Raw genomic sequence first — 63,722 nt, 5'->3', positions numbered from 1 at the left:
TAGTGTCGCTAATAAGGTGCATGCATGTTCCTAAACATGAAAAACACGCAGGTGCAGCAACACCAGTTCAGGAAGGATTAATCCATACTGTAGATCTGATCACTACAGGAGGGTTGACACTCTTCTCTAAATGTGTCTCCTCTAACATGCCATATGGCTGACTGAGCCAATGCCATGATTCGATTGCACACAACAACAGCATATCCTGCTTCATTTAAAAACAAAGCATAAAATCTGCAGGATGTATACAAAGCAGATTAAAATATTCATGTAATTCGCAGCAGAACGCCATTGCTAAGAAACTGACTGTATGTGGTGCCACTGAAAGACTCAACAAATGAGCAGATAGCAGGGAGGACAAATGTCTGAGAGGTTTTGTCACACCATGTCAATGCAGGACAGTGATATAAAACACTACAAACCAAATAAACAACCATACATCCACAAGAGTGTTTTTTCTTGACACCATTGTAAATGAGGACTCCTCCTCAATGGTCTTTTGAGGTAAAATAAAGGTTAATAAGAGAACATGAGTGACTCAGACAACATGAACAGAAACATTAAAATGACAGAATATTAATTTGCTTGCCCAGCAGGGAGGGTATCTTTTTTACTTGTTCATAACACATAGCCTATTTACTACCTGATATAGCACATGTAGACTTAAACTTACATTGCAACCACTTATAATTTCTTATCATTTAAATGTATTCAGCCACCTGTCTCTGTAAAGCACATATTTAGACTTATATGGTCATTACGTAGTCAAAAATGTGTCATCACACTGAATATTCGAGTAGATTCCAAAGTTCAAATAGAGCTCCCACCCTCTAATTAAATGTGTAGTGGAGGCGTCAGTTCTCATTAGCAGGTGCCCTCTCCATGTGTCCTGTGGCAGTGATATCAGCTAACTGAGAAAAGTGCTAAGACAGCAGCTCTCACCACCTGTGGCACATTTGATGCAGCTTGAATCAGTGCTGAGCTAAATTTTGTCCAAATGCACTGGAAGCAGAAACATTAAAGGATTTTATTTGTATTCCTTATTGCGATTCTTAAAAGTAATCTTGATATATTATCATTTTCCTGAAGAGTGCGTTTAAAAAGATAAGCTTTTGGGAACTCTGTCAATTGAATGTGGTTAAAATAGGTTGCAACACTCAAGGATATAATACAAGTATGAAAACTTTTACCAAAAAAATCTTAGACTCGATCTAATTGTGCCAAATAATAATATTTTGCCTGGGATCAGATTGCTGAGAACCACCAGGGGAAATAAATTGTGGTACACAAATAGACAAACAAAATGCAGGATAATCCTCACACTGTGTACTCTACTCTGCCACTGTGCACACTGATAATATTTACCCTTAACTGGTGCACACAATCAAATAATTAGCTAATTATAAAACACACACAGACACATTTCGAAGAGGGGTGGCAGGAGGAGAAAGAGACAGAGATTGTGTTAGAGAGTGAGCAAATTCTCTGAGAGGACATGGTGGCAGATCTATTACGGCACTGATGTAGCACTGGAGGTTGTGCTGATGACAGCAGTCTTGGGAGGCTGAGCACTAAGCCTGGTCACAGTGGCTGAACCAGAATAAGTCACATCATCTCCTCATGGCGAGGCAGACAAAACCAATCTGGCAAAAGCTAAACAAAATTAGACTGAGAACAAAAAACTGTCTCTTTGAATAAATAGGCCTTTTGAGGTGATAAAAAGTGCACAAAAAAATGTATTCAGCTGGGGATGCTACAGGAGACATGCATGCTACAGGAGACAGGAGGGAAAACAGGTTTTCCCTCCTGTCGCACTGTCTTATGGTGTTGACATAACTACTTACTGCAGATGCTAAAAGTAAAGGGGGGACACGTGGGAGTGAGCGGATGAAGAAGGCCTGGCGAGTTTTCTTTAACTGGAATGTGAATTATGCAATTACAAGTGTAACAAATGTGGATAAACATCTTTGATCATGAAGCCCTTCTCTTGAGGAAACACTTAAATATGAGCACAGTGTTTGGCTTTATGAGATGAGTATGCACTCTAGCCGGTAGTGCTCCAAACCAAATCATTGTAGTTCATTAACATGAACGCTCTCCCAGTTATTCTCAATGAATAACAAAATGATACATTTGCATGATGATGATATGATGGTAAAATGTTTAAAACTAGTAATAATTTCCTATATTTTTGGTATGATTTGGTCAGGAGATACAAAATACACTACATCTTTTTTTTAATGGATTTCAGTGCATACCAGAGAGGACAAGACTGACATTAATCCTGCATATATGCATGTTGAGGCAGTCTAGGCTTGAATATGTGATGACGGTAAGCTTTGTTTTACCTGATGCTGAGTTGTAACTAAGCAGGGGGCAAAGCCTAAGAAAAAAAACTGAACAGTCCTGTTGTCATGGCAATGCCATATCCCTGGGAATTGGAGAATACATGTCCTGACCCTTTCGTCTTCCATCAGTGAGAAAGGTCATCGTCAGAGAGATGGGCTGCTCTGAAGGTCAGCTTTATGCTTTTACTCTCACAGCTCATGCATACATTCTGCTGTGTGTCACTTTCACACTCATACACAACTATGGCACAAAATACACACATCTCATAGTACCAGAAATAGCTGAGTGAAAGCCAGGGTATTTTTCCCCCCACTAGGTACGTACTACTCATCTATGAGCAATCATTTCCCAGCAAGTGGGTAGATAGATGCCGATTGCTGAAGTGATGAGAGCATGGGGCAGGATGAGAAGATATCTGAGCAGTGATCTAATTCAGTGAGGGGTTGAGATTTGTGGTCTCAAATCACAAACTCATAACCTATCAGGTGCTGCATTTAACCACCCAAAGCACATCTCACAGGGCGGAAAATAAGCAGAGAACATGACATAATGGGAGGGAAAAATAAAATGTAGACTGCAGTAGAACTGGAAAAGAGAGAGCCTTCCTCATCATCTCTCTTTTTTTCTCTGAATACAAGCAGGAATCAGTCTGTGCGGGTGAAGGAATAAGACAGACACAGGAGGTGGGAGAGATGAGACATGCAGATGGATGCAGAAAGGAAGAGAGCTATCGCAGGAGAGCTACAGCTTCTAATTAGGTTGATGGAGGGGAATACGTCATCTGAACCTCTATAGTAAAAGCTAGAACCCCATTTCTGAAGTAGCATATTAAAGAGCCCAAGAGAGAAGAGTGAAGTAATTACTGAAAATCCTTTGCCATATACAGTATGATGCTATTGAATACTAAACTGTTCCCATTTATGAAACTACAAGCATACATATTTCCATGTTGTACATTTTTGTTCTGTTGGTAGATATAAGTAAATCTAATGATAGCGGCTAAGAGCAGCACAGGATTTTATTCAGAGAAGTCATTTTTTAATTGAAAAGAACTTGACAGGGAAAACACCTCATATTTTTCCGTCTGTAAAACACAACTTATCAAGCCAGTGGGATGGTTTGTGTAATCAGAAAATACTGTACAAATGTAATAACACAAAGGCTGTATTTGCGCATATGAACGCATAGTGACACACACACCAGCACGCTCACCTGCACACACACACACACACACATATCAACACATGCCCTCTCTCAGTGTCTTTGTTGTCAGTCCAGCAGCACATGTGGCTATTACAGAAGCCATTTGTCTTTGGCACTTTGCTTATTCCTCTCCTCCCCCACTGGAGAGCAGACAGGTTCTGTTGTCCCAGGGGAACACCCCCCCCACACACACACACACACACACACACACACACACACACACACACACACACACACACACACACACACACATCGTCCCTGTCCCATCTCCATTTCATGCATACCTACACATACATGCTTCTGCAAAGATGTGAATTCTAGCACAATGAGACAGAAGCAAGAGAGAAGGAGGCGAGCACAAATGGACAGAGCGGTGATGTGTGAGTAACCATAATTTATGACTGTTGAGTGTTACCACATGACATAATTAGATTTAGTGCAGGATTTACATTTAAATGCAGTGTAGTAGTTATCCTTAAAGATGAAAATCCATCCGTCTAATACAGAGCATGTTGTGTCTTTGCATGCATGTAATTAATCTCTAATGAATTCATCCTTGCATGTCCTTGTACACTTTCCCAAGGCTGGATTGTTCTTTAAATGTGTGTGTGTGTGTGTGTGTGTGTGTGTGTGTGTGTGTGTGTGTGTGAGAGAGTGTGAACTTGTGAACATCTACCCTCTACAGACATGCAGATACTTGAAGCTTTTGCTGCACAAACAAAAACATGCCTTCTTGTTCTAATTCTCGTCCATTTTGTAAAAATTTAAAAAATTAAAAATAATAAAGAATTCCTCTTTCCTTATACAACACATTCACTTACAACCAAACCAGCAGGATAAAGCTTAGTGTGGAAGTCTATTCAAAAATAGGCTTAGCTTTAGTCATCCATTCCTTCTCCTCCCATCTCTGTCAATGACACAACACAGACAGAAAGAGCAGTGAAATAAGCTAAACGCTCCATTGTCACAGAAGACATAATAGAAACCCTGTAGACAGAATTTTCCCAAGTGATGATTCACTAAACTGTGCCTGTGTGTTTGTACTGGCGAACCAAGCAATAACTCGCTATGCACGGCAAAGAGATTATCATCACACAGAACAGCGAAGCAGAGCTGGGAAATATCTAGAAATAGTATCATCCAGTTGTGTGATTGTTGTTCTGCACCTTCTGTAGAAATGTGCATCAGAAAACAACACCAGGCCTGCACCTCATATCAACAATCTTATATATAGCTCATAATTGTACTCAATTAAACTTTATCCTTTAAGGGATTCTCATCTGTTTCATCTCTCCTTAAAAAAACCTTTTGATGTTTATTTCTCTTCTTCCTCTCACGTGTCTCCACCCATTCCCTCTTTCACCCTAATAATACAGAGTTAATGAGGGCAGGGTGAGGTGATCAATCCCATTTTCATCGTTGGAGACGACACATCAGCAGACTACATCTGCCCAAATAATCTCTTCTATCCCCCCCCTCTCCCACTCCACTCCCACACACAGTCGGACGCCTCTTTGTACCCCAGGGGGAGTTATTCTATATTGGAAGGGGGGACTATAACAGGATTTCGGGTCAGAGTGGGTGGTCATAGTTAACTGAATAAAGAGAATAAGAAAATCAGATCATCTGCAATAAAAGCTGATTTATTTCCTTATTGTGAGTAGGCAGGCAGTGTTTGCTACCTGCTATGAAATCGTCAGGAAATCACAATATGACAATAACAGGATTTATTAACTGAGGCGAAATGAAAAATGGCCGAGGACTGGCACACATTCACATTCGAGGTCTGTCTCTTTGTTATTCACACTGCTGGTAAGACAACAACCTGTGCTAAAAAAGGAAACAAATGATCCCAAACAATATTCAAAACCACTAAAAATGTCACTTTACTGTACGAATGCAAAGTGAGCAAGCCTAAACCATGCAGTTGCGTACATGTGTTCAATTTTAAATTCATTCATTCAGTCATTTCAATAGCATACAAAGTTACACATGTAGAAATACGAGTGCCACTTTTATGGACACACACACACAACACACAGGCTCTCAGTAAGTGATCATCACTGCAGCGGGAGCAGAGACAAAGAGACAGCTTCTTATTGGGAGAAACTGTGGCTTCCCAACTAGAGGTCTGTCACACACAGACACCTTACCCTTTCCTTAATTGTTGTTGGTTTTTTTTGTTTTTTTTCAGTGTTGCTTACTGGGAATGATTCTCCACTAAATCCGACACACTTCTGCTTCCCTGTCTGGTTTTGCAGTGCTGTGCAGTTTGTAGTTGATAAATGGAAGGCAAATATGCAGGAAATGAAAAGACAAATGGCAAGAGAAGGAGATAAATTGAAAAAATTCGGGAGGGAGATTTGGATAGTTAAAATAAATAAATAAACTGTCTGATACGGTGTGTAGGAGCGAGTAGGAGAAGGAGGAAGATGTGAGGTTTGTGTTTATTGGTTCATTGAGCCCTGTGGTTAAAATACAGACTAGCATAGATCCAGACAGAGGTGGCATGGAGGAGGAGAGGAGAAAAAAAGCGTGTCCACGCTGGTTGCTGATAGCACCGCATTGTTATTAGCAAAGCCCCTCCACCCACTACCCTCACTCCTGTCGCAGAGAAAAATGTTAACTCTTGCATGGCTGTATGAGGGGACAAAGAGGAGAAGAGAGGGGTTCACTTTTAATACCAAGCTGTTGCAGACAAATAACGCATTAATAGTGGAATTCTCAGTGGGACTGTGAGGAAGTTGTCACATGTTCACACAAACACACACACACACACACACACACACACACACACACACACACACACACACACACACACACACACACACACACACACACACACACACACACACAGACATAAAGCTGGCAAGGTGGGACAGCCCAGACAAAGAAAAGCTGAGTGCAACTTATCCCGGCTGAGTCACTTCTGTTATTTTAAGACAATATGATAATAGAAACAAATGATGCTGCAGAGAGCGAGGAGGGGGAGGAGAGAATGGGGATGCAGGAGATTCTAGTCAGTATTGTAATGTGTGAGTGTGTGTATGCATGAATAATGTGCAATTGGCAAACGCCAGGGGGGTGGGGGAAGGGGGAGGGAGAATTGGCAAAGGATCAGTGAGAGGTGAGCAAAGAATAGAGCGAGTGGAGAGTTTCGGGGTGGTGATGATGTGCAAAAAAAAATAAAAAATGTTAATGAGTTGAACTGGCTGTGTCTACATAAGGGAGGTGAGAGTGCACAGGATGGGGCAAAGAACTCCTCTGGGAAATTAAAGAGCAATGCTCCTCAGTTTCAGTTTAAGGATTCACATATGCTGTTGTTTTGACATGAGGTTTTTTTTGGGAGCATGAACAAGGCTCAAGATGTACAGTGTTGAGAAGTCTCATAAAAAATGAATGGTGTGGGCTCACTGAATATTTCTGTTGCTTTTACAGTTGAGTTAAGAATAGCATTAATCCGTCCATATAATAACACTGTTGTTTCATTGTTTCAGTTCATTCATTCAATAGCTTAATAAGGAAATGTATCTTGCTGACTAATACAGCTGAATTGAAAAAAACAAAACAAAAAAACAAGAGATCCGCATGCACAAACCCAACAAATACTCACATGCAAATGTCTGTACGTACATACACACAAGTGAAAAAGGTCTTTCATGTTGACTCCCAATGAGACAGGGATGTGTGAGTGTGTGTATGTGTGTGTGTGTGTGTGTGTGTGTGTCATCAGCGGAGGCGTGCCTCTCCGTTCAGCCTCTGATGTCCTGCCAATGACTGCAGGGAAGGAGCTACTGTAAAACAAGCTCATTGCCACCTTCCAGACAAAGGAGGCAGGAATTTGAGAGTGTGTGTTTGCACGTGTGTTGACATACCATTCACACTGAATTTACACACACGCATATGCACATGCACCATGCACTCACATGAGCAAATGCATCCTCATACTGAGCAAAAAGAAGCCTCCAAATTGTTTAATTATGAGCTATCACAACACGGGTTAGCATAATAACTGCAGCCTCCTCCTCTTCCTGCCCTCTCTTTACACACACACAAATTTACTCTCCTTAATTGTATGTTCTACTTTTACATACAGTGTTCACACACACATTATATTAAATATAAAAAACACTGCAGTATCTGTTAGCATTGTTCAATGGAAAAAAAGAAATACATGTTTAATAAATAAATAAAACCTTGCAACATGTAATTGAGAGTCATATTGACATACTTTTCCTTCCCTCGATCCTCCACTTATCTCGATTTTCTCCCTCCCTCCCTTTTCCCCTCCTCCTCCGTTCCGTCCTATAAAATGACCTTGAAGGTGGCACCGGTGCGTTACACTCATGGGCTTTGTGACAAACTGTCTTATACCTGCAGAAACACACACACAAACATACATCAGCACCTGAGCCAAAGAACTTCAAACACACACACGCTGCTGCGAGTGGTTTTCCTGGCAGAGATCTGCTGAATTGATTGCTGCTCAGACATTGCAGAGGTCAGATGTAATGAATCAATCACACATGCATCAGCATCTAGAACAGCAACTACAGCAGACAGAGTACAGCAGAAGCCAAGGCCACAGGCTCTGCTGCTCTGTTGCCCTGCTTTGATGCAGTGTCAACCTCCACATTAACATGACTGGGAGGGATTGGCAAAGATTTAGCAAAATGGACTGAGAAGATCCATAAATGTGGGAAGTCTCTGATATGGTGATCAATAACGGCAGCAGACAATCTCAATAAACACAAAACCCACACTTCCCACACATATTCTATATGCACAACATCTCAGAGTAGAAACATGCCAATCACATATTTGGGTGGAGCAGAAAAATAAAAAATGCTAAACAATGTGCAACTTTGGACAGAATACTGTAACACATACAGCAATTTGTGTCAATTATTCTGCATGTGCACACTAACAAAGACATGAAAACTGCCCTCCTCAACTGCCTCAAGGACAACCTGATCATCAGACACCAATCAATCAGGACAAGAGACAGCTGAGTGTGAAATACACACCCTCGGTCTGCTCACCTTTATTTGATCCATCCCTTCCTGTCTTCCCTCTCCTCTCAGCCCTCTAAAGGTGAAGCTGAGGACATGGAAATTGTTGAAAGAGTAACTCAAGTAAATACAACCACTGTGCCTTTGACTAAGGTTCCTCAGGATTTGTGCAGTAGTTGGAAGATACTAAAGAAGATAAAGAAGAAGTGAGGTGTTTATGTGTGCAGCTGCAAGAGCGGGGAAGCCTCATTAATGCCTTTATAGAGGAAAAGACTCAAATAGATTGAATGCATTTCACAAAAGAGACTTTGTGTCATTCGTGTGCGAGGTACACTGCTTCAAAACCTACGTCAGTGGTAAATGGCTTTAGTCTGAGTCAGCATAACAGTACTGTAAGCCAAGAAATGGGATACACATCTAACACAACTATAAAACAATCAGAATCTCAGCCTACTTTTTCTCATATAGTGGAAAAACTGTAAAGGATGGGGGTTTGCAATTGTTATAAAATGTTACATATTTTCTTTGTATTGATGCCTGAGATGATCATACAAAGTCTGTTATTCCCAGGAATCTGAGTAACAATTAAGAAATAAAAAATCTCCCCCCCAAAATAAATTCCTTCACCTGTTCTTGTTGTCACCTGTCAGTGCAGTGGATCACAGCTGGAGTCAGGTCTAAAGCTATAATCTATGTGTGATCATTAGCATTACCCTGCTCCATCCATCATCAACCTGCTCTCCCACGTCTGACCTCACTCTCCAACCAGCCCGCTGCTCTCCTCTAGCCTACTGCTCCACTTACAGTCTGTGAGTCAACTTCAACATTACAGTCATATGCATTTTATGAAGAAATAAACTGATTTTTTTTTAAAAATTCAAATAAGTTACCTCAACGGATCGGGCCTGCAAAAAACTAAACATCAGATCCGTGGTTTTTTTTTTAGGATGCCGAGGGAACCGAGTCCGCAGCAAGAATCCTACATGCAAAAAATACGTGCGACACTTCAAGAAAACTGATGATGGCTGGCAACTGGAGCATCACTGCAAATTACCCGCATGTTTTCAGGTGTATGACTTACCTCCAGGTTTCTCTGGTGTTGATTCATAGAAGAATGTCGGTCAAATGCAGGAGTTGCAAAACGACACACATTATACACACGCGTGTCTCCCCACTGTCTCTCCTTCTCGCTCGCTAGTGAAAACAGTGCAGAGAGAGAGAGAGAGAGAGAGAGAGAGAGAGAGAGAGAGAGAGAGAGAGAGATGCTGCGGACAGGAGGAGGAGGAGGAGGAGGTGGAGGAGAAGCGGTGCTGATGCTGTAGCCGACACCTGGCAGAGAACCATGCTCAAGCACCAGGGCCTTTCTCACTCTCTCTCTAAACACGATTGCGCCCTCTGCTGGATCATAAGAGAACTATGATGAACAGTCTATTCATGCTACAAAAAGATTACACCATAAACTTCCATACAGCATAAGGAGACTGACTTTTTGGAAATCTAGTTTTTATTTACAGAAATGATGCATGAAGCATTTTGACAAAAAGGACAACAGACACAAGCCAAAACAAATGACAGGCATCCTTAACTTCTACAGTATATACATGCACACACTGGTTTTCTTATATTATAAATGTGTCACAATTCATTTTTTAGTGTTTCATCTGTGACCTGGAAACTGTATGATGGTCTGTTACATTTATAGGTGTATAACTGAAAATATACCTAAAACCAGAATGCAAGGTTCACTTTCTAGCTTTATCCAGAGCTTTCACCACATCTTGACGTCTTCCTCAACAGATGGAGTTTAACATCACCTGATTTACAATAAGTATGGAACTGAATGCCCTCTTTCATCTATCTACTGATGCCTGGTCAGTAACTTTGATCCCTTCCCGGTCCGTGTTGGTATTGATACATTGACAACAGAACCAACTCTGTCTGCTGAAAAAGACTGGTGTAAAACTCAGTTCTATTAAGTGGACCATGAGTTTTTGGATGTTCAAGTATATTCACAATGTCCACGATCTCCAGAATAAACATTTGGTTAACACACCATGTTGACAGTTATGAAGTTTGTTTTTAAAAAGCTGCAGCCTTGTGTGTAAATGCAGCATCTCAACAAGATTCCCCCTCTTAAAAGGCAACATCACGGGAGGATGGAGGGAAGGAACCACAGTGCTGAATAACAAAATGAGAAGCCATTGATAAATAGTGACCCACTGATGTGACTACAACAGACAGTTTTTTCCCCCAACAAAATTTACACCTAATTTCACGCACCAACAAATAATCTTTGAAAAGGCAACCAAAAAGCATCAATAAAAAACATAAAGTAGCAAGAGGATGTTATCTAATCACAGCAAAATGATATCAACATAAACTAGCCAGTCGTCAACACTGACTGGTTCTGGATTTGAAACATCAAAAGCCTTATAAATGTGACACACATGATATGTAAAGGGGAAGGCTAAGGTCAGTAAGATCTTAAAGCAGCATAACAGGAGAAAGAAGCTCTTTCTCAGAAGTTATATTATCACAGAATAGAGTATTTATACATGAGTATATTATATTTATTGCAGACGTAAACACTGAGATTTGGCATGACATGTAGCAAAAGATAGCAGTATATTTTCACATGAATCCCTTCATGTTAATCAAACTGAAAATTGAATGTACAGTAAATACTTTGGTTGTCTGTGAAACTGCAAGTTTATCTCTGCAAGTACCAACAAAGTTAGATATTGCTAAACTGTCTTTTGAACTGTAAATTTCACAAATTACATAAACTGCTGGAAAAGTCAGTCATGTACGATTAATCAAATTAATATAGATGTCAGATTATTACACTTTCCCTGTGAACAGCTACAAAAAAGCTGACAATGACCCCAATGAACTTGGCTCTGCTGTCGTCATGCCAATGTCCCGTATTTCTAGTTTTGTAACTGCACTTTTTTGTGTTTATCAGGCATTCATGGTAAAAGTCGAGACAAAAGAAGGTGAAGGCATTGACATTGCCAACCCTGAGGATACAAAGTTTCAGTTGCACTCATCATCATGTAAACACAATATAAAGAGCACAATGCTGGACACTTTGCAGGGCAACGTAATATCTGCCATAACCAAAGTACCCACAGGCAGATGCTACTGGTTATGCACTAAAGTCATTAGGCATTAAAAATAACAAAAAAGCCTTTTCTCCAATTTACAAATAATTTACTGCAAGAAATATAAACAATATCTTATATACACAATCTTAATTATACATGTCCCTACTTATAGACAGCTACTTTGTTGTAACGGACTCCCAAAACCACAGTTAATGCACTAAAAGGGTTACAGCTAATGGGAACACTGGTCATCTAAATGTCAACCAAATAATACTTATTTTTAATGTTATGAAAGAGAAACCCATTTTAAAGTATTATATATTTTAACAAACACAAACTAAAAATAGAAAAAAAAGTGTGTACCTGATCAAATTCTTTGTAGGTACTCTCCTCATTGTAAAAATGAGTCTGAATCAGATTTTAAAAACACACTAGAAACGACCACATTTTAAGAAGCGGGTAATAAAAAGGCACATAAGAAAGGCGTAAAATAAACAGGGAACAAATAAAAACTCAAACTAAACATTCAAAAGAAAAAAAAGTTGGCCTGTATTATTTGAAAAGAAACTAAATGTTATAAGGTACAGATGCAAAAAGACACAGCAGCCAGCACTGTGAAACTCTACTATCATCTAATGTTACATGACATTAACTGACTTCCACCGTCAGTGTCTTCACCTGATGTTTTATATATATCAGTAACATCTGTCTTTTATATTGAGAAGAAGATGCAGACATCTGGTAACAAACTGCTCAAGATCTCCTCTTCTGAATCGTATATGTCTGGAATTTTTTACCTAGAATGAAACAACAGTTTCTGTCTAACACTTAGACATGCAATTGGACACGTGGATACTGCAGGCTACAGCTCCCTGCTGGTCCACTTATAGGTGCAACCAGTGGCCTGATCACCTGCCTCTGCTAAAGAACAAGAGTAATTATATAGTGGACAAGCAGTGTATTGCTCTTACTGTTTGAGCAGCATTTCAGTCACATAAGAGTTGGCAGAGTGTCCACACATTTGCAATAAGAGAATGTAGCTATTGGTACCAATCTGTACTTAATACTGACTGTGATTTAATGTTCAGGAAAATGTGGCTATATAGTATTTATATTTTAACATAATGAAAGAAAAGAAAATAGATTACTGTCTCTGGCATCGGGACAAAAGCTGATTGCACATGTGCACATAGTTCTACTGCCAGCACTGTAACCCAAACACTGTCCAGATGACCGAACACGATGAGAAGCAAATATTATAGTTTTCCAGTATCCCTGAACCTGTAGGAAACGTTGACATGTTTAAAGTCTCCAACATGTCCCCTCCCCCCTGAGATAGCCAAATGATAATGGCAGTTTAAACCTGAGGCCAAGCAAAAGGGACAACAAACAAAATACTGAAATGATACAACATACGTCTTCAGAAGTCCTGTTTTTGCATGTAAATGACCACCAGTTATGTGTGTTCTACCCAGCAGCTGAAGGGGAAAGTCACAGGTTTGTGAATTTGAAGTCAAAGTTATTTATCATTACTTTGAACTTCCAAAAAGGGGAGTACTGTCAGTGAGGGGACTAGGACTTGTCCTGTCAAAAATACTCACAGACAGACTGGCGTCAGGGGAGCATGAAATGTACAGTATGTTCTGGTACTTCCTACAAATCTCCGTCTTCATCTTCCCTGACCTCAATGCTGTTGTGAAGGAAAGCCTCCTTTTCTGCCGACATGGCCTCTGAATCGTGGTCGCGCTTGAAGCCATTCATCTCTGTGTCTGGAACCGAGTGGGCCGCATTAGCCTCGGCGCTGTTATGAATACCGTAGCAGAAGTAGATCAGGAAACCTAAAAAACAGAAGAAGATAAACTGTTATTATCTCTTAAAATCAGATTACAGTTTTAGATTGGCTTTTGAAACACACAGAAACAAAACGATGACATAATAAAGGGGACTGAACGGTCACTGTGTTGAACTGCCAGAGTTCAAGCTACTAAAGAAAACAAACTGATCATCAACTGAGCATCAACAGTGAGGTGTCTGAGGCAAAATACTATTTCCCTTTGGTGGATCAATATAATTTCTTGCAACAATTAAGGCAGTCTAAACCCTGGAAAAACAAGAAATGATGGCTAGAGATAGAGTCTATCTACCTATGGCCATCCAGATTGAAAATCGTATCCAAGTGCCTTTATCCAACTGCATCATCAGGTAGACATTGACGAACATGCTGATCACTGGAATGAAGGGTAGCAGTGGAACCTAAAGAGTCAAATACCGTAGCAGAAGAGGAAAAGCAATTATTAAGTGTAAAAATCAGAGGTAGTGTTGAAAAACATAAACTATTAAGAGTCACTCTGTGGCTCAAACCTTGAAGGAGAGTTTTGTCTTGCTCTGAGGCTGTCTCCAGACGATAAAGGTGAGGAGAAGACATGCCATGAAGATGACACTAAGGGCTACGATATTCCACATAGCCATGCCCCCCTGCACTGCCAGTATACTGAAGGCTAGGATCAACAGTCCTGGAAGAAGGACACAACAGGATCAGTCAAATTTGCAAAACGACCCAGGTTTTAGATTATTTCAAGTGTAACTCTAGACTCAGTAAATGTACTTTAAATTACAATATCATCTACTATCAATCTACTGTATATCTGGATTCAAGACAAATAAAGAATCAATGATCATAGTTATTGTATCTTCACATACCCAGGAGAGAGGCACAGATGTTGACAGTGAAGCCCGACAGTACAGACGGCTCAGGGTTGTCCGGGAACATCAGGGTGTTGAAGCTGAACCTCTCCTCCATACCGGGCAGGATGTCCATACTTGGGGCACTGATTCCGTCGCTCATTTCCACCTCATCCTGGTTATTGGCCATCTCGTATCCTAGACTTGGCTGCGCGGGCTGGTACCTGACACAATGAAACGCACACACACATAGAGCTGTTTTACCATTGCAATGTTACTCTGAATTCACACCACTTGAAATGAGTCCTAATGGTAATGCTGAAATAATATTGAAACAGTAGTGTACAATGAACCTGCTTATGAGTAATGTCAGTCGCTAATATCAGCTACAGCCACATTTTTTAGCAACAGCAGTGTAAGTCAGTCATAATTTGTCTGGTAGTAAAAATGAATGGTGTATGAGATTACATTCAATATGAATGCAAGGATGCAAACTGGAGGCAGCAGAAAGGTGGTGATAGTACTGCTAAGTAGGCTTTGCAATATTATCATCGTCAACCAATAAAGATTGGTCACTGGAGTAACTACAGTAAAACGTAGTCTGGTTAAATGTCACATTGACAAGCATAACCTTTCAGCCTCAAGCTGAACCAAATTCAAATTACTTGCTTCTCCAGCTGCTTGCCACTGTAAATTCCACACATTCACGCATGAAAAAATATTTTCCCGTTCAACCCCAGCGTCCCCAGTTAAACTCCACGTATGCTATGTTTGTCCTCAACTAACCTGAGCACCAGGACACAAGCAGCCACTAATGTGTAGGCCAGCAGAGTCCCTATTGACATCAGGTCCACCAGGTCCTTGAGGTCGAACAGAAATGCCATGATAGCTTCAAAGGGCAAAAAAAGAGAAAAGAGAGAGACAGAATACATGTTTAATCCTAAGAAAACTTGTGATCAAATTATTAAAAGGACGGTGATGTGTTTTCAAGCATTTCTCAGTTAATGGTCCTGTGTGAAATGTTCATTAGCCATGCTACCTCACTAAATCACTAAACTGGGAGCGTTTCTATGTTCCCTCATCCCTATGTTCTCTATCAGATCAGACCCTCCACTAATGATATCATATTTTCCCTGTTTGTTGGTATGTCTGTGTAACCCTAACCCTCCTAACCCTACTATATATCACAAATGGCACAACAAGCACATAAAAGAATTGGAAGCTACATTTGCTACCACACAGCTCCTTTCAGATGAAAATAAATAGCGAATAAATACGAAAAAAATTAGCTTCCTGTACTGACTGAGGTCAAACCTCAACATGCAAGTTGTATTTCTCTATTGCTTGCTCTTGAATTCACATCACGTCATATCTACTTCTTCTTTCTCACTCTCTGTCATGCCCCCTTATTTGACATTCCCTATTCATCTTACCAGACATAACCCCGGCAGTCATAGTTGACGTAATAGGGGATTTCCTCTCGCTGACACGGGACAGGAAGGAGAAGAGCAGGCCATCCCGAGCCATGGCAAAGATGATACGAGGTAGAGGGAACATGGAACCCAACAGACTGGGGATGGCGTGAGGAGGAAAACATCAGATTAGGGGGACAGGTGTACAGTAGACACACAGGGGGAAAGGAAGAATTGAAAGAAGTCAGTAGGGGAGAGAGGGGGAGAATTAGCAAAAGGAGATGAATATGGCTGGCAAGATAAGAGCTGCAGATTTGGGGTTGATGAACGTGCGACATACATGATACCAGACTGGCTAAACTGAAGAGCTGGAGGGGCGTGATGTTGGACCGAAGATGTTCTGAGACCAGCATGCACAATTTTTTCCTCTTGAATAAAAAATATGTTGTTTCACATGCAGTTACTCTTCGTTCCAAGGCAGCAGACCATCTATCGGCACTACACCATGCGTTTTATTATGGTATTATTCCTCCTTTTCCCAAGATGCAAACGTCCCTTAAGTGTCTTAAAGTTCATTCGCTGTACCATGTTAGAAGAACGACACAGAAGACATACTATAACCTCGACTGCTTCGACTGACTAAAAAAGAGACACCTGGCCATGAAAGACAGGGTTAGAGACAGTTAGTGATGCCCTTTTCATGCTTGAGGGCTGAATTCTGGCAGGTTTCTTCAAAACGCAGCTAAAATAGAATCTGCAAGTGGCAGATCATTTACAACCTGGCACAGCTCAGCCCAGCAGCATGAAAAGAAGCTTCACAGATGCTGTTTTAAAACATGCATGTTAGTGTCTCACCTGCCCCTATGCCAGAGGTGAGGGTTGCAGTTAGCGGGGTTTTGGTGCGGGGGCTGATCTCGGCCATGAACTTGAAAAGCAGCCCATCGTCAGCCATAGCCCAGATCACACGGGGCATAGGGAACATAGCACCCAGTAGGCTACCAGGGGGGGAAGACCAGGATATATAGTAGCCACACTTATACCCACAAGAATGCAGTGAAACAGAGACACCAGCTCAAATATAGGAATATAGGAACATCATACAGTATACATATGGTTATTTACACAACATAATACACATTGTGCACAAGGTAAGAATGATAGTAACATGAAGGAATGTGTTTAATATCAAAGCATACTTCAACCAATATTTTTCTTCTGCTGTGCTGATCATAAGAACACCAGAGATGATGGTCACTTCAAACTATTGACACATTTTTAAATGATATAATTCATGTATATAATTAGTACTGTATTTACAACAATACCACAATTCAAAACTGATGATTGGTAAATATGCAGCTTGTGGTGGCCTTTGGTGACATGAGCAAGTGTTACTTGACCACATACATAGACTGATGGTACAACATTCTTAGCAATGCTCTTATTTAGTTAAGGATCATATGCCCATGAAAGTTAAATATACTCTCACATAGTAAGACATATAGAGAAGATTATATGTATGTATGTATGTATGTATGTCTGTCTGTGTCTGTGTGTGTGTCTGCATGTTTGAAAGAGTACATGAGCAATCTATTTTTAACTTAAATCACGACAATGCAGGCATATGTAAATACTTACCTAGTGGACAGAGCGCAAAGAGAGCCTACAGCCACAGCATATTTGGCTCCTCCCCAGCCCACATATTTAAAAGCTACAGGCAGAGGGCTGTTGCTGTCCAGCAGGTAGTATGGCATCATTAGGGTGAGAGCAGCAGAAACACCGAAGTATGCTACGAAGCAGATGAGCAGTGAGGACACGATGCCAATAGGGATGGCTCTCTGGGGGTTCTTCACCTCTTCACCTAAGGCACAGACAGTGAAAAAACACTGTTAAATGGGTGTCATTTTTGTCAGACAAAAAGGATACAAAGTGGTATCAAGCGGAAAGGACATTATCTTAGAATGAACGCAGACAGGTTTGGTGAAAGATGGTCATCATTAATACAGACAACGCCAGAACCAATTCTTACTTTTATTTGTTTCATTGTATTTATATATATTTTTGTTGCACTGCCATGTTCCTACAGTAGCCTGGAATGGACAAATCAAACACTTGCTCCAGAGAGAATTTCGCAGCCACCATAGCTTCTCCAACATGCTTGGAGGGGGAGTAAAGGGGTTATTCAGTTGGTTGCAATCTTCAACCTCACTGCTAGATGCCACTAAATCCCACACGCTACACTTTTAAGCAAAGTAAAGGGTACTTTTATTTTGCTGAATGGGTTTGGCTCTCGAGACATTCAACAACAAGTGCAGCATGTCAAGATTTCAGAGGAGTTTACCACTTTTGACTGAGAAGATATCATGATAAACTAGGCCACCATAATAAATTGTTGCAGAATAACACTTATTTGTTTGCACTGAAATTTTTTTATAAAAATAACTGAACGTCCACTTAGTTGTCACTTAATTGTCAACTGTCATTGTAATGCCTGACTTCCCTACATTAGCTACCACACAACCGTTGGTGGTAACAAATTATACCCCATTTTAATACAGGGCTTTCTATGCATCATTTAATCTTTTATAGCAGTTTTGGCAGAATTCCAGTTAATGTGGCAAACTGACAGATTTTAGGAGCCTTTTCCAACAAATGGAACAAGGAACTTATTTTCTCTGTGCACCCCGCAAGACTGAAACACCCTATTATTCTGCTGCAGGCAATTACGCAACAGTGCTCCACAGGTGAACACTCAGGTCTTGTTCTGTCGCAATGATGGAGTGTATGGGTAAGTCTGTATCTGGATCCTCTCCTGCTATACTTTCCATGACAGGTGACAGACACTAATTGACCCAGATCATTGGAAGGTCAGGGGTCATAGGCGTAACAGTGGACAGTGGTAAAAGATGTGTTCCTATGTCTGTGTAAGTGTGTGTGTGTGTGTTGAGGGTGGGGGATGTAATGGCTTTATGCCAGTTTAACTCTAGGTAGCCACACACATGCACATACACACAAATACACACACACTGACAACTGTGTGTGTGTGTGTGTGTGTGTGACAGACAAGCCCCTGCAAGCCATACTCAAGCAATCATTCAGGGTTAACTTCATGCTAGCCAATCAGCATTCAGGAAACAGAGGGGTGGTAACAGCTTAGGGGCCACACAGCAGGCAAGCTGGAAGAAATTTGTAAACTCTCCCTTTATTACAAGCCAAGGTCCTTGAACAGAATACAAACTAAATGCATGAACAGTGCACAGTGTCGCCCCCCCTCCCCCCCCCAAATGCCACACAAACCTCACATCACCATTTTCCCTCCTAACCTGCGTCACATAGCTTAGCGTTTTGCCAAGAGCAGAATTGGGCCAAATGTACTAAACAGCATCTTTTCTCTCTACCCTAACTCTCTTATGTAATACTCAATGTTTAGACAAGCTTAGGATAGAAATGATCCCAACTCCAGATCCTGTTACAGTACCCCCCATCCCCCCTCCCACCTCCCCAGACCAAAACTGAAGCATGCACATGAGGCAGTAGAAGGCATATGAAAAGAATAACAAAAGGACAACAAATCCAGAAAACAGGGGAAATGTTTTCTGGTATTCTCCAGCTCTGACCTGTGGTGGCGATGCAGTCAAATCCTACAAAAGCATAAAAGCAGGTAGCAGCTCCCGAAAGGACGCCTGTGAAACCGAATGGCATGAAGCCACCCACTCCTAAACTTTCTTTGGATGGTAAAGTGTCTGTAAAACTGGAAAGAGGAAGAAACAAACAATTAAAAGTGTCAAAAAAAACTACATTGGATTAATTAGTTGTTTAAAAAATGCTGGTTCTGGTTTATCCAGAATAACTGAGACATTGTTTCTGAGCTAGAAGTGGAAATGATGAATGTTGCAAAACTTCTGAAAGAAGTACAGCATCAAATATAACAGAGTTGCATCATGAAACAACGTGGGCATGTCAAAAAGCTTGGTGTGTATGAGCCTGTCTTACTTGAGGCTGGAGGTACTGATATTGTTCTCATGTAGGATCTCTTCGGGGTCTATGTGCCAATTCTTCAAAGTTCCTTTTACCAGGCCGGACACAACCATGAACAACAAGACTAGGACGTTGATGCATGTGAAAACCTTGTTCACCATTGCCGACTCTTTGACCCCAAATGCCAGCAGACCTTAGCAATGGAAAAGTCAGAGAAAGACAAAAAGAGAGAAGAAAGAAATTAACTTTTGTTGGAGAAAGAGATGTGGAAGATGTTGAATAAATTACACCAGTCTATGCTCAAATTTGCCAATCTGCAATGTCAACTGTTACAAGGTTAAAAGGTTCAAGAGTGAGACACAGGGTACAAGGAATGTAAAGACAAAATGAAAACACAAGAGAAACAGAGAGAGAAAATCTTCTTTACCTGTAAGGGTGATTATGATGACTACAGCGAACATGTCTGGATATGCTGCTAGTATACCTGGTGCATTCATAGGCATGTACTCTTTACAGAATTGTTCTATGCGCTTCCCGACCAACTCGTCGAAGGTTGCACTCCATGCGCGGGCCACACTGGAGGTACCTGAAATGGAGAAAGGACTTCTCTTAAGGACTTTTTCCAATTTTGTTCATCTTTTGCACAATAGGAAATGCTCTGTTGCTATGTTTACCTATGATATAGGAGAGGATGAGGTTCCATCCAGTGATGAAGGCCCAGAGTTCCCCTACAGTCACATAGGAGTACAGATAAGCTGAGCCTGTCTTGGGAACACGGGCTCCAAATTCAGCATAGCACAAGCCAGCCAACACCGAGGCTGATGCTGCTATCAGGAAAGACAGCACAATAGCAGGACCTGGGGGGAACAGATCACATGATTATAGAGGTTTTAAGAGAGAACACAATACATTTTGAATAATCTACAATAATACAAATGTACCTGAATTCTCACGTGCAACAGCACCAGCTAGCACATAGACGCCAGCCCCCAGCGTGCTGCCCACGCCCAGGGCCACCAGGTCAAAAGTGTTGAGGCATCGGGACAGTCGTGATTCGTCTGAGTTACAGTCCACCACTTTCACCCTCAACAACTGCTTCCAGAAACGCACAAGCAGCGCCATGGATCACAGTCTGGCCTCAGAGAGGGTAGGGGAGGCGAGGCGGAGAAGGTTGACCAGAGCTCAGAGGTAACAGGGGATCACATACACCTAAGAGGGAGGCAAGGGACAGAAATAATGTTGATTGATCATTGAAATAGTTAATAATGATGAAATAAGTATTTATTTATTTTACTTAAATAAACACGGCACCACAGGAGTTTCATTTTATTCAAGATTATAGTTCCAAATAAACCTAAAGGTAGGCTGTCAGATGCCTGTGTGAAAAGTATAAAAGCCATATTTGCAATCACATTGCACTGGTTAAGAATTACACACTGAGCTGGGGGGGGGTTGACTTTTGCTTAACAAACTTATTTTAAGTAGAACACAGTTTCCTGGGGTGTTACATAACACAACCTAAATCCACAAGCTGTGACTGCTAGCCAAAAAAACAGGGGCCTATAGGGATAATCCATCTTATTGCTGGATACGATCCTGACATATGTTACATAACACAATGCAACTCACAGGAGAGGAGGAGAAGCCCTTTAACAAACTGTTCAACACAAAGAGAATCATAACTCATGACACAGAAACACTGTCTTAAATCATGCAATGGAGGCTCATTGCATTGTGCTCCTCCTACACATACCACAAGTAATAACACCTCTGCTTAGGGTAATACAAACAAGGACAGTCCACCATAAGGTTCAGTGCTCCAAGTAAAAAGTCTTAATAGAAAGCAAAAAACAAATAGGCTAATGTCGATGGGAATATAATCTAGACAGTGACAAGCATTTACTCTTATTTTAAAAGGCACTATGAGATTTCACTTTATTTATATTCTCTTTGAATTCCCTTACAGGGACATATCAAGCACATTTCCAGGTCTATATTTATATTCTGGGGCTCTACTTAAATTCTAGGGCCCTTTATGCAGCCCCTCAGTACCGCCTCTGTCTGAAACCTCTGTTCATATTGGTTCACTTCTGGAAGTCTGGCGAGACACTGCCGGCTATGTAAACAAACAGCAGTAGTAGGATTTTTTACTCAAAATATCAACTTCTCCAATACATTCCAAAAATATGTGAGCAGACAACATGAAAGATTATGGAACGGACAGCTGTTTGTGGGCATGTGTGAACATTGTTACGTCAGTTCAATGAGTAAGTAGAGGTAACTTTGCAAACGGTGTGTTCAGAGCAGGCTGAAGCCCTGGCTTTTGAATTTTAGGGAACATTTTTACTACATCTTAAGTTTTGGACCGTTGACCATGTTTAACATAAACATCCGATATTACGACAGAAAATCACAAAAAGCATGTTATACCCCCTTTAATTAAAAATGATCTTGAAAATATAAAATCCTAAAGGGAAACTGGTATTTTTCAACATGGATCCTATTTTGCACTGACAGGCTCAGGTCGTAAGAATCTATATCCCGGGTAACTTTGCCAGCTAATTGAAACATGCAGATATTCATCTGTGCGTTTTGTTTACATGTATGAGGCTATGAGACTTTCAACACAATTAGACTGTAAGGGGGGAAAAAAATTAAGTGCAATGGCAGATTATCCTGTGAACTATTATGAAGATGATTGTGGGACGTGGGAAATAATTTTGACTGGCCAAGCGTATCTGAGACGAAGTACAGAGGAGATAAAACAGATGAAAGGAAAAACAGAAAGGAAAGTGGGACCAGAATGCAACAGGACGATCAGCAAACACAACGTACAGTAACGGATAATTCAGAGAAACCTGTTGCTACAAGACTCAGAAAAGCTCATCTAAATGGTCCAAAGATGAGAGCAATGACTAGTCTAAATGCTACAAATGGACTTACAGTGTTTAACATCATTGTCATCCTGTAGTAGAGTGTGTAAGTCACCTACATATTCATACATGCATGCCGGTTTGTTTACATGAAGTGACTTTCACCGAGGTTGGACTGTAAGGAAACTAAAAAGTTAGCAATCATGCTGTTCCATAGTTCCTGTGTTAACTTTCTTTATCAGACACTTATAATAACAATCTGATCCTGTCAGTGATAAATACAAACTATGTTAATGGTTGTACTTTCACTGGTGCAATTGCCCCCAAGGATTTCACTGCAGCCCATTTTGTGGCTGCCAGCTGAAGCACAATGCTGGACCAATTTCAAAAATGTTCCTCCCCGTTAGTCACTTAGATTCAAAATGATGGTAAAATAATTCAGGTTGAAAAATACTGAAGTGGTGGTCAAGTGGTTAGAGCGCATGCCATATACGCAGCCGACCCCGGTTCCAATCCCGATTGGAAGTCCTATGCTGCATGTCACCCCCCCCTCTCTCTCTCCCATGTTTCCTGTCGGTCTACTGTTAAATAAAAGGTGTCTATGCCAACAAAAAAGTTTCCCGTTAAAGTTAAAATCTAACGTTTACTCCAGCAATTTAGCAATGAAATTCTGTGCTCACAAAACAGATTGGAAATAGATAAGTCAAAACTGAAGCAGCAAGGGCCATAATATCAATATTTGTTCACTTCCAGTTTGTCATGCCAGCTATCTGTCCAAAAGTTTTAAGTCAAAATAAACCCTGATTATGTCATCAGAGTTGTTTTCTCAAACTTTAGAAAGCTCCTCCAGAGCCACAGAAGACATTACACACCTGTTTTCACAGGCTGCCATATATAAACTTATCTGTATCTAAACTAAAGACTTGGAGCTGGAACTGATTTATCTTTGGCAGCATGCTACTTTCTGACAGACTCATATCTTATTGCAATAGTTTGTGCTCATGAAAAAAAAGTTGAGAATATGGGAAGGAATGAGCAGCCGACACAGTTTGACAGTGTGTCTTCCCTGTGGAGGCCAAATGCAGCTGTATGACCCCTCTCTACTGTGGTTGTTGGGAATAATCTCTGAGTAAGTAGTCTGTCCAACATTTCATGCACATTCCCCAGAGCTGAACTCACATGTGGTAAAGTAATACTAGATATTTGGCAGAACAAAAATTATGGAGGATAGATAGAGGAATGGAAAGGGGAAAAAACAAAGGGCGGGGGTATAAACAATATTCTGGTGCAACATAAGTTCAGTTGTGGCGGTCTGGCAGAAGCCCAGTATCATGTCCTGTGGAAGAGAGGCCGGGCACTGAGTGAGGGACGTGCAGTAGCAAAACACTGTGACCCAATTCTAGACAATGGCACCTCTCCAGAACCAACGGATGTGAGGACACAAAACCAGAAAGGTCATGTGGACAGTGCAACAGTCATGTCACACCTCATGGAAACTTCCACACAAGGGTAACTTGAGGTGACGACCTTGCAGACTTTTTTTTTCTTCTTTCCAGAACACTTTCCAGACTTTTCAACCTGGGCTATTAGATCATATATAAAAATATATTGGAGTCATTTAAGCTGTGAAATGTCTGATGCAATTGTACACAAACAAATATCACTTTTGCAGAGGGAGAAAACTCTGTTCGTTTTCCGCACATTTAATTCATTTGTTTTGTGATCATACAGAGATGAGCAACTAAACTATTGTTTTCCTACTGTATGTATGCTTGGCATACAACCAGCCACATTACGATACATTTTACTAAAATAGATGCCACTGGTTTTATGATGCGATTGATCACAACAGATCTAACAAAAACAAATACAAGTTTAATTTTTTTTTTCTCTCGTATATATTTTAAAAACACTCCCACTTGCAATAGTTAGTGTTGTAGAGGTCACTATTGTTTGCAGTGTGTCATTAATCATAAATGGTGTTGCATGTCAGCAGTGTTCATTAGAAATGCTGTGAATGGAATCACTCAGGTGTAGGTTCAGACATCATATAACACTGCATTACTGCCCACCATTAGGCCCACAACATTATAATATTAACAAATGTGTTAGTGCTGGATATTTTGTTGTGTTTTGTTAAATTCAATATATGGTACATTGTTCTAACATGGAACTCATGAATATGTGGATGTGTTGTAGCAATATCACACCCACGTAAAATTTCTCCTGATTGAAAATTGAAAGAGGCCATAATTGTGTAAGACAGAATCTAGACCATGTATTAACATTTACACTCAAAAAATGATGTACAAATTTCAAAAACAAGCACTGCACCACTCCAGTAAATGTAACTAACCTGACTCGCCAGATGGTTTGTTAAACAGAACCATTTGAGAAGTCGCCCTTGGAAACTGGAAAAGGGCAGGCACTTTCAAAAAAGTACTTGGCAGGTGATTAGATGAACCAGCTGTCTATCAACGTCTTACCTTGCAAGGCAGCTGAATTTGCAAGATTACAAGATCACACAAGAATCCTGATAGGATACCGATGGGTCAGAACCACTGGTGGTATGGACGGATGCACATAAGTTGAAGCCTGACCGGATGGATTCTCTGTGATCTTGTGATGTGATGATCTCACAAATCCAGCAGCCTTGCAAGGTAACAACGCAACTGCACTGTTGGGAAGTTCAGACATAGAGCAAAAATAATCTCATGTCTCATTCATCTGTCACAAAATACTAAATGAAAACAGCTGTTACACTAAATACTATTAAATTACTGGACTAAACCAGCAGCAGCAAGACTGTTCAGCTCAGGCTCATATTATCACTCTGCTCACATAAATAAATAGCTAATTACTAAAACGGCACATTTATTATTGTAAAACATGGAAAGAGAAAATACCATTCAAATAACCAAGGGTAATCTGAAAGTGCTTACAGGAATGCATACAAACATAGTGGAAAGTGAAGTAGCCTATATGAACCGCATGACCCTTCACTGACCTGGGAAAGCAGGTTATGCAACTGCTGCATCAATACAGTCTTCTGTCAATGCAGTCGGGCAAACCAATAATGATGAAATCTGACCATTCACAACAACCTTACGTGCTTGAAGCAGTAAAGCATAATGAAATACACAGGTAAAATTGCATACAATGTCGATGCTGCAAATCAATGTCAAAATGTCAATAACCTGTTTCTGTACAGAGGAATGAGAAAATACAAATACATCTGATACTTACTTGAAGCCACCTATGCTTCACCTGTTGATAGGAGCAGAACGTTTGAAAGAACGATGGTAGCTAAAGGGATTAAACAACGGTTTTGCTAACTATTCTTCGAGCTGCTGTGAAGAGTGCAGAGTGTTTGACAGACGCCGTTCTGAAATAGAATCTAGAGGAATCACATGGCTTGGCTATTCCAAGCAGCTACTGGGTGCTCAAACACACACACACGCATGGTCATAATGTAGCAGTAGTTGGTTGACAGTGGAAAGCTTGATAAATGTAATTTTACAGCAATTATTTCAGTTGCATATTAACTCTTATGCAATCACAAAGCTGCACTTGAAAACATGCAAATAGTCACAGTAACCCAATTTATCTACAAAAATGCGGCTGTAACTGGTGGCTGCATCCAAATAAGCCTTTGGATTGCTGTCACTCTTGCATGCCAGTGCACACATTTATGTATGGATGCTTTATTTGATTCACTGTAACAGAATGATTATTTAGTAGAGAATACCACAGGCTTTAGAAAGCATGGTACTCAACCCACTGTAGAGAAAGCAGAGGCGGTGTGTCAGCGGGAAGGAGTGGATGAACAGGGGAAAGGGGTGTGATCCTCCAGAACCAATGAAATTAGACCATTAACATGACACTGCTTGACATTTAGGGAAGGCTGAAGGCCGAAATAGAGCCTTTTTCCAATACTACAACCAAATAATTGGGGCTTATATGATAGTAATTAATGGAGTGCGTCTTCTAAAAACTAAGAATAGTAGAACACATTTCAGAAATTTATTAGAGATTTGGCTTAACAGAATTACCCTGTAAACCACTGTTAAGAAATGTATTTTTATGGATTTTTTTATATTCTTTTTATGGTATAGTATGGTATGGTTTGTTATTGGCTTGGACAGTAAGAGTTATGGAAAGCTGAGGGGAGAGAATTGTTTTTACTTCTGATGACATATGTAACAACCTTATGTGGCTTTAGAGTATCAGGGTAACAGAATGAAAAACTTGACCACACTCTCTGCATTAAGTGATCATGGTATGACCTACAGAGGGCAGATCATACCATGCTGGCAAGCTAAGACCTGACCGTATTTTCACATGCATACATTTGAGTACACACAAGCAACAGCTGCTCATTTTCACTTTGTATCTTTGGCTGTTCATCTGTCTCTTATCACTGCATTGTCCTGCATAACATATAATCTTGTTCACTGTATTGGTGGGTCGTTTTACTGCTTCAGAGTTGCTTAGTTAAGCTCTAAGTAACGGCTCACATGCATACGCATGAGGAGAAAGAACGGCATGCAACAGTGGAGCAATGACTGCTGTCTGTTGACAGTTTCCATCTGTTACCATCCTGTGCACATGCCTCCTAACTCTTGCAGACAGACATCACTGTATTAAGAGTATATTTATCCTATGAACAGTATATCAACAGCATACTAATATCTGGAGACTTATTATGTTTGCAATGATTTCCTGGTGTTGTCTAAAATACCCTGGTAGCTAAGTTATAAAGGCTTTATCTTTTGGGCTGCAGGCACATATGTAAACAAAGCAATGTTTTGCTGTTTAACAGACTGAAATGGTGGCTGTTTGAAGCCTGGCCCGCTGGGTCACCTTGAACTTTTCATGCGTATGGATTTCAACAATGTGTGTCAGTCAGTCAGTTGGTCAAGAACTGCACCACCTCCAGGAACAGAAATAAATGATATGAGTAATGCATTGGCAGGTCATAATGTTTCCTAAATAAAGATATCCACAATCAACATCAAGAGTAGTTTGAAACTTGTTTAAATTGTGGACAACAAACCATTACTCATCTAGCACCTAGTAGAGTTCCTTCTTTGTGCAGTATGTGTTAACCAAACTTTGACCAACTTATGAAAAAGGACAATGACAGGCAACGTGCACTCCGCTTTTCTAGATGAGCAAACACCCCGCCTGCTCTCATCCTCCTCCCTGAGTCTGGGACACAGGCCAGAGAAATAATCACATATTTTAGGTAACAAAAGACTGACCATTCACCTCCACTTATTTTAGCTACAGCGATGATTAGCTTTTTGAGGTCAGGACACTGGAAGACCTTTCATTTTTAGCAAACAATGTCAGACCTAAAGTGTATTAAAGAAAGGAAAATACCAACAGTATCTCTGTTTAACACTACAGCCTCTTTGCTGATTAGTGCTGAGTATTTTTTTTGGAATAGTTAAGATCATTTGGGTGGACTAACTGTCTACATTGGTCAAAGGTTGGAGACCATCCAACATATTCAGAAAAACATGCACCACCCATCTGAATATTTAAACCAACTTTGAAGTTTTAAACAATACAATATCTCAGTATTTAAATTATTTCTAACTATTTTTTTTCTTTCATACCTGATTTCCCTCAGATCATTTTTACTTTCATTGCAGGAAAGTGTAGAACATTTGTGTATGTGTGTTTACAGCACCACTCAAACGTCTGGGTACACATTCTCATTCAAGAGTGGGAAGGTGTGTCTAGACTTTTGGCTGGTGCTGTATATTGTAATATAAAATGATTAACTCATTTAAAGTTAATTCATATTAGCAGAGTGCACATTGGTTTTAAGTTCAGCAAATGAAAAGCTGGTTCATTCTCAGAATCTGAGTATGTTTCTATTTCAGCATGTAATCACTTCCGTAGCATAAATACATGCTTGTGTGTGTATTACTATTGCACATCATAATACATCCTGATCCATGTTATGTACACACTGCAATCTACTTACTGCAGCTACTGTCACTCACATTTTGTACACTGCCTTGTCAAAGTCACCTGCAAATTGTGGGCTTAGAGAAAATAGATGTGCATGCTAATATTACTGAGCATAAAGTCAATCAACCAGCTAGACTGGAGGTGCAGCAGGCAGGAAATATGAAGCCTCTTGCACGCATGAAGCCCTCTCCAGAATCTGAGTGGACCTGGAAAGCTTCCACACACACACACCCTTCAGTGGTTCTCAAAGTGAGGTCAGGCCACCCGGGTGTCCTTGGGTAACTTCCAGGGTGTCCCCAGAAAAATGGTGAATATTTTAATGTCACTATTATTTCACTGACTAGAAGTGGGAGAATGTGTAAGAATGACTATTCTTTTCATTGGTTTCACACTCTTCACTGTTATCTGCCCCTATCATCTGCCCACCTTCAGTGTATAGATTACATACAGGACATATTCCATCCCTCTAGTCAGCAGCTCGCCCGCTAGTGACCCACTTTCAGAGCAGCTAAAGTTAGACTGACTAGAGATATATGAGATACAGACTGAACTATTGCCATTGAGATCTGAAAGGCTCTCTACTGTCAGGGCCATTCTTAAAATATTGTTTAATTTTAGTTCATAAAAATAGAGCAGTTTAATTGAGCAATTTGGGTCACACTTTTATATGTTCTACTTTACAAAACAAGCCTGATGACTATTTCTGTATTCAAATTGCTTTTTCAAATGTCAAATCCATTAGGTTGAGATAACCTGAGTCTCAATCACAGCATCCATCACTGCAGACACTTACATCCTGTGTTCTTGTTGATTATGGGTTTTACTTTAACTGATAAATGAGTGGATTTGACCTCTCCACACTATGTTTCATCATGTATCGAACACTCTATATTTCCTAGAATCATTACATTGTATAAAAACCTTTCAGACAGGAGGACATCAATGCTTTAATGCTCAAAGGGATTCTATTTATTTGAGCAATTGTTTTCCATTGTGTGAGTACTTTTGCTACCACTTCTTTGTGCTACCTGTTCGCATGTCAGTGTCCACTGTCTGCGGTCACTTTCTTTCACTCTTTTCTTACCATCCCCCTCTCCTCCCCTTCCCCCCCTCCCTCCCTCCCACTGAGAGTCCATGCAAACCTCTCAGTCCTGGTTACCAGTTCTGAATACGTTACAAACATAGGTAGTGATCTGTACCCGTTGTGTGAAAAGGAAGAAGAAAAAACAAAAGTTGAGACTCTTCCCTCAGCAAACACATGTGCGCTGCAGAGGAACAGCAGCAACGTGAAGTAGTTAAAATGGGGTCCGACGGAAACGAGCATGTGGTTTGCAACGTGTGGTAGACACGTTCAACTTTACGCACGCAAAGCGGTTTCTCCTGAGGGTCTGTGTGTGACATGCAAACCACAAAGCCAAGTCCGGGGAACAGACATTGTAGTTAGTAATTACTCCATTTTTAACCATCTTCATGCATTTGGCTATGTGGCAAAATGCAACGTTAACATAGTTGTTCTTTACCTTGAAACGCAGCGCATAAGAGTTGAATCCAAGATACTGACAATTTCCTTGAGATGTCTGACTAAATTGGAAACGATGGAAATCAAAACTGTCCACCCACGACGGTCGTCTAAGTGTCTTTTCTTTACAGGTGGTGAAGAGGAACTTGTTTAGCGAGTTCAAATGGAGGAGAGCGCACCGAGGCAAATAATCAACCCCGCCCTCTCCTTACTACTACCGTTTTGCAATAGCCACTGGTCTGAATCGGCTGCATTTGGGAGCATCTGTCTGAAGAGGCTGAACTTATTAACGAATTTGTTGGATATCATTTCACATGAATAGGTTTTGATCATGAGACAGACAGTAAGCACATTTGGAGAGCTTGAACGACAAAAAAAAAAAAAAAAAGTAAGTAGCGGCTCCACTGAAGCTCACGTTCTGGTCTTTTTTTATCCCTAAATTGATTGTGGATTATCATCTCGTGGCAACAAGACGGGCATCTTTCAAATTTCTATTTTATTCACAGGCAACTAAAATACTAAAACAAAAGTCTTACAAATAGGAATACAAAGCACTCAGCTCTGGTACGGTCATAAGGGCAGTCCAAGGGTGACATCTGTAAAATGAAGTGGGGATCGAAATACAACCACCATTATCAAGTGCCTCACAAACTGTGTTGGGAGATGAGTTTAAAGTCTTTGCCAGTGTGCAATTTCTACTTTTTTGGGCTGTGAGAAAATTATTTTGGCACATAACAGAAAAGAGGAGGATATGAGACAAAAGTTGTGGTTAAGCATTTTTTTACAGACAGGTGTCAAATTCAGAGATGAGATGTTTTCCAAACACATGTCAGTAATCCATGTCAGCAAATGTTAATTCCTAATTAATTATGCAATTAAAATATTGCCAGCATGTAGTATAACAGTAATATTTTGGAGCTGACAACACAAGGCCAATTTCATCATCAGTCTTGTGCTGATGAGGTGTGTGAGAACATCGTTCTATACATTATTCACAATATTTACACCTAGGTCGTTTTTTAACCTTTTCTTTTGAGTCAATGTAACAATTGTTGAATTTTACATAATGCACACTCTTTCCAGGAATCCTACTTGTGATCCCATAGCTTCAAATGTGCTGAACACAACAAAGTTGAATGAAAAGTTGCTGATGTCATGTCTCCTTCTACGACTTGGCTTCCAAAAGAGGCTTCATGTCTTTAATGCCATGCTCTGCTGCCACAGTGATGATGTGGTCCAGGGCATTCATGTGGCCCAACATCTTCACAACCTCTTTTACTTGCTCCCTGTTGGCAGAAATTAGTTATATTAGCAGCAGGATGGACACACCACCACATCATCACAACATTTAGAGTTTAAGAGAGAGTCATCCAGGAACACTAGAGTAAGGAAATTATTATTATGTAATTAGATATAACAGGCCTAACTGTGCAGTTTCTTTTCTATTCCAGCAGATGGGGTTACAAATACATTGAAGTTCCCCCCAATTAAGACATAAACCCATATATGAGCGAAGTAGGGTTTTTCTTACTTGGTCGTGCGTCGTTCGATATCAGACGTGCCAAAGGTGCTACGGTGCAATAAGCTGGCCAGATGGGTGAGGTAGCGACAGAGTGGCTCCAGCTGAGGCAACGTCTGCTGGCCCTTCAGCCCAGAGAACCACTGCACCGGCAAACACTCGACCACCTGAAAAAAGGTACAAGACAGGACAATGAAGAGTTAAACACCAGCTCTCTGTCACCTTGTTTATTGAGTCACAAATGACCAAAGTTGACCAACTGTGCCCATTTGTTTGTTGAGTGAAGGCTGCCAGCTGTAATAAAAGCACAGTGAAGTGACAAGCAGCTTATCACACTGACCTGGCGTAAGAGGCCTCTTTATAAAATACAAGGACCTCTCCTCAAATGTCATATACTTGAAAATGTGTACAGTGTATCATCCATTCAAATTTGCCCTCATGCAATCTGTGCCACCTCGTCAAATTGTGATTAACTACCCCCTTAATTTCAATAAATCAAATACGTTAATGTAATGTGGAGATAGGACAATGGGTGTGTCATGGGTTCCCCTTTTCTTTTCCCAGGACTTGCTCTCAAGTCACCTGGCTTGTCACATGTGAGCAGGAGAGGGGGGGGTTCAAGTTTATGTACGAATGATATGTATGAATGATATGTGCACAGATGGAAATTTGCAATTAGGTTTAGTTCACAATGCTTGTCTGCAACACAAAAAAGGAAAACACACACTAATTGAAGTGAAATCATCCACTTCTACATGAAAAATGGCAGATTGTCATATGCTAAGATGTTAAGTTTATGCACTGATACTTGTGTGTATTGACTCCTTTTTAAATTTTGCAAAGACAGGCAAAAGTAGAAGTAGACAACACCTTCACCTTTGGCCTTAATATCCATGACACATCAGCAAGGTGAACTCACTTCGGCTAAATTTTAAGCTAATCTTTGTACCCGATCATTGTCTAACACAATTAATTTATCATGTCAGTTAATCTGAACAGGCTTCCTAACTACACGGGATATCCTTGTGTCTGTTTCTATATGAAGCATGAAATAGCAAAAAAGTGTGTCTCTTACCTTCTGGCACTTCTGAACATTCTCCTCATTAGTATCTGTGGTCTGCAGCGCAGAGAGGATGTATCTATTGAGAGTGCTGTCTAAAGCCAGGTCCCTTAGGCAGGAAGTGGATAAGACACCTTCCCACTGCAGGATGTTGCCCAGCAGCTATGCACAGAGATGACAACAGTTAGACTGTATCCATATAAACAAGTTTTATTAGCTGCTACAGGTGTAAATGTTACCCTCAGTGGTTACCATACAAACTATATCAAGGACATAAACAGACCATCATAAGCACTATTGCCTACTTACAACTTTCTGCTAGTGTAATCAGTGTCTACACGGTTGAATTAATCTAAAAACACAGCATTTGTCCCACTTGTATACATACCTTGACACAGGACCAGAATTGCCTCTGGTAGAATAAGTAGGGCCCGCAATTTTTGTTCTCCAACACACTGAACAAAAGCAAAAGCACACTTTTAATAAATTATCAAGTGTCTATTTTACAGATTGAAAAAAATCAAAACTGGACAACACTCCAATTTTAACAATTGTGTTACATACTTTTTGGGGTAGAGTGGCAGGAAGACATCTTCATCCAGAGTCCGCCTGGTCCGTAAGACGACTGTTTTCAGAAGCTCCTGATAGAGGGAAACGATATGGGAAAAATCTTGATGACAATTCTAAAATAATACACACAATAGCAAAAGTAATCTATTATTTTGAAGAGGAGGTAAATTATGTGCATGGAGGCAGGGAAAGAGAAACTGTACAGTACCTGTGTGTATTGGTTGTCTCCGTGCAGCACCGTGGGGTAACCTTTCATTAGTCTGTGAATGAAGCCCACTAGCCTGGCTGTCTGACTGCTTGACAGCGGATCCCACACTTGCTCTGCCAATACTGACAAACCAACACATAAATACACATGACATATTTTGTTTTGAGGCCTGCATTATTATGCCAATAATGTCTTAGTATTGCAGGTGCAGCTGTGTGGGTTACTATACCTGTCAGTTTGGAGATGATGACCTTCTCCACAATAGCAGGCAGCAAACCGATATCCCCATCTCCTCTCTGCAACATGCTGTGCTCCTCAAAGCCGTAAAACAGCAGCGACTCAAACCAGAGCATGTACTCAAAGTTTGCACACTGCACCTGTACAAGCGCCAAAGACAAACAGATTTCAGATTTTTTCCGTCTCATTTCTAAAAGGCAAATGTTTGACTGAAAACAGAAATACATAACACGCCTTACCTCAAGAGGGTTCCATGTAATCAGCTGCAGACGGACTAAAGGGTTAAAGAGTTTGGGCAGACAGAGGCCTATGTAAGCATCTCTGTAGCAGTCTGCATACTCTCCCCTCCACACTTCAAAATGGGATTTGATGCAGTCAAGAGAGTGAAAGTCCTCCACCACGTCCTCAAATACTTTCTTACATTCCCTGATGATACGATCTGGATGGGACAAAATGCTTCTGTTAGACATAAGCTAAAGAAATGTCTTGAGTGTGTCAAAACATATTTGATCGACAGTTTGAAAATTCTGCTGATTGTGGTTCAAACTGTAATTCTGAAGCAATGAGATGATGTACCTCTCTCCATGTTGAAGCTGGTGATGTCAGTAGAGGTCTCCTCATCATCAGATGATAAGCCTTCTTTATGCTCAGCCCTCTTTCCATTCTGCTCCCTAGCTTGACGCCGTCGAGTTCTGTACTCAGCCACAAACACAAAGGAAAGAAAGTTAAAAACAAGGACAGAATTTGTGACGAACTGTAATCAGCCTAGCACTTAACCAACTACGGAAAAGACAGCATAAGTAGCAGGGAAAACCTTTGCAAAACTATATTTCTTTGAGTAAATTAAGAGCAAAGCTCAGAAAAACTTTTGGTATTTTCGTGGTCTGAGGTGTCTACAGGCACAGGACATACATTTATTCTAAAAAAACATGTTTCAGTGTGCATCATACCGTCGTGCCTCTCTTTCTGCTATCCTCCTCTGACGACTGTGCTCTTGGTACGCTGCACGGTCTCGACCAAATGAGTCTAGATTAGGAGCCATGACAGCTTTATCTGCAAGAGACAGGAGCCATATTAGAGCCAGTCATGAAAAGCTGAGACAACCCATAACGTCATACTTATCCTGGGCACTTAACACAAACGGTACTCAAATTTAATAATTCAAAGTGCTTAAAATAAATAAGATGTGACAGGCAAACAGTAGGCAAAAATCTTTAACCTTACAAAATATGTTAACCTGCTAATATATTAGATACTCCCAGCAATAAGACATCATATTTGTTACAAATAATCCTGAGGCATCATTCATTTTCTAGTCACTTACCTGGCTCCAACTCCCTACATGTTACAGTGTACATGTAAAGTGACAGATGACAAGGGACTAAGATCATTTTTGTCATCTTTTTTAGTGACTCATTGCCACCTGAGCTGAGTTACAAGCACCCAGCTGATTGCCAGACTCAGCCATAAAAGAGTAGCCGAAACAGCTGCTCCAATAAAACATTTTCCCGTGTACGTACATGCTCATTCACTCGAAATCAAACCTCAATCGACCTTAGTCACGCTCATGAGGGAAACATAAGAGGGTGTAGTGGGGAACACAAATGTCAAACAGGACACACCAACACTCACACCACAGAGAACTAACGAGGCCGTTCAAATAAATCATAAAAACCTTCAAGATGGACTGACTTGAAAGGCTTGCAAACTCCGACGATTCATCTCTAATATCATCCTGTCTTCTCTGGACAAGTCGTGAAGCCCGTTGCCTTAGTAACTGGTGCATGGCAGCCTCCAGCTCCAGGACAGCAGGCACCTGAAAGATATGATGCCTTCTGTGACCTCTGACACAAATAAAAGCAGGGTTCCGAGTCACAGGGATGTCTTGCTGGAGGGAAAAGAGGAGCGTGATGGACAATAAAATACTGGAACCAAGATATTACCAGTGTCAGGTGAAAACTTGTCACCTCTGAAAGGCATGTTTCCTTGAAGAAAATGTTCAACACTATAGACTTAAAATCAGCCAATGTTTTAAGCTGGATAATATTGATAAACCGGTAAAAGGCATTGATAACTGCCTTATGAAAATATTGAATTAAAATCACAAAATTAGAGTAAAATAGTTTTACCTAACACTGACAATATACAGTTCCAGCCTTGATGCTTTACTTTTAGTCATGCTCATAATGGTTGATTAGTGTCCCGTTCCATCACTACGTTTTGTGTACTGTGAACCTCCTAATAGGGTTAAAACAACCATTAATGTAGTTCAGAAAACACATGTTGGCAGGCCGGCTCTTTTTCCTTGCTCCATGTAGTTGCTGCTTTGCTGCTTCAAATTCTTCTGTTTAGACATGCATTTCGTAAGCAGCTATGGGTTTACAAAAAATCTTTTAATTATGTATCACCATGTTGGACTTATAGTTTTTGTTAAGATGACAATCATTGCATAGGGATCAAGCTATGTCACTATATAGGTTTTACAGCTCAAACTCATCTCACAAAAAGTGTTTAAGCAATGACAAGCATTTTCTTGTATGCAAAAACTATTTGCATAACTGTGGTGCCAAGATATTGGAAGTTAAATTATTTTTCGTACAAAAATGAAAGCAGCAGTGAAACACCTGTGAAACAGATGTGCTGTCGGCACTGTTAGCTAAGATTCATAATAGTATCTTATAAAATGAACAAAATCATAACACTAGAAATGTTGTTCTAAGACTCAATTAATGCTTCCTTAGATGTACATTTGATTAGATTCTATCCCTTAAATCCTCATTATGTGGTCAGAGATCATAGACACAAAACAGAAAAACAGCTAATCGGACAGCAGATAAATTCTCCCTTACCTTTTCACTGAAACACTCAAGCAAGTCTCCAACATACCCTCGCATCTCTTGCAAGAATTTATATTGATCTGCATTGTCATTGGATGAGCCCTCCAGCTGCTGTATGGTGCTCTCCGAAGCAGCTAGGTCTTCGTCGATCTGTTTGTAGCGCTTGGCGTTTGCATTGTAGCCTGCATGCATTTGGCTGAGCCTACAGACACATGGCATACAGGGAAAGACAGTAAGGATGACTTGGATGGGGCTGTGAACTAACAAGGCAGTCTAAACTTAATTGCTAATATACAATTTTTGCTTTGGCGTTCATCCATCAAAGTAATACAGTCATAAAGGGCTAAAATACTGCACTGCTGGTCATACAGGAGTTATGTTTAGGAGGACTATGTAAGTCCCCGTCCTGACCCAGGCATTCCCTCTCTGGCCCATTAGATCTGTAGGTAGCTTTGCTGGGTCTTCAGGACCACAGCACACAGAGAAGGAAGCTGAGCTGGAGACTGACATTAGAGTGCAGTCTTCCACTTTACCTACCTATCCTGCAGGCGTTTCTTTACCAGATCAATGGATACTGGGGTTAGGTCACTAATAGAGGCCCCGTAGTGAACAGAGCCATTGTCTGCTCGGCCACTTGGCTTGACAGTCTGTGGAGCTACAGTACTGTAGGTGAAGGGGATGCTGTAGGACGAGCCATAGGGCTGGCTATCATAGCTGTTCTGATAGTATGCAGTGTTGTCCTCTGGCTGGTTGCTTTGGACCTGGTCATTAGAGACAAGAAATATTATTTTACTACTATGACTAATAGCACTTCTGCTTTCAACAGAATTGATCTGTTGATCAATTAGTTTAGTCATTACATTTCATAAAAAATTACAATTTGTCTCAAACTAAATCTCAGCTTTTAGTAAAATAACAGAACAAAAGCACCACAGGATAAAACAATCAGAAAATTGGAGCAAACACACATTATTCAAGTTCAGGAGTCATACAGGAAGGCAAAAATATTCAACACTTTTGTTACAGCTCACCTGTGGTATGCTGATTCCTTTCCGAATCTGCTCCTGCTCCCAACGGCTCACCTCTTCATCCTGACCTGTGTCCAGTGCCTCGTCATCACTCCCCTCGATACCTGTACAGGTATGGGAATGTTCATGGCTTAATGAGAACTGATTGGCAACAGTAGGCTATAGAAGTTCAGTAAGTAAACCATGTTTGTCAGGTACCTATCTCCTCAGCTATCTTTTGCCTCTGGCTTTTGTTCTTGACTCCACTGAAGCGGATCCTCTTCTCTTCCTCATCTTCATCGTCGCTGGCATCTTGGTCCTCTCGTACCAGTCGTTTCTTTGGGGTTTCTGTCTCCACCAGAGGGGCTTCACCACCCTGCTCTCGAGCCAGTTGTCGTCGCTTTCTGGCAGCATGGATGAATGCTGCATCAGGGATCTCCCCTAGAGTAGGACACATCAAAAAGAAAACCAAACACATTGATATTTCCTGTTGTATAAAAAAAACAAAAACAAATAAAACACTTCGGAAAAGGACAGAGCTATCAACAAGAACAGTCATGAGTGTTAGATTGGTTGAATCAGTGATATTAGTCCACATACAATATCACTCAAAGGTTTGTACATTCTTGCTCATTTCTCTGACTGAAAAAGTACTGTATTTAATAGTCATTTAGTTTTTGGAGTGCACAATACCTGGTTTCAGGGAGCTGAGGGAGGAAAGTGTGTTGAAGGTGGCTCCAGTGTTGTTGCTCCTGGAGACTTGACCATGTGCCTGGCCACCTTGACTCCTCGTCTCTTCCTCCTGCTCATCAGCACTGTCCACCTCCATTTCTTCCTCACCCTGTTCACTACCCGCTCTGCTGGTAACTTCCTCTTTGATGGCAACCAAAGGTTGAGGTGGAGCATCTATGAAAAAAGAAGTAGAAAAAGTTGAGTCAAGAGGATAAAAACCTTGTACGTTTACAATAGAACCCTTCAGCTTATCACAAATGAAAGGTGAAGGGTTAGGTCTTAGGAAGAGTGATCTTGCATTTTGTGATACAGGTCTCTGGAACAACTACTCAATTTAGATAAACCTATAACACTGCTATATCCGGAATCTTATGGCCGTACTTCAATTCATGTAGGCCAAATTTCAGACATCTGGAGGAAGTACCCATAGGTAAAACAAGAGGGTCTCATTTGATTTCTGCCTGTTACTTCATTTAATAATGCTCACTGAGCATTTAAAGGATTTGAGCATGACCAGTGCAACTCTGCAGCATGTTAAGTAATTAAAACAAGCCTCTATGTTAACACTGTGCATTTGGGGCATTGTTGCATTTACTCAACCAGTTAGTACAGGATATAAGGAACACCACTGGAAAGAAAAACAAGTCAGATAATAAATATGAAATTTATTTGAACTTGAGCAAAAATGATGACTGACAATTGATAATTAATTGTGATACATATATCACATATTCACTGAAGATCATAATTCAATAAATTAAAGTGTTTTTGATGAAAGCAAACAATTATAATGTATTACTTTAATGTAGGGCTCTGCAATATATTGATATAATATCAATACTATGACATGAGACTAGATCTTCTTACATTTTGGACAGCATTATAATGTGATATGGAATACGTGTTGTCTTTTCCTGGTTTCAAAAGCTGCCATACAGTAAAGGGATGTAATTTTCTGAACTTACCAGACTGTTCTAGCTGCTCTATTATTTGCCTTTACCCACTTAAGTGATTAATCTACATTACTGATTATTATTTATCCAAAAAAAAAAAAACATTGTAAATATGTTGTTATGAAAGCACCAATAGTTATCCCAACAATACTGTTGCAAAATCGAGAGTTATTTGGTCAAAAGTATTGTGATATTTGATTTAGACCATATCTCCCAGCCCTACTTTAAAGATGATCCTCTGAGATGTACTCCCATCTTGTGGTACAACTACATAATAACGTTTTACCTTTAAGTTGCTACAAATTTGCTATACAGATGGGGTACACTCTAAATACAATTGTAGCAAACAATTAAATCCTCTATATCCTCAATTTTACTATGTGCTGTGTCATATTTGGTGACAAAAAGTCTGCTCGATAGATATTCTCCTATTGGCAACATGACAGCAGAGATGACAGGTAAGGTAATGTTTTGCAGTGGACAGTGGGACACCTCACCTGATCTGATTTCCTGCTTGACGACGCCAGACTTCTCCAAATCTTCCTTGTACTCCTTCTTCAGCTGTTTGACAATCTTCTTGCTGTGATTGGATTTCTTCACTCTGAACACCTCGGATCCTTCTGTTTACGAACAGATCATGCGAGAAAGTGAGGGGTAAATCAAGCTAACCGTGCTCATCATCCCGGTTAAGCTGGTGATCATGGGAATGACTCACCGTCAAGTAAATTACTCATCTAGTTTATAATCGTCTATGAAAAACTTACTGAGTTCCGTATCATTTACCAAAAACAGGCTAGTGTTCATACTTATTCTACTATTAACCAGCTAAGTTAGCGACCCCAATGTTGGTTTATCAAGTTAACATTACCTTCGTCATCGTCGAAACTCAGCAAACTGGCTTTCGTGGGTCCTGGCACCACAACCGTATCTTTGCATTTCTTTTCTTTCTTGACAGCTTTCAGACTGTTGACATTAGCCTGAAAGCCGTTGCTTTGGTGGTTATCTGTGCTGCCAGCTGCTCCGCTAACGCTGTGGCTGGACGTCTCCATAAACGGGATTTCTTCCACGACAGGCCCGAACGATGTCGGCGCCAGCGGCGGCTGCAGACCCTCATCCTGCTGCTGCTGCTGCTCGTCGTCGTCGGACTCATTCCGCCGTCGGAAATTGGCTCGTTTCGCCTTTTTAAACATTGTGGTTCTCTGCTAAACACATCAGTGCATGCTCAACATTAAGAAACTGTGCTCACAGCCGAGAGAAATTATCCCCAATTTCCCAGGCAGCCATTTTCTGTCAGCTAGCACGATTGTTCCTCGTGTTTAAAATGTGAAGCAGAACACGTGCATCGTTGGCACGCTACTGCCCCCAAGTGATCAAAACTAGTACTACCAGTAAAGGAGTAAAGGAAAAAAACTGGACCCCTAGTACCACTAACATGTTCTCTGTACGCTTATGTTTATTTGTTTAGTTGCATTCAGGTTTCAATATATTTTTTTAATTAATGCAACACAGTGCTTAAAGCAAAATAAATTATCTGTGGCACTCTGGTGAGAGTATTTAAAACCTCGTCATATCTTTATACATTTTTAAATACATTTTAATAACATCAACTAAGTTTACTACCGTATTTGAGATTACTGGAATAACTTCCCTATCTACATGTCAAAGCTGCTGTGGGTTGTTTGGCTGATTATCTGTTGGTGCCCATCATAACCTTGGCCAATCAAAGTCCCTTTAATCTATCTGCTCCGTCTGCATTTGGGTCAGAGTTATGGTTACCATCATGCCAATTCATGACATGGTCATAAGACAATGTAATAACATTTAACTTTATTTTTAGGAGACTTCAGAACACTACATCTGTAGGCTACTGAAGCTTTATTGAATTATTGATAACACTTTGATACCATGATATGGTTGACTTTGACAGTGGTGGCCAAATAAACCCACATGACAGTTTACAGGAATGCATTCTCACTGTAACACACTCAATCAAAGGAGATATATTTGACAATGATACCTGGTATGACAGACTACATAACATGCCCCTTTGTTCCATGACAGGTCTCCAAGGCAGTTCCACTTTGTAATGAAAGTGATATTATCATCACAATGACCTGACATCTGTCAAAACCATCCAGTAAAGCAAGCATTAGGTAGTAGGACTGTCGAACCACTGAAATCATATGTTGCAGTTGTTTAAGGCTGCTATATCTGTGCTGATCTTGCAGAGGTGCAATTTTAATTTAGGTTGTAACAATAATAATAATAATTACAAGAAGAAGAAGAAGAAGAAGAAGAAGAAGAAGAAGAAGAAGAAGAAGAAGAAGAAGAAGAAGAAGAAGAAGAAGAAGAAGAAGAAGAAGAGGAAGAAGAGGAAGAAGAAGAACTTTACTCATATAGCACTTTTCAAGGTGTGTGTGTGTGTGTGTGTGTGTGTGTGTGTGTGTGTGTGTGTGTGTGTGTGTGTGTGTGTGTGTGTGTGTGTGTGTGTCTGTGTGTGTACAGAAACAGATAAAATATAACACTCTCAGTGAAAGAAATAAAAAAATAAAAAAAAACACAACGCCTCATGACCACAAAAGCATAGTCCATCAGCTGTTAGGAAAAGGCATTCTGTAAAAGCACATTTTTAAGACTAGATTTAAAAGCAGGAACAGACACAGTTAAACTGATGCCAGATCATTCAGAGCCTTGTGATCAAAAGCACTTTAAAATGGGCCATAAAGGAGACTGGAAGCCAGTATAGTTAAGACAGAATTTGGTGTGACATTGGTGTGAGAATCACTTTGTTTTGGTCAATTTTGAACAATTTGGAGCAGCTCAATAGTTCAATTATTCAGACAAGTAAACAAGGCATTATAGTTATTGGGGCAGGAGGATAAAAGAGCATGTATAATTTTCTCTGTTTTACTGAAGGACAAAACTAATCTAATTTTGGAAACATTCCTCGGTCAATAAAACACAACTGTACCACTTTCTCTACACGTTGCTGCAGGCTGATGTCCAGGATAACACTCACATTTTTTATAGCTGGCTTTATACTGGGAGTGTGGGGGCCCAAGGAGGGACTGTATTAGTTTTTAGAGATGAGATGAGAACTTGATAATGACGATGATGAGAACTTCTGTCTGGTAAGAGTTACATTTTAAGACATTTTGGGACATCCACCTTTTTATGTCATATAGCCAGCTATGTAGAACATTTTATTTACTGGTGTCATAAAGTTTTAAATGACAGCTAAGTAGCTATTGAAGGAGATGTTGTGATGATCTGCGGGTAACACATATAGGGTAAACAGAACAGGCCCCAATATTGACCCTTGTGGTATTCCATGTTTGGTCTGAGCAGTTTGTGAGGTATATTCACCAACAGAAATGAAACATTTCCTGTTGAGATACAAAGAGAACCAGTCCAAAGCAGTTCCATTAATGCCTGCTTAATGTTTTAGTGGGATGGAATAGTTGATGGGTCTAAACCAGATCCTTTCAGCAGGGGTTGAACACAAACCATTTTTAAAAGATCTGGTACAACTCCAGAGGGGAGAACCATTGATTATGGTCAGCAGTGCAGGGCTGATTGACACTATTGCTTCTTTAAGCATTTTTTTGGGATATTATCAAGGGGATTCGATAAGGGTCTCATAAGTGACACAATTTTCTTGCAGTCATATTGGTATAAAACAATCCAACACATCCAAGGAAGGTTGAGGCAGGTCCACTACAGAGGTGGGAGGAATGATATTTGCCCTAATATGATAAATCTTTTCATGAGAAAGGTAAGAATGTTGTTGCAGTCGGCTAGAAAAGAAGTGTCTGGAGTAGGGGGAGGAGAGTTTACAAGCTGATTGATGGTATTAAACAGGATTCTGGGTTTTTGCTGGTTGGCAGAGATTAGCTGTGAGAAATATTCGTCTCTGGCTTCCTGTATCTTACAATTATACATTTGTACGTTCTTTGAGCATCATGTAATGAACCTGCATTCAACTGGACTTCCACCTGCATTCAACTTTTCTAAAGGTTTTTTAAAGGCAACGAATTTCCTCGTTACTCCACAGACTATTTTGACAACTTTTTAAAGGAGCTTTAAAGGGGCAACCATAATTGATAATAGTATAACTTATTAAAGGCTAACAACTGGTCATAAAAATTGAGGAGAAAGGTTGAACTTTGTTTGTATTGATAACTCAGAACTGTACCTTTTGCTTCTGGGAATGTATAGTAGCCTGTAGAACTGAATTAAGCAGGTCACAGACAGCTAAATCTGTACTGGAGAGACTATCTAGATTTAAACCAAGTGTAAACACTAGTTCTAGTGTGTCCCCACAGTTGTTAGTTGGATTGTGCACACAACCCTAACCCAAAATTATAGAACTCAGTAACATTTAAAAACTCAGTTGTAGCTAATCTGAGGTACTGTCGTCATGAAAGTTAAAATAATATAATTTTATCATATAACAACCGAGGCTAAGAATTCTGAAAATTCAGTAAGAAACACAGGGTTAACAATTGGGGGTTGATAAATAACAATACAGAGAACTGGGGTGAGTTTATTTTGAACATCATTACCTCAAAACATGTTAAATTATTAACAGAAATAAGGCTGCACTTAAAAGAATATTTTTAATTTTAAAGCAAGTCCTCCTCCAAAGTTACTTGCCCTTGCCCTCTGAAGAATTCATAAATTTGAGGACAGAGTTCATTAAACTTGCTGTGATTACCTAGTCTTAACCTTGTTTCTGTTAAAAATAAGAAATCAAGGTCCTTAGTAATCATAAAATCATTTAAAATAAAGATTTTGTTGGAGACTGACGTCACATTAAGCAAAGCAATTTTAGCTTTGATGGATTCTTGAACTTTAGTTGTAGTAGGAAACAACATGCAACATAGTACGTTCTGATGGTTAAAACCCCCTAACTTGGTCTGGTAACAGTGGGGATCCTTTGAGGATATTCATGACTTGAGATATACCTTAAATCTGATGATAGTATAGCACGTTTGGTGGTTTTAATAGTCAGTCCTAACAGGAATGCTAGGGGCTGTGAGTGTAGGTGTGTGCATTGTACGGCAGTGGGTGGAGCTATTGAACAAGATGGGAAATGTCAGTGGTAGTGAATAAGACGTCTGTTAATTGACCGCTGCTGTATCCAGGTGAACTGCAAGAATAATATGTCATGTGCATGTGGTGGTGGAGACAGCGTGAAAGGGCAAAACAGTTTATTTGTTTGACTAAACAAGTTCACATTGCTTTCCTGAGTTTCACTGTGCTATCCTATCACCTTTGTACCAGACAAGTATGATTTGTTAAAAAATATCTGGGCACTATATTGTGAGCTAAATATGATTGCATCTCTCTAATTTGAGGCAAATATTGACCATGATGACTTCCTACAAAGATACAAGGTTTTTTGAGTTGAGCAGAATGGAGTTGTCCTAAATGTTATTAGTACCTGTTATCTGTACCTGTCCTATTATGAAAAGTGAAAATGTATATGATAGATAGATCACATGATACCTGCTGAAAGGCTTTCAACCATATGACCTTCCCACACCTCACAAACACATTTTTTCAAAAAATAGTCTCCTTTCATTTTAGCTCTCTTTCGTTCACCCATCATTATCTCTGGGCTATTTCTTTCACTTACCTACTTACTTGACGAAAGCTTTCTCAGAAATAGTGTGGAGAAGATGAAAGATCCAAATGCATACCTCTGACACCTAACACCTGATCATAGCATACAGTATGCATGCCAGCATGTTAAAGAAATTATGGACAAAAGAAGAGTTGAGAGTATCATGTCTCTCCTGATGGAATCACATATGTATTCAGGACTTCCACAGCGATCAGTTCCTTTAATAAATGCCAGACATGTGAGCTGCAGTGAGTCAGGGTCATTACAGAGCCGTTACTTGACAAAGTGTAGTCTACACTGTGGTAGTGATAATAACTGCTGCAAATTAAAGTGTCAACACAGATGAAGCTGGAGTGATATGTTGTGATTAATTAACATCAAGATGACCCTTTGCCATTAAAATTATAATTGGAGATAAATATCTCCCCATTAATGGGAGCTCCCACTGTAACGCACATACACACATCCATCATTGAAGAGTAACAGAGCAGAAATCTTTGTATTCCCAAGAATGCTAAATCAATTTCCACTGACTAGATGATGGAGTTGATAATTTCCTGTTTACATCATCAAGTAAATATCAGGGAAAGCCAGGTAATGTGTCATTTGGATGTGTAATGAAACATCTTTGTAAGTATACTCTCAGTATATTTAATGCACAAAGAAAAGCCATTTTTTCTGTGACAAAAAAATGTTTACAACATAATTAAATATGAGGTCAGGATGTTGCCTAGATTCTTTTGATAACTGAGAGTTTATAATAAAAAATTGCACATCTTCAGTACAATGGTAAATAACAACTTTGGATGTTCATAGTGCAGCCTGCCTCATCCACGGTTGTAATACTGACAGAAGAGTTAACATTTTGCTCCAGTTCCCAAAAGTTTAACTTATCACCATTTCACAATTCTGACATTCAGAATCAATTAACACTCTAGTGACCTGATAGTTTTTTAAAGTCATGGATGGTCAACAGCATTTTAGTCCTCCAGAGAAATTCTCAACAAGGAGACACACAAACTCCAACTGATTGTTGTCCAGTGTTTTTAACTGCAGCATGAGCATGAAATGCAATTAAAAGCCACTTGGGGGCCCTATAGTGCCTTGTAAACGAAAGGCTGTGTCTTATTTGTGGCCAAGGTAAGCTCATAGTTCACTCATGTATAAATGCTAATGAAATACAATGACATTTCCTGATCCAGTGAATGTATCTGAAACAAGCCAGCATGAATATAGATGACATCGATACTGCAATTCAAAAGTTCATGAGGCTCATCAAATTACCCCTCTCATCGCTAAGAGGAAGCTTTTGCTATGTGACCATTTCAGGGGATTATTTGTATAAGTAAAACCAATGCAATTTGCGTGAGACATATATCATTATTGGTTTAATTGTTGTGTGTTCAGGGGACTGTAGTAAAACGGAGCACACTATGTCTTCCTCCTTTTAAGTAGTGCAGCAGGACTGATACCACTTTCGATTGCCCCCGCAGGATACAGTGACTGTAAGAGCGAAGTTATTGAAGCCACAGTTTTTATTTGCACTGATAGAACAAGCATCAGGGTTGAATAACTCAGCTTATTAAATACACCATGTGCGTGTCAAGAGGTAATGAAGATAGAATGAGAATAAACATTTTTAAAAAAGGCAAAGTAATGGAGGAGCAAGGGGATCTACACCTTCCACCTCTTACTAAACACTCCCATTAATGCAAGCTTATGTATATTCGTTTAGGGAAATTTAAGATGTCAAAATTCATCAGTCAGTTTAAAAAAAAATAAACACTCCTTTTAAAGCATGTCTACATTATATACAAATCATAAAACCACGTGCTTTTGCTTTCATGAGTGCAATCATGTTTCCTTTAAGGAGGGAATCAATTCTCTCTAAAGACAGATATCTAATTTTGGAATTAGCTCATCACATGTCCCAGTGCTCTCAGGTAATAGCTTCCTTTGAAGACAGAAGATTAATGCTGTGATACAAGCACACATGTACAAAGCTGAAAAATGACTACTGTGGATAACTAATTATATTTATCTCTAACAGGGGATCAGGAATCACTGAGGTAATTTCTGTTTGGACTGTCTGTATGCTTTGTGATAGATAGATAGATAGATAGATAGATAGATAGATAGATAGATAGATAGATAGATAGATAGATAGATAGATAGATAGATAGATAGATAGATAGATAGATAGATAGATAGATAGATAGATAGATAGATAGATAGATAGATAGATAGATAGATAGATAGATAGATAGATAGATAGTTAGATGGTAATACATGCCAGTCGTATGTGAGGAGGGGGCTAGAGGGACAAGTTTAGAGGCCTGATACTCTGTGCTACCAAAGGGGTATACTGGCCATTCTTACTATCATTTACCGAGATGAAACCAACTAACTGCCTCTGTTACCAGGGACACAAGCTATTTGGGCACAAATAGACCTAAAAGCACAGGCAAATGCACAAGGACACTCATTAAAAACACATGTGTGGACTGTAAGACTCAACAATTTTCTGTAGAGAAAATAAATAAAAGGCTATGTTTTGATCAATGAATAATACAGTCCTTTTCTTATGATGGTTTAATGTGTTTTGTATGCATGTATCACATAGCAGAGCTTAGTAAGTGATGATCTGAGTTGTGTTGTCTTAGGGGGTTAATCCATGCTTGCAAATACTGCAGTGACCTCCAACTGCCTCCTTCATGCATTCGAATAAAATCTGACGTTACCGTTTCACGCTTCCTTTCAATTCCCCTTCCCCTCGGCTTCCCTGCTGCCACCGCACTTATTTTCAAGTTTACAGTGTTCCCATCTTCTAAGTGAAGCAGTTATTTTTTGTGAGTTTTAGGAGTGTAGATAGAAAATACTTTTTAAACAGCAAAGAAAAAGCGAAAGAAAGTTTTCACTGTGTCAGCAATATCACCTTTCCTCGCCTTCAACCCTCATCTTGACTCTCTCTTATCTATCACTCAAGGTAACATCAAAGCCTAATCAGAATCATAGAGACTAAGCCATAGTCACTGTACACATCCTGCCCAGGCAAGGTGTACATTTACACACACATGCACACACACTCCTACCTCTTTGCATACTTGTATCTCAAAGACTGTCCTTCCTGTGACAACCTCTCCTCACCAGGCTGTGTTTGTGATCTGTAACCCCTGACACAGAAACAGACATATGCTTGCAGAGACTCTGTCAAGCATGAGGACTTCCATAGAGCACCTGTGAGCAAAGTGGATGGAGACTAAAAGCTGAAGAAGGGGGTGGAGGAGATGATGTGCCTGATTTAAGAGAACACAGAGAGAAAATGATGATGTTTAAACCCACTTTGAAGCCTCAAACTGGTAAATAAATGATGTGCTCAAGAAGATTTGAGAAATGGCTTCGGCTCCTACACCTGCGGCTCAATGCTTAAATATTCATTTCCTGTCATAGTCACGCACTTGAGTGTGTGTACATCTTATATGAGTGTGTGTGTGTGTGTGTGTGTGTGTGTGTGTGTGTGTGTGTGTGTGTGTGTGTGTGTAAAGGGGGACACGGATGAGAAAGATGTGTGAAAGAAGAGATGCTGCTCACAAACTGCTGTCTTCAAGTGCTTGCATATGTTAGAAGGGAAAAGAAGAGAATTCAGGATTTATTTTCTTTCACTTTAATGATCAACTCAAACATCCTCAAAACCCCATTCATCAGCGGACAGCAGAGTGGAGAAAAAGCGAAAGCCCTCCCTGCTTTTCATCCGCTCCCTTCTTTCATCTCTGCAATGCTCATAATGGTCCTGAGATTAGTGCCGGATGTGTTAACTAAACTTCTCATTTGGCGGAAACGGAAGGCGCAAAGACACTTGTTTGAGAGAATGACTGCAGGAAAAAATGAAAAAAGAGAATTTTCAATGTGGATGTTTAGAAGATGAAAGGGGAGCTAATTCAGAGAGGAATTTCAACAACATTTTAGTATAAACTAAAGTAATAAGTATGTCATTGTACCCAATTGCATCCATTCAGAAACATACACACTTTCAGCAGCAGATGTTCCAACTCGACACTGGCCAAATAGTTCATTAAATAAAATGCTGTGAATACGTTTGGATGATGACTGACAATAAACTCAAACTCGATTTGGTTCATTGTTGTGTGATTGGCAATCGTCAGTACCTGGAATAACATGTCCTCATGATGCAGAAAATGTGACTCATTTACACTTTAAAACAAATATTTGACTACAGATTAGTGCACACACATACATACTTTCTCTTTAGTTTTCCACTCCACATCACTGTCTGCTGAACCTGTTTAATCCCTGCATTCTAGCTGGCCATTTGCCAGGGAGACTATTGAATGGCGATGCAGAGGTGAGCTATCTGGAGGATGAGGTCAGCAGTTGGGGTTGAAGCAAACTCACCACCACTGCCATACCTTGGCGAGTGTCTCACAGCAACTTGCTGGTAAAGGAGATGCCCTCGGGAAAACGAGGCCCAACAACACCACAAAAAACAGAAAATATCTCTCTTCAAAATATGCAAAATAGGCAAGGGAGTTTTGAAAAGATCGAAATGACCAGCTGTCTCCAAGATTCCACAGTTGCTTCAACTTGCTGGATAATATATGTGACTAAGCTTCTGACAATAATGTTAGTCACTATCAGGTCAGTGTAATTCAGTTACCTCTCCAAGATGATATTTTTGTAAATAACATTGTTAAATGTTAACCTATTGACAATACAATGGAATATACGGGGGGAAGCCATTTTCAGACAAAATGACTGTCTGCCATAAAATGGTCCGAACTTTTATAAGCTATGACTTATCCATCAGATGAATTCAAATTAAACAAGTTTTACTTTTACTGTTAAAATGTATCATTTTTTATTGTGCAAAATGAATGTATTTGTGTTATAAAATATTCATAGATGATATTATATATTAAGTATTGGATTTTACATGTTGTATTGTTTCCACATTCAGGCTTCTCTTTGTCAAAATGAATGAACCTGCCTTAAATGAGTTTGCCATTGGCAGTGTTTGTATTATTCTAAATTAAAATATTGTGTTCCATGAAATTATTATTTAAATTCTTACCATATCATATCTTATATATATTGCACGTGTTACTATTATTTTAAGATTTTAAATGTGTAAATAGGTCTAATTGTACAATTTGTATGAATTCTGACTCTGCTGTTCCCCACCAGATGCTGTTGTCACCAGTAAAACAATATTTCACTGACTTAACCAATGTAAAATAAAAAAGGCATAAAGTTTGTGTGTAAGGGAGATCTAAGGAGTAAAATGCATGTACTGAAATTGCAAGGAAAAGGGATTAAATGGGTTAATCATTGTATCTGCTCATTAGACCATCTCTTTTAAAACTGCTTGACCTTGTATTGACTCCCCCCTCCCTTCTCTTCATTTCACGTTTCTTTTTCCCCATTTGCCTCCCTTTTTCATCTCTTCATTTCCTAGGCAGTGTAGGTTTCAGACAGTCTTTCAGGGGCTTTTCTCTTCCGTCAGCCTGAGTACAGATATTTCAGTACCTCGATTTCAGAGTAATTACATAAGGATAAATGATGACTCTCCCTGACTGCATTTCTCCCCTCTTTCTGTCAACCCATCAGGAACAGGACCTGGGGCATAGCAATCACTCAGTAGTACTCTGCAGGAGTGACTTAGAATCTCAGAAGTTTACAAGTAGAGACAAAAAGACTTTTCTTGATTTCAGAGTAATTACATAAAAATAACTCTATCTGAATGCATTCCACCTTCTTTATGTGAAGCTGACAGGAACAGGACCTGGGGCACAGCAATCACTCTCTAGTGCTCTGCAGGAGGGAGTTACAATCTTTCAAAAGTTTACATGTTCTCTTTTTTAGCGTTTAACTTTTTGAATCTTTATTTATACAGGGTTTTGGCTGAGCATGCATGCTATTTTTCAGCACCATACTGTGTCACATTCAAAGATTCCCAGCAGGGCTTTGCCAAGGGCAACCAAAGTTTTGCTGTTTGCCACTGAGCAGCTCCACTGGAACAACTGGATATTGCTCATGGGTACTTCAATAATAGCTAGAGAGGGACAGCTCATTTACATTCCTCACCTGTTTCTCAGTTTAAACCCTTAAGTCCTGAAGCACACTTTTCTAAGCTTTAGGATACTCCTGGTCATCATTTTGAAGTTATGTAGCCTTTATAAAAAATTAGGTTAAAACTGTGAATTTCTTAACAAGATCTGACCCGTGCATGTACAACCAAAGACGATTAATAAAACAATTCAGACCAGTCATTTGACTTGAGATTACCTTTTTATGATTCTTGTCACTTTACAGAGTGCCCTTTTGCTCTCGAAGGCCAACAGCTCTTTGAAGTATATATGTGAGGACCATCAGAGTCCAACCTGGTCTTCTGTTTGATATAAAGAAGTTTAACAATAACGACTTAAAATTCAGGACAGGTACGGGGCATTGTTGACCGATGTACTGTATTTGGCACATGTTAGAAAAAAAAGAAAGTCCTTTGAGGGAGCTTGGGATGAATAAAAATCAGGCATTGTGTAACATCTTCTCTCAGGAGCACATCCAGGCTCAACAGGGGTAGAAACACACTGCTGCCCCAGCAGAAGGCCTCACACCAGGGCCTTGATTTAATCACTGCCCAGCAAGGGGAGAGGCCAAGCAGGCAACAAAGCTGCCCTCCAGCCTTCCATCCTCCTACCATCAATGCTCCCTGTGGGTTGACCCAGGAGAGGCCATCCCTCACCCTCTACCCGTGTTATTTGAAGATGAGAGGAGCTGAGTGTGAAGGGAGGGACGGCCAAGAGGAGGAGAGGTAGATGAAACCCTGGTTGTTCCCTTTGAACTGCTAATCACTGTGTTTAAAGCTGACCTCGCTTCCTGTCTCTTTCTGTGTTTGGCTCATTAAAATATGTACTCTGATAAAGGGTCCAGATGGTAGTTCACCAGGAACCACAATTTATATTTCAGTTCCAGACAAACACGTACACCTCATATTCTGCCCTCAATATAAAATTATAAGTAACAGGAAAGAACTGTGCATGAGTCATTGGGAAATGTTTAATAATCTACACTACATTGATTTGCAATTCCTAATATTCTATAAATAAAGATGGAGTTCTCTATTTCCACTCTATGCTGCCAAAATCTGGACAAAAAGTTTGTCCAAATAGCATTTTCACTTTTGTGAAGATCTCTGTTCACAATGGAATGGCAGAACAATAGGACAAAAGCCAAATCTCTTACTTCCTGCTCTTTCGGTGTCTGCAAACAAACTGTGAATCATAACCAAATATCTGATAATGAACAGTAAAGGCACTGTTGTGATACTTAACTCAGCTATCCATGCTGGTTAAAGGAAAGGTTCATAATTTTTCAAGTCTGTCTGAAAACAATATTTAAATGCCTATGAATATTAAAACAGACAAAACACAAAATCCACAGTCCTCATTTTGAGCAAAAACATGTTTAAAGGTTGACCTGAAGATAAAATGCAGTCTGAGTTAGTGAAATAAAATGGATATCTTCCATGGTCACAGTCTTTTTAGTAAAAAAATAAAATCCTACTTTGTGTTTTAGCAGAAAATGTTCTGCAACAATAGCCATAGTATAAGCATCATTCTCATTTACTGTATGTATATGTATTTTTTCCTGTTGCCAGACTGCACTGCTGCACTGACACAGTGGAAATAATACAAACATAAGCTACTGGGGGAAAAAATCATGCACTGTGAATGGCTACACTAGTGGCAATGAATGATCAAAGCGTAAGTTACTGATAGCTGATTGTTGGTTTCGTCATCTCCAAAAGTTTTCCCTGTCCACTCTTAAAATTGTGAGGCCAGATTTATCCAGTCTGGAAAGTGTTTTTGGGTGTGAAAAACACTGGCTTAGTGTAGATGAAAGGCTAAAAGCTTTTTCAGATTTGGCCAGCTTAGTGTGGATATGGTCTGAAATAATGCCAGGTGTGAATAGCAATCCATGTCAACTGGAGCTTGATCCAATTTGGATGCATTTGCACTAAAGATACTAGCTCTGAACAAGCAAACAGAGACTGCAGAGGCAGAAGAGAGGTGGGGCATGGAAGGAGGGCATGATGAGGCGGAGGAGAGAAGGAGAGTAGGGTAGCAGGGGATCAATCAATCATCGCTCCTGTTGGTTTATATTGACTCTGCAGTCCGGCTGGGCTACCACAGTCAATGTGCTCTCAGGCATTTTGCGTGGGTCGATGAGGGAGCGTGCCTGGCTTAACACTCACCTTTTATGGGGATACATGCGTGTGTGTTTGTGTAACATATTAGATGGTTTTATGAAGCATGTATTGATAGGTTTTCATAAATGTATGTCATGTGGAAAGTGTGGCCATTAATGTATGATAAGTGAATATGTGCTTTAGAAATTACGACACACTAATGTAAAGGATCAACATGGCATAAGACTTCACTATGTTGTGAGGATTGCGCTCTTTTAAAATTAGTTGACCTTGCCACCAAATTGCATTGTGCCACATGGCAGCCTCCCGAGAACCACCATCAAGGTTGTCTTTGGCCCATCGACGATGCTTGGCATTCATTTTGTGTTATAAGTGGATGATGTAAAATTGTCTGCACCACATAGTACAAATATCTGTAAAACCCATTAGCCTACGCTGATGTCAATCTCAGACAATGGTTTAATGAGTTTGAACTACAATAATTGCAATGATTAAAATTACAGATTCATTGTTTCCAGTGACTTTTTTGGTTAATTGGATGTTAGCTGATTTAACAGACAGGACCTTTTTCCTAAAAGGATGGAACATTTTCTGAAATGTTCAGTGACAGATTGTGTTTCTTGATATTCACAGTTGTTGCTTTATATTTTATTTGATTACATTTTATGACATAGTGGTATGAATAAAAAACATTTATCATAGTTCATATTAATGCTGTGTTACAGTGCAGTATAGGTTTCTGGAAATTCAATTGACAATCGAATAATCTATTTCAAAATTGAATCAATGTTTTTTTCTTGTTTGTGAACCTTTGTTTATTTATATATAACTTTACTTAATTTCATGTTTTCTTCACATTGAATGGAAGTCATCCAAGTAAGTCAGAGCTATACATTTGAAGCTGCTTGTCTAAGTAGTCATTACAGTGTAGCCTACACTGTGTGAAGTCAGTGAAATGTCATAGCAAAAGCTTACTGGTAATAATTAAATATTTCATTTCATATAAGATCTACAACTGAAGCATGTATGGTGAGCTACAAACACTGATGATTATCATTACTCATACTCAGCTGACAAGTGAATGTAACTGGGCATTAATGGGTATACTGTGTGTGTACATGTATGCACAAAATGTGTGGAGTAAGATCAGTAGCTTGAATGTGATACTGACCCATGCGGATCAAAGCAGACACAAGAGCTTTGTAAATAATTAAAAAGAATAAAATCAATTAAAACTGCAAGCAGTGTCGAAGGGCCCTCGCGCATCCACGCACGTCGGACTGTGGCGCAGTCGGAGGGCGCGCAGGTAGAGGTCTTCTTACGCAGGAACGTCAGTGCTTGTCGCAGTCGCAGGGCATTGACAGCAGCCATGTAAAGGTCTTTGCTCCTGCTGCTTCAATGGAACATTGTGTGAAGGGGGGTTAATGTCTCCACTAGATGGCAGACCAAGACCAGAAATGAAAGGGGATAAGGTATTCATATAATGGTTAAACTTTGAAATCTTCCAGGGGGCGCTGTGGAGTCATTTTCTCACTTAAAAATCCCAAACTTTGTCAGTAGGCAATATGTGTGACTGTTGACGTATGTGTACAATTTGGTGATTCTGTGAAGACGGGAAAGTCCTCTAAAGGCAGAGGGAAAAATGGAAAATTGACGCAGGAAATGCACAATAACTCACTTCCTGTAAGAGCGAAAATTTTGAAAAAAATAATTTGGGGGTTTACCCAGGAGTGCTATGAGTCCTGTAAATTTCACGAAGATCAGACAAAGTTTGTGGTCACATGACCTGCTGTTAGGGGGCGCTATGGAGACCCCTTGCCACATCCACCCCCAATGATGTTGAAATTGAAACGGCGTCACCAGGTGTGACATTTTACGCAGTGCATGTATAAACATCCGACAATGTATGGAGGAGTTATAAGGAGTTGTTTGTTTATACAAACAAACGACTGCCACGCCCACCTGGTATAACGTAGGAAAAATCTGTCGTCAAGTTTACATCATCAAGGTCTGAGGATGATACAATGCCAATCTTAAGTCTGTGGAGTCAAAACTGCAGGAGGAGTTCGTTAAAGTGCAAGGCCTGGAAATGGGGAAAATGGCGGCAAAAATGCACCTGTGATCCAAGATGGCCGACTTCCTGTTGGACTTAGGGTATGTGTCCAAGAGGCTTTTTTGTGCGTCTGGTCATGATATATATGAATCCTAAATTTCGTTCATGTACGTGCATGTAGAAGGCGGGGCTTCAACTTTTAATGCTCTAGGGGGCGCTGTAGAGTCATATTGCCACTTAAAAGGTTGCGGTTATACAAAAAAATAATATTTGTGAGTCCTGATGAGTGTGTCCAATTTGGTGAGTTTTAGAGCTTGTCAGTACATGCTAAGTGGGAAAAGGCATTAGGGGGCGCTACTGAGCTGTTGGGGCAAAATATTGGGCAAATGTGGTATCAGATGAAAGAGCTCATGATTTGAAACCTACGTGGCAGGTTTCATGATTCTGTGAACATCATAAAGTCCTCAAAGCGGTGTTCGAAAAATGAAAATCGGTGAACGCCACGCCGCGTGGGCGACTTCCTGTTAGGTAAAAAAATTCCACAAAATTAATTTTCCAATGATCCAATGAGACCTATGACATATGTAAATTTCATGCAGATCCGAGAAGATTTGTGGTCACATGACCCGACGTGTGGGGGCGCTAGCGAGTCCCCTTACCACGCTTGCGTCCAATCACGTTAAATTAAATAAATTTTCACCAGCTGCGACGTGTGTGCAGAATTTCATGAGTTTTCATGCATGTTCAGGCCACCAAAAATGCGATTCATTACACGGCATAAGAACGTGAAAAATAGGAATAATAAGAATCCTGGCAAAAGCAATAGGTCCCTCACTGACTTGTCAGTGCTCGGGCCCTAATAATTCCGGCAATTACAATAGGTCCCTCACTGACTTGTCAGTGCTCGGGCCCTAATAAATGATAAGAAAATCCCATATAGACACTTCACAATGCTCCTCTGATTTGTCCATACAAGAAAATAGTCAAATTAAATCTTGGGCATAAAAGTAAACAGATGGATAGGCACACATATGGGCAAACATATGCAATACAATCTTATTGACAGTGCAGATTTTGCTATAATATGTGAACTTACTAGTTATGAGTCATTACCCTCAAGTCAAGCAACAAAGTCAGTGTGCTGTATAATAACTAATGTGCAGTCTGATGGAAAGCACTGTAGTTAGACCAGATGGACAGATGTTTATGCAACTTAACATACAAGCTCCTTTGGTGTAGAATGGTACATTTGTTGTCTCTGACACCTGATTGTGTTGTTCTGATTGATCTCACATGCCATGCAATGTGTCAATTACTTCTGTTTTTTTCTTTTTCTTTTAATTTATATAGGGAGCACAGTAAAAGTAATCTATGAGGCAGGTGAAGCTAAAACAAGTGGAAGGAGAGAAATGAACAGATGCTCTAAATCTAAGGAAGGAATTTTTAGTTTAGGAGAGGAATGTGAAGTGAAGGCCGTGCCTTTACACACAGAACTCTCCCGATGAAATAAACAGAGGGAGGGGCTCAAGGAGAGCGTCTTTGTTGATCATCTCTTTTCTTGGGAGAACATTATCTTCTGTTGGCTGATTAAAGACAAAATCAAAACCTCATTCTCCCCTGAACACTATCTTTGTTCACATCCTTCTATCTAAGTAAATGAGAAGCAGACTGTTTACAGGTTTCATTAATGGCTAATGTGTCAATGGTGAATAACTGTAGGAGACCCATTTAAAAACCCTGTAGTCTTATATAGTGGCATATTGTAGAAATCTGCAGTATTTGTTAAAAATAGATTGTGAGACTACATTTTTTTTTCATCCCAACTGGTCATCAATCATCTAAATGATGTGATGCCATCAGCATGCACTGACAGTCTATGAGTGATGAATGATTGACAACTGATGATTACCTGAGCCGAGGGGTGTTTCTGGTACCGAGGGCAAATCTCTCGGGGACTTTTAGCTTGTTGGTACAGATTGCAAGATGACTTGAGATGGACTGAGAGGAAAATAAATTTACACCAAATAAATCAAAATCAGCTGTCAAAAATGATCAACTGTGTCTGTGACCCTTGACTAGACACATTAGCAAACAACAACAATGTGTGTGCCTTTTATTAGATCACACTCTTAAATGTTAATGAGCATGTAATAGTTTATAAGTCAGGAAGCCATTCTGAACCAACTGCATAATTTTACAATTACCATTTCTGAAAAGCCAAATCCATCATAATAGGATATTAGCAGGGTTCTGTCAAGTGCAGAGAGTTAAAAAGGGTGAATAGCAATGCATGAGGTGAAACTTAGTATTACTCCAGTTTTATGCTATCATGAGTTGGTCAAATCAACAGCCATAGTAGATTGAGTTCATGGGAGATTTTTCACATTTAAACTTAAATGTAATGAAGCTTATTTAAGATAAATTTCCCATGCAACAGAATGTGAATTATTGCAGCTTAAAAAGACATAATGTGCCTAAAACAGCATGCATGAATATTATTATACAGGTTGAATTTAGTACAATCAAAAATAGAACTTACATTTTTGTTCCACTTACAAACTGAAAATGTGTTTTTCACATTGCCATTAAACCACAGTTTGGTTTTGACATTTACTGAGGTGTTATAGGTAAAATTGTTAGGAGCATAAATCCAAATTAACTTCAAATATTACCTCAGTTTTTCCCCAAAAGGGACCTTTACAGTCCTAATTTACTGCAGACACTGTCAGTCCTGTTAGTGCTCAGACAATCAATTGTAAAGTGACAAAGTGTCTTCAGTCCACAAAATCAAAAGCCAACAGTGCGGCAAATGTCAGTAGGAAGTAGCACACTTGAAAGAGTCAGAGAGGAGGCTTGGTAACTTCATACTCTGTAATGTGTAGTTTTTCCTCTACCCAATTTGCTGAGCATCTCTGACATCGTGACCCTTCTTTTATTAAGAGTCTGAGCAGCGTAAGAAGGGACAATGTTTCTTTAAGCTGGCAGGCCCACTTAATAGAGTCAAGGTAATAAAACGAGTTTGAGAGAAAGGCTGAAAACAAGGAGAGAGCTGGATTGAGTTGAGTCGAGCAGCAGCAGGTGGACTGGCGAAGAAGTGAAAAGGCTTTCTATCTGACAAGTTATTGATTTGCTCAAACTTCCCAAAAGGATCCCGGAAGACATTTAAAAGGCAGAAACAGATGCTACTTGTAACCCAGTAGAAACAGAATTTCCTTATTTTATAAAAAATAATTTAATTTAATTTAAAATGTATTCATAATTGTATTTTCCTACTAATTTCTAGTTTACCAAACTATGCTTATTTAAAGTTATTTGGTTGATTGATGTGCTTATGTCAAGTTATTTAATTGTTATTGGCCAAATCACACAGTAATGCAATGCTATGGGACATCTTAAAAGCTCAATTTTTCATTAAAGGGCACATATTTCAGTGTTGACATGAAGTAAATGAATGTGAACTGTAGCTGTATTGTTTATTTTGTAATTCATTTGGTATTTATAAGTACATTTAACATCATTAGTATCCCGTAAACAAGGTTAAAAACAGTGTTCATTAAGAGTGTAAGAAAATGTTTAAAATATGTGCAGACAAAAACTATGACCTTAATCCAAATTTTAAGGTGTGAGAGATTTCATATTGAAATGTATTTCAGTTTGTGATATAAAAGCATTCATTTCATTCATTCAATTCATTTAATGTCGATTAAAAACTTGCCATAAAATTATGTGGGTTGAAGCTATTGCCATCACAGAAGTATGTCATATAGTAATTACTGTGTGTTGTGAGAAATTAGATTTAATCTAAGATATGGCCATAAGTGATTTAACTTTTATGACTGTAAACAATAAGGGTTCGATATTGTTATGCAGGCTAGGTTTTTGATACCACTTGAAACTTCCTTGGATTCTGGAAACTGGAAACTGGATTTCTTCCTGACGAGGGGGATGGCGAGCCACTAGGAAGTCTGATTGCTTCATTCATCAGAGAGGGAACTCATTAATTCCTTCTCCTTTGCACAAGTTCACTGGTGTGGTAGGATTTGACATGACATCATCCTGATGTTGACTTATTACAAATAGGTTGCACCCACAAGAACAAAATATTCTTACAGAAACATGAATAAACTCTGACTACACTTAAAGGATCCAACTGACAAGACTGTATGACTTGACTGAAACCAACTGCGCAGAACTATAAACTGTTAAAGTATTGGAAAAAAGAAAAACTGAACTGATCTTTATTGCATCTTGATATTCCATTTGAATTGATATTATCTTGATGCTATGGACTGAGCTGATGCTCATATTATTGGCTTCAGAGGGAGGGAACTAATTCATGTATTTTCTTTTCATAGAGATGCCGGCTGCTAAGTTGTATAACTTTTCTTTTTTCTTTCTACAAAGTTCTTAAATTCAAGGTGTTCAACTTAAGTTCATCCCTGGGTTTGTGAATATCCCTTGTCAAAACAGTTTTATCACTAACACATCTGGCTGCGCAGCAACAGACATTCTGTAGACAGGGTTTAATGCTGGCCAATACTGAAAAACTAAAATTATTTAATGTAAATGGAATTTCTCTTCTTATTTTATCTGCTCACTGAAACTAAATCATGGATTTATGGTAAATTCCTATCCTTTTTTAGCATTTCTGGCTTTCTTCAGGTTTTGTATAAATCTATCCTACCAGAAACCTGATCTTTCAGAAATACATGGTGTTAAGAGGTTGTGGTCATTTCATGTACTTCTATGAGATCAGGTTGTTTAGTCTCATGGTACCAGACAATTGGAGATCTCCTCCTACAGAAGTCAAGGGATTTTAAACACATGGTAGTTGCTTGAACAGTGGTGAGAATAGCTGCTAGCAAACCTATGCCCCTCACATTTTGTCAAGGACACACCTGACCAGAAATTATGCTCTTCCCCCATTCTCCTTTGTAGCGGACTGCATGTCACCACCCTAATATAAAGGGCAACTCTAAATACTTTTTTTTCTAATTTTTTTAACTCTCTAATTGTTTCCATCAATTTAACAACAGAACCTGGGAGGTTGTCCTCAGTTAGTAAGAGTGAAGTGTTTAGAACCTGACCTGTGGGTCCAGATCTATCCTATTTTTGAATAACATGTATGCAGTCATTTGATAGGAAAGGTTCATACGATTTCATAGCTGTGTCATGTCATGTGAAAGGTCTTAAGGAGGCTGTGGAGTGTAGCTTCTGAAAAGACAGATGAGAATGACCATTGTTGACCTTTACAATTTTGACAGAATCATGAAACTTTATTTCCCAAGAAAAATAGAGAGGTTCTAAACTGTGACAAGCTGCAGTTTGTCTTGATGGAGATGACATCATGTAGCTGAAGCCATTTGTAGACATCATCATAATAAAGCCCAAAAACATCTGTGTCCTACCTGCTTCTTTGGAGTGTACATTGCTAAAATGAAGTAGCACTTTTTAAATGATTATTGTCCACAATAGGCTTTAACAACCTTCTATATAGACATTTGGACTGATTGAATAGAGTTTGCTATATACAGTTTATAACAACATATTGGTAATACTATATATATATATATACTATTACATACTAACCTATAAAAAAAATAACCGTGACATCGTGGACTCCCATTTGGAATCCTTGAGTTTGCATTTTGACCGTCACCACATTTCTATTTTTGGAGCAGGAAGAGACCATATTTAGATAGGTGGGTGCTCACCCTAATGCAGCAATTTGCCTGTGACAGCACCCCCATGTCACTCATAGCGGCCATGCCCTTCATTATAAATAATTTAAGCCTCAATAAAAATCTAACTGGTGAGTTATATAAAAATTCAACTCCGTACAGCTATCATGAACAGGGACATTAGATATAAATACCAAAACCATTTTTTGTATCGAGCTGTAAACATGTTTATTTTTGCTGTAAAGTTGGGCATTTTAGAATGAGGATATATAGGAATTGACTTGCATTTGGAACCAGCCTCAAGTGGCCACTTAAGGAACTGCAGTTTTTGGCACTTCCATGTTGGCTTCATTTGTCAGCCCCAGTGGTGGCCACTTGGTAATACTTATTTGTTGTGCATTCCTAATAAAATGCATTTATGCATGCATGTACACTGACACAAATATACACATACTGTATATGCTGTTAGTCCATTAAAATTCTATTATTACCTTTCCCAGTCTCAACTCAGTTTCCATAAATCCATTTTCCTCATGACATCTTTCAATTAATCTGCACACAGTATGATTGTGTGTGTGTGTGTGTGTGTGTGTGTTTTTGTAAGCATGGACACATGTGTGTTTATATGTGGTCTGAAATGATAAACAGCATAGAAATTAAGTTGTGAAATTGAAAAAAACAAACAAAAGCAATACATTTCTGGGCTCTGAAGGATGAATAAGACAATGCAGCTATGAAATGCCTGCCTGTGAGAGGTTTATATGCTTGTTCATGAAATGACACCCCTCTGTAATCATTGTCTTCTTTTAACCTCAAAGTTCAACCTCAATCTGAAAATCTTACACCTTGTTGTACCCTTGCAAAAAAGATCAAAGTAATAATTTTTTGCAGATGTAAGTTTAAATTAAGCTGTGATTTCTGCTTTATTATACATGATATTTGATAATGTACAAGCAAAACACAGGCAGTAGGAACACACAAGTGAAAGCAATGCAATGACATTTTTTTATTTTGCTCGACAGAAATTAGACTTGTAATAGCAGCTACACATGTTTAGCAGCTACACAAGTTTAGAGTATCTCAAGAAAGACAAAGTACATCATACATCATTGTTACATCATAGCCAGACAGACGCAACACTAGTATTTATATCTGTCTGAAAAACAAAAAAGATTTTTTCCCCCCCTCTCTATTCATAACTTTAACTACTCACTGTACGGATCCCTGACAACCCCTCAGGTGGAGTCCCATTGGGATTGGAGAGAAAAAAAACACAGCAGCAGAGGCTTGAGTATAGAGTAAAATATAAACAGCTTATCACTGAATGAGAAATTTGAAGTCCAGAAGCCTCTTTTTGAGATTGAGCAGTCCCAGGCTACTGAGGTACTTTATTCTTGAGACCTTAGATATAGAGTCTCAGCTCTTGCTTATTACTGTGCTACAGAATGATTAAACATAGTATTTCTGATAAAACTCGATTTTTGAACTGCAGAGTGGGCTGCTCTGAACAGCCAAACAGGACCAACAAGAAAATTGAAAAGAATGGGTTGAAATGATGTGAAGTAGTTAGAAGCTGGTTGGTAGTGGTATAATGTAGCTGTGGGACTATAATGCACTTCTAACTGATGCTGAGAGTGGGCGTGTAGTGGGCTGATTCTGAGGATCCTGTAGGTGTCAACAGCATGAATCAATAAAGAATTTGTTTTTTTTTTCCAGTCTCACAGAATTAGTATAGTGGATAGTTGTGTAAATGAAATGCTTGCAGTGGCAGTGGTAAATATGTTTGTATTAGCATATGTATATGTAAGTATAAGTTTATATCCTTTGATTTCTCATGAAATTCTCATTTCTCATTGAAATTGTGCTAAAACATCAGCCATCTCCTCCGATTAGAGCTTTGTATGGCAGATGTGCACGCATGCATGTATGCAGACACATTGTGCATTGAGAGAATTCCTACTTGGTTTCATATGAACCATCACAATCTGACACATACACCACTATTATCTTACTCAAACACTACTATACCCTTTCACATGCACAATCATGCTTTCTTTTAGTTACTATCATACTCTCAAACAAACATAGCAATCTGGATTTAAAAGTAGCTAGGGTTTGCCCATTTCTCAGATCAACAATGAGCAGCATAGTAACTAAACCAGTCCTGTAAGACTGAAGACTTCTCAAGAGTTTATAGTGTGAAAGCAAATGTATTTGGGCCCCAACCTATTCATTAACTTAAAAACAAGGAGCAACATTTTAAAACTGATTCTGTGGCTCACTGGGAGCCAGTGTAAGAATCTGAGAATCGGTGTGATATGATCAGCTTTTTTTTTGTCTTAGTCAGTACTCTGGCAGCTGCATTCTGAATGAGATGAAGCTGTCTGATGCCTTTTTGGGGGAGACCTCTAAAGAGACAATTACACTACTCTAAGCTGCTGGAGATAAAGGCATGGATGAGTTTTTCTTAGGTGTTGGATTGAGCTTTGGGAACTCCACAAGTCATGGTGTTGCATGTGGATGTGTAGATGTCGATGGAGACAGTCTCTTTGTTGAAGATAAGATTTGAACCAATTTAGGATCATGTACAAACCAATTTTCCAGTCTGTCAAGGAGAATTGTATGGTTGATAGTGCTGAGTGCTACACTAAGAGTAGCACAAGGACTGATATTTTGCCAGTCAGTGTTTTGCCTAATATTGTTTAAAACATGAATAAGGGCAAAACCCAGACTGGAGGTAATCAAAGCAATGGTTTGTGGTTAGGAAGTTACTAAGTTGTTGGAAGACAACATTTTCAATGATTTTGCTTATGAAGGGTAGATTTGATACAGCTCTATGATTGGAAAATACAGACGGATCTAGGTTAGTCTTTTTTTAATAGAGGCTTA

At 39.6% G+C, this 63,722-nt stretch overlaps 2 protein-coding genes across 2 annotated transcripts; both read right to left on the bottom strand.

Annotated features, from left to right (window-relative positions):
* Nucleotides 1-10,050: 10,050 nt before the first annotated feature.
* Nucleotides 10,051-30,293, bottom strand: slc7a1a (solute carrier family 7 member 1a). The gene is made up of 13 exons (XM_062433906.1): nucleotides 30,122-30,293; nucleotides 20,685-20,952; nucleotides 20,418-20,600; nucleotides 20,171-20,329; nucleotides 19,759-19,936; nucleotides 19,383-19,516; nucleotides 17,404-17,626; nucleotides 16,621-16,760; nucleotides 15,140-15,242; nucleotides 14,372-14,577; nucleotides 14,033-14,184; nucleotides 13,816-13,924; nucleotides 10,051-13,509 (listed from the first exon to the last, which is right to left on the bottom strand). The coding sequence occupies exons 2-13, from the start codon at nucleotides 20,863-20,865 to the stop codon at nucleotides 13,325-13,327; spliced, it is 1,953 nt and encodes a 650-aa protein (XP_062289890.1). The 5' UTR covers nucleotides 20,866-20,952; nucleotides 30,122-30,293; the 3' UTR covers nucleotides 10,051-13,324.
* Nucleotides 30,294-30,598: 305 nt separating this feature from the next.
* On the bottom strand, nucleotides 30,599-40,528 carry paxbp1 (PAX3 and PAX7 binding protein 1). Its single transcript, XM_062433905.1, has 18 exons — nucleotides 40,112-40,528; nucleotides 39,741-39,863; nucleotides 38,252-38,464; nucleotides 37,778-37,999; nucleotides 37,583-37,683; nucleotides 37,089-37,312; nucleotides 36,564-36,753; nucleotides 35,407-35,530; nucleotides 34,665-34,767; nucleotides 34,291-34,406; nucleotides 33,954-34,153; nucleotides 33,707-33,854; nucleotides 33,478-33,599; nucleotides 33,264-33,340; nucleotides 33,088-33,154; nucleotides 32,715-32,861; nucleotides 31,652-31,806; nucleotides 30,599-31,406 (listed from the first exon to the last, which is right to left on the bottom strand). Exons 1-18 carry the CDS (start codon nucleotides 40,431-40,433, stop codon nucleotides 31,286-31,288), a joined length of 2,775 nt encoding a protein of 924 aa, XP_062289889.1. The 5' UTR covers nucleotides 40,434-40,528; the 3' UTR covers nucleotides 30,599-31,285.
* Between the last annotated feature and the right edge of the window lie 23,194 nt (nucleotides 40,529-63,722).

Source organism: Scomber scombrus, chromosome 14 (genome assembly GCF_963691925.1).
Source record: "Scomber scombrus chromosome 14, fScoSco1.1, whole genome shotgun sequence".
NCBI lineage: Eukaryota > Metazoa > Chordata > Actinopteri > Scombriformes > Scombridae > Scomber > Scomber scombrus.
This window is presented reverse-complemented; position numbering and strand designations above follow the sequence as displayed.

Excerpts from the sequence above, each read along its gene's own strand:
- paxbp1 (XM_062433905.1), bottom strand. The coding sequence starts at position 40,433 with ATGTTTAAAAAGGCGAAACGAGCCAATTTCCGACGGCGGAATGAGTCC. Across the intron at positions 38,000-38,251 it reads CCTCAGCTCCCTGAAACCAG|GGGAGATCCCTGATGCAGCA; the intron begins GTATTGTGCACT and ends GTCCTACTCTAG. Across the intron at positions 32,862-33,087 it reads AATTCTGGTCCTGTGTCAAG|CTGCTGGGCAACATCCTGCA; the intron begins GTATGTATACAA and ends CTCTGTGCATAG.
- slc7a1a (XM_062433906.1), bottom strand. The coding sequence starts at position 20,865 with ATGGCGCTGCTTGTGCGTTTCTGGAAGCAGTTGTTGAGGGTGAAAGTG. Across the intron at positions 19,517-19,758 it reads ATCAGTACCTCCAGCCTCAA|TTTTACAGACACTTTACCAT; the intron begins GTAAGACAGGCT and ends TCCTCTTTCCAG. Across the intron at positions 16,761-17,403 it reads CTTTGCGCTCTGTCCACTAG|CCTACTGGGTGCTATGTTCC; the intron begins GTAAGTATTTAC and ends CCCCCCTGGTAG.